This window comes from Varanus komodoensis, unplaced genomic scaffold (genome assembly GCF_004798865.1).
Source record: "Varanus komodoensis strain SLA01 unplaced genomic scaffold, ASM479886v1 scaffold3, whole genome shotgun sequence".
NCBI lineage: Eukaryota > Metazoa > Chordata > Lepidosauria > Squamata > Varanidae > Varanus > Varanus komodoensis.
This window is the reverse complement of record NW_025335761.1, coordinates 12,535,494-12,593,511: the sequence shown is the minus strand read 5'-3', so window position 1 is coordinate 12,593,511 and position 58,018 is coordinate 12,535,494. Positions and strand designations below refer to the sequence as shown.

Below are 58,018 nucleotides of genomic sequence, written 5' to 3'. Positions count from 1 at the left end.
ATCACCTCCCTAGCCCAGCTGGCATGGCTCTTTTTAGCCAAGAAGGCCAAGAATCCAGTACAGACATGGCCACATGAACCTGTCCAAGCACCTCGTCAACATCCTCAAGCTGTACTAAAACTTATCCAACACAACTAGATCAGACTGTTGCCCTTTTCCTGCCACGCCTTAATTCTTTTTTTGACTCTACATGTTTCCATGTAAAAGTTGGACAGCTTAGTTTCTTAGGAGTTAAACATTAATCCAGGGATAGATATTTGTATAAGAACTATGTTGACTAATTAGATTATCCCACATCTGACACAACAAGATTAAGCACATTAAATATCAGTATATAATGTGCCACCTATTTCAGTGTAACAAGTAGTAGCTTAAAAAGCTCTGGAACTCTTCTAATGTTTTGATCCTAGAGCACATAGAAAAGTTGATCTATCCAGCTGCAGAATTCTGAAGCAAATATTTCAAATGTCCACTTGAAGACAAATTAGCCTATACAAGCTGAGCATTGAAGAGCAATTTCAGGTCATGTATTTATTCTGATGCATTGGAAATGGTTCATCACATTACAATCACAATTCTTTATTAGATTTGTTCTATTACATAAACATTAACATTTTGCAAATGATTAGTTAAAAATACAGAAATTTTGAAATTGCAAAGAGTTATAAAAAAGATTCTACACACTGTTACCAATGGTTTATATTGTAAAGGCCAGTGAAAGAGACCAAGCTCAAGTGCAAAACAGACACAAGACCAACACCATAGGTATGGCACTTGCTACATAATCAACAATCACATTGGTTCAGGGACCCAGACTCTCAGGATGCTTGCAGGGCAAACAAATTGAAATCCTGAAAAAGAAAGAATCACATACTACTACCGTACCAAGGAATCTCAGATTTAATTCAGGCATCAAATAACCTGACATGTAGGTTGAGGAGTATTTTTTTAATTTTTTTTTTTCTCTAGCAACCCAATCCTATATGCAAATACAAAAGCCCACTGAAATCAGTGAGCTTAGCTATCATTAATTCTGTAGGATCAGGCTGTAAATATTAAAACTTTTTACAGTTATTAAAGTCAAAGGGCCAACTCTAGGCAGTAACTCCACATATTCAGAGTGGAGACAATTGATCACAAACTTATGTCTCAGGACAGATGAGCATCCCAACTCTTAACAGACATTAACATCCTTGAATCACATATCTAAACTGAGTTGTATTCCTTTCTTAAGATATCTGAGAGCAATATTAAGCATGTGAACACACATAACAAATCCCTACCTGGGTGTTTGGATCAACAAAAGTACACTTTTGAAGGGGTCATTTAGAGTGGAGGGTGATTTTATTACACAGATTTCAGTGCACTGTTTAGTTCCACTCACTGAGACGTCAGCAATCTTCATGTCAAGGTTTATGCTAGTATTCCAGCAAGATGCACACACATAGCCCAACTGTGGGGTCATACACCTAGAACCGGACAGGGCGAGGTGACCATCTCAGCAGGCATTGCTGGGCATAGGGGGGGCAGCAGAGACAGCCTCCCAGTATTCTACTGTGTGGCAGATCAGACCTGCATATGCCACCCAGCCAGTTCTGGCACTCCAAAATTAGCTTGCCATGTCAGTGTTGATGGTGGGTGTTATCTAATTGCCAAGGCTGAAGTAAGAGTTAGCTGCCATCACAGTCAGCTTTTACATATGTACTTGGGAGGAGGCACCATCTTGTCCTTTGTCTTAGGCAGCACAATATGTTGGGCACCCCTAATTTCAAATACAATGACTAGGAATAGTCTTCATTCCTGCAAACCAGGTGTCCGGAGACCTCCAGCTCATGCTGAAGAGCTCAGCCCAGCTCTACACACTACAAGACTGAAACAGGAGGCTCTGATTAGTCAAGAATAAGTTCAACTGGACTCAGTGGAACTTTTTAGCATCTATACACAAAATTAGGCTTCATGAATATACACTGTATTTACATGTGTTGTACACTTTCACATTCAGAGCACCTGCAAAAGGCAGGGAAAGGTGACTGGACATAGCTTTCTAGTGCATCTATGATGTACATATGAAGGATGATTATTTTTCTTGAGGGAGGAGCAAAAAAAATGGAAGAGTAATCATAAGGGACTTCTGTGGTCCAGCTACTCTGCCAATCCATATGAGCCTTTCTAAAATGTCAACAAAGTGCAACTGTGGGCTCATACAGGTAGCTCTTATGGCTCTGACTTGCAGAAAGAAAAGATCCCTCTAGAAACAAAAGAAATGCTACAACTGTCCACCATGTAGCCAGCTCTCTACTGTTGCAGACGTTAAAATATATTAAGAGCATTCAGTCCAGAGAAACTCCCATGAAGTTGCACAAAAAGATGTGCAAAGGTGGTCGCCTCTGAAATGCCTGAGAAGCCTCTGCTTGTGTGTGAATGGTGGGCCGTTGAAATTAAACATGGGAAAAGTGCTTAGAACAATAAAGCCACATGAGAAATTGATAGAGCAGGTCTTCATCTCAGCTATATTGAGGTGTTTCAGTTGTTGTTCATTTTTGGAAAACATTAAATCAAAGACTAAAGCATAATCTAGTCCATCCCTTTTGCCTTAAGCCTTCCTTCATCAAAGCACAGAAACCATATGACCATAGCTCTCTGCACTGCTTCGGTTTTGCGAAGAGAGGAGGACAGCTTCTTGTTAGTAAAAGGTACATGGTGGGATTACTTCAGCAACTTGGTGCCCTGGGACATCAGGGTCATTCATTGACATCCCAGATTTCTGAAAGAAGTGGTGGCAGCTTCTTGTCCTGTAGCCGCAGAGCAAACACCTGTTCAGAATGAACACTACTTAGAGTCCGAAGACTGACCAGTTTCATTAACATTCGTGGGAACATTAGATGATCCTGAAAGATGATACACAAAAGAACAAGGACATCAGATCCAAAAATCTGTTTCTCCATCTGTTTCCCATCTCTAATAATAGCTTACACTCAGGGTAATAAGACTGCAAAGTAGCTTGGACACCAACATAATTAATAATAGTAAATATATGCCTTATACCACGTTTATAACTTCGTTAGTCACAGTGACAGTAACATATAGATGGCTACATCCTGTGCCAAAGAACCCTAAGTTCTATGATCTCCGCTCAGAACAAATCATGCTAATTGTAGACGCATAAACAGTTTTGCATAGTTTGCACAATGAATTGAAAGCTTGTGGTACTGCTCAGACTGGGTTGTTAAAAGACAAAGCAAAACAAGGGATTAGAGGAAAGAAAAACAGGGATAAGGTACTAGGAACCATTATATCATAAAGTAGGAAGGCTAGGCAAGATACAGAGTCCTGTTGTTCTGAGCACTGAAACTTCTGTCCAATGTTTATGCTCAATTCCAAACCTTCAACAAGTGCAGTTAACACATTTTAAAATGCTTGCCCCCTGCCTCACAGCCCCAGCAACCAGGAGGGATTTCAGATAGACAGTTTGTGGAACTACCAATCAAATACTGAGTTCAGACAGCACAATGACTTGCTATCAAGGGTTGATGTATGGGTTGAATGTGAGTTGTTGAAATGTGCGTCATTGTGCTGTCTGAATCCAGCTGTCACCCATGAACAATCCACAGTTCAACAACAAACCATGAGTTGTCTTCATAAGTTGTTTGTGGTCAACAATTCATGGTCTGTTAGTGTGGCTGGGCTCACAATGTTTCAGCAACAATCCACATTTTAATCACTGAACCCATACTCAATCCTTGAGTGTGGGCTTTGCCTGTTGTCTAAACTCAGTCATTGTGTAGCAATTCAATCTCCTGATATAATTTTCTGTGGTGAGAAAAAAGGCAGAAGTGCTGGAAAAAACATGGGAGGGTTACACATGGAACAAGGTGGCCATAACCCACATTTCAGCAACTACTCATGCTCAACCTTTACTATGTGGGAGTTATGTTGTCCGAACCCAGTCATTAGCTCTATAAGCAGGAGCCCATTTCTGTTCATTTATATTTATCAGCTTCTCTTCCTCACAAAGAGCCCAGGATAGCTACAGGGAGCATTGAATAAATAGCAAGGAAGGATCCATAGCTCAGTAGCACTCCATGCTGAACATTACATATCCAATGATGAGGCTCTCCAGCTAACAAGATTTCAGATAGCAGGGCTGGAAAGATCACCTGAGAATTTGAAGAGCAGCTGTCAGTCAAAGCAGTGCTAGGTTAAATGGACCAATAGTCTGACTTGGGATAAGGCAGCTTCATACATGTATTACAGTAAAGGTAAGGTAAAGGTTTCCCCTTGACATTAAATCCAGTCATGCCTGACTCTAGGGGGCGGTGCTCATCTCTGTTTCCTAGCCGAGGGAGCCAGCCTTTGTCTGCAGACAGTCTCCATGGTCATGTGGCTGGCATGACTAAACACCAAAGTGCACAGAACGCTGTTACCTGCCCACCAAAGGGGTACCTTTTCATCTACTTGCATTTGCATGCTTTCGAACTGCAAGGTTGGCAGGAGCTGGGATGGAGCAACGGGAACTCACCCTGTGGTGCAGATTCGAACCAGCAACCTTTTGATCAACCAGCCCAGCAGCACCGCGGTTTAAACCACTGCACCACCTGCAGTCCCTGTATTACAGTACTTGTATAAAATATTTGGCAATGCCATTCACTGAACTTGAGCAACTTAAAAGCGTTACTCAAAAAATTCTTCCACACATATACATTCAGCAATATAATCATTCTAACGAGACACTTACGTTTGGTCTATGTATACAAATGTAAGAATGAAGGGCATCTACGTAGGTATGCTGCAGCCTTTCCACCAGGGACTGGTCTTGAACATTTGGTCGGTCTGCCAATAAGCAGGTTAAAACTTCATAAGTAACTGAATACAGACTGATCAGACTTAACCTTCTGATGTGGAACCCACAAACCTTAATGTCACACTGCTTCCCTCTTCTGCTCCACAACCTTCCATGTACTATACAGCTTAGAAGCAATGTGCAGGATCGCTAACACTGCTGGAACCAATAACTGCTGAGATCAATCCATCATCAGAAGGGATTAATTAAGAAAGAATGAGATGAACTCAACTAAAGCCAGTTTCAATGGAAGAATACTAAGAGAATTAATACAGTATAATGGCTAAGCCATGAACCAGAAGGTCCCTATTGACATCTTGGCTCTAAGAAAGGTAGCTTTAGAGATGCCAATCCTATTTGGTCTCAGCCCTCCCACCTGCAATATGAGAACAAATCATACTCTCTACTTTATAAACTTGTTGTAAGGATGATTGTTGCAGCAGTAATACATATTGTTTGGCCATGACAAAACAAAAAGTCAATACAAATTTAAATGCATGAACAGACAGAATCATTGAAATAAAATAAATAAAGGTCTCTGAACACATTAGAGCTCTAATTCTAATGTTATCATTGTGATGTCAATAAAAAAGTGCTAGACTTTATTTAGTAGTTGCTGACAAATTATTTTTCTCTTTAACAAAGGATCCAGACGACCAGGCAGAAGCAACTCCATTGTGACATCCCACTTTGCTCAGGTTTGGTTTTCATACAGTGACACCAATGTGGGGCCAAAATGTTTATACCCTGGAAACAAATTAATCTGCCACAATTCCTTATCTCCAGAACTGTGTCCCAGTGTCAGGAGTGCATCTATTCCAGCCAGTACCATTGCATAGGAATACACCCAAATCATATAGTCCTTGATATATTATTATTATTATTATTATTATTATTATTATTATTATTATTAAAACATTTTTATGCCGCCCATTCGCCGAAGCCTCGGGGCGGCTTACAACAATGGAATGACAGAGGTCATCTGTCACATCCTCTGCTTTCACTTAGGTTCTCTAAAGTGAATCTCAAGTTTTGAAATGGGATATTTTTATGAACAAATGTATGCTTTGCATAAAAACAATTATATTCAGCCAGATGGATTATTAAGTCTGGAATCCGCAGATGCAAATGTCTTTTTTACTGTTGCACACAACTTATCCAGAAAAAGACCACATTCAAAATGTCTAAAATCACACGCATGCACATTGCTGCTCTCAATATCCTTCCAGGTGTATTACCTGCAGAAAAAATGCTGATAGCTATTAAAAGTGCGTATTCAGCATCAGTGAGCTGCAGTTCATTCATTCCTTTTGAAAATCCAAATATAGGATTAATGAACTCAAACTGAAGGCCTGAAAGAAAAAGACAAAGAGCAGGAGGTGAAAAATAGATACTCCTTCTGTGTTTTACTTACACACATACCCACACCACAAAGACACTGAATAAGGCTATTTGGAATTTTGATGGGGAACAACACTGAATCCAAAAGAGTTTTATTGGGAGGAAAAGCTCTTTATTTCTGACAGTATGCCTACTTCATTTATATTAAGTGCCATGTAACATACTAGCCCCAATAGGAACTGTAGTTGTGAAAGATAGCCAGCACTCCTTCCTCAAACATTCAGGCACAGACACAAAGAAATATTTAGCTAACATGTATCAAAATTATTTAATAGCAAATTTTAGACAACTTTATTTTAAAAAATCTTTTACATACAAGGGACTTTAAAAAATCACTGCAATAATCCATTTAACAGAATACAATGTGTCATAATTGTTTATCAAATGTAAGGGATTCTAAGAGCAAGAAGGCTGAGTTTAGTTGTATAGGGTGTAATCCTACATCTGTTTACACAGAAAAAGCCAGGTAGGATTGTTTGTAACCTCTACAGAACATGATAGAATTTTCATGTGATCTTTAAAAGAGCTGCATGTACGTTAAAATGTCTGAAAATATGCAAGCATACAAAATTTAGAATCTTCAGCTTTTTCTATCCACATGACCTTCAGGAACATCCCATCACAATCCCTATTTATGTTCCCTGCCTATACTCCCCATATCTTGTTGCCCCTTCCAAAAAATTATCCAAGCTCATATATCAGGCTAAAGCCTAAGAACTGTACCATTTATGAAAAATATGAATGTTTGGCTTGCTCCATGTAATGTATTTTGAGTCTAAAACTTGACTTCTATTGGAACACAGAATGGGCTTTACTATTTAGACTAGAAAACATCTGACATATATGCCCTGTTCATTGGCCAACAGTGAAGAAAAAGCATCTGCTTGTTAATCTAATGGTACTTAGCTCACCAGCTTTTGCAAAGTCATCTCGATTATAACTCAAATCCTTTAAAAATGTGATGCTTTCTGTTTCGGGATTGTAGCGCCGAGATGTCTCCAGAAGCATCACCTTAAGCATAAAAAGGCGATATAGTTATTAAAGAAGTCTACGAGATTGGGGAAAAAAGGCTCTGCACCCACAACCCATACCATCAGTGAGGACAGAAACAATGGTTTGGATCTTAAGAAGCACTCACAGAAGGGGGTTGGTGAAAGAAGACTTCCACACATCCTCCTTGCCTGTAGTTCCCCAACCTCTCCAGTGGAGGACACTCCTGGGCTGTGACATAAGGGAATGGGGCAAGCACCTTCTGTTGGATCACAGAATTGCTTGCACCATTTTGAACAAGTCTGCCATCTGTACTAAGTCCTGTGAGCATCATGCAAAACCATGCAGGAGGGGCCCCTAGCTCTCATGAGATGCCTTTGGGATGACTTGCAGGGCTGCAAGGGAGAGGAGGGCCCTGGACAGTCTCCATCTGCAAGCCCCCTTTTCTGAGCACTTCTCAGGATCCAAGCCAATATGTTTCACTGCAGCCATCACTTGGATTTGTGTTGACTCATGGCCCCACTTCCTATAGTCCCTGCAATAAGAGTTGCTGGAATTTGAACTGAAACACCCAGAGCTACAGATCCTTTCCCAAGAGCCAGTTGGAGAGGTGGGGCAAGTCAAACTCTGTTTTGTATAATATCCTCTGCTATAGGAACCCTACCACACAACACACAATTTTAGCTTGGAAGAACGGACTTGATGTCCAGGTGTGGAGAAGCTTCTCTGCTTCTTACTCCTGGAAGATGCTCTACCCAGTCTCAGATTAATCAAAAGAAAAGGCTCTTGTCCACTGGTGGTTACATAAAGAAAGCAAGTATATGTGCATGTTATTAAAACTGCATTGATGCTGTTACTCCTTCTGACAAGGATGACAGATTATTGGACTTACCTCTATTGTAGATGTCTTTAGAAGTGCAATCTGGTCTTCCCGGGTGAGTTCCAGGAAACCTGGCAACTGCTTTGCAAAGTCCACAATCTCCTGTACAGAAATGATGGCAAGCTCTGTGAAATGAGCAAAGCGCTGCTGCCGTGCTTCACGATGAAAGGGATCTGACATCTGAGGCCACGGCTGCAGTTGGGTGGGAAAGCCATGCGAAGAGGAGGAAGAAAAAGTGCAACAAAGGTAGAAAGCAAAAGCAGGAAGTTACGTTAAGTGAATGAGAAATATTCCATATCCTCCACATTTTCTCATGGCTCTTATTCACTGTTCAGTCCTCTTCCGCATTCTACAGTTTGTTATCGCACAAGGTCAAGTCACACTTAGAAGGTCCTTCAGCATCTTGAATCCAAGGGAGTCATACCACTCCCCATATGGCAAAAGTCAGTTTCCACTTGTCTTCCTCTAGGACCTCTCACTGAGGTCAGTTGTTCTGCTGGGTCTTGAGGCTTTAGTGTTAATTGTCTTTTAGCAGTTTTAAATTATTTTAATTTTTATAAGTTAAACCTTTTACATTATGTTTTTGTCTTGTTGCATTTTGGATTTTATTTTTTGTGACCCACCCAGACGGCTTCAGCTATTGGGCCAGATAGAGATGCCATGGGTTAAGGTGTCAGACCTTGGACTCCAGCTAATGCAAGGTATATGCAAGCACCTTGCATGGTCTACCATGGCCTTTATTCCCTGGTGTAGCCCTTGCAGATGGAGGAGAATTAGATAGGCAACATTATCTTCATTAAATGTAGCTACCTCCCCGCAAAAGTTGACCAGCATGCCAATGGTACTGAATTAAGTGGAAGTTTTATTGAGTACCTAGTTTCTCTTTCTAGTTTGGAGCCCACCCAAATTGTCTTTTTACCGTCACTTTTAGTCTGTCTGTGAAGGAGCGCCGATTACACTGCTGCTGAGCAGCCACAAGCTTTTCTATCATCTCAAGCTGCTCTGGTGTCATTTTAGGAGGTGTGGTCAAAGGAGATGGTGAGTTCTGGTGCACAACTACCATCCGGGCCTGATCTTCTTCCTGCTTCTTAAGTTTCTTCTGCTGTATCTGCTCTTCGGAAAGAACACCTAAAAGCAGAGTAAGAATAGGAACAGGTGAGGAAAGGCCTGTTGTTACACAAACCATGTCATCACTGAGCTGGAGAATGTCTCAATGACTCCTTTTTTGTGCTGCAATGCAGGCCAGAAGCACCATGTCTCAGCATTTCTTAGCAGCTGCATTGTAACTCTACACGAACAGCTATCCACTGGGGCAACTATACATTTATCAGCTGATAAATCTGCATCTTCTTCACAGAGCTCCTGTACAAGCAAGTCATTCTTGTTTCATATGAAACCTAGTGTGCCCTACATCAAGGATTTTAGAAGAACAGCCTTATCTTAATTTCTAGGAAGGCTACTGAGAAATCACTGAGAAGGCTACTGTCTGGAGGACACATAATTAAGAATTTGGAGATAGGAAAACACAAAGGGCTGTTATTCCACTGTATTTACTTTTAGTTTCATTGGATACTCAAGATCTGAACACTACACAAGGAGTGTTTCCTTCCTGCTTTTCAGCTACATAACCTCCAGGTGGCAATCTTATATAACAGAATAGTACAAATAATCATGAAGAAATGAGGGGTGTGGGGGGAAGCTTTTGCAATTAAACGTTGCATTTTCCCAGTTGTGAAAAACTTGCTGGAAGTGCTGTTTAGACACAGAAGTGAAACTGAAGGGTCATGACAATATCTGAAGAATTGTATTGTGTAAACAACTATAAATAGGGAGTGAGGGGCACACAATAAATGCCTCATCAAGAAACACCCAAACACAATTAAGTATACAATAAGTTCTGAGCAACTAATATGAAGAATTAGCTGACAAAGTACTTTGGTAATATCTTCAAAGAGAGTACTCAGTTAAAGTGCAGTGCTCAAAATCAAACAAGTATAATTTTTGTCATTTAATATACAAAGACAAGTATATTTAACATGCTGTTTTATCAATGACTGAAATAAAAATATTATAGAAAGTGCTGAAACAGAAAATTTGATATACAGGTGCCTGAAATATATAAGTTTAATTAGTACATTCTGAATAAAAAGTTTTCTCACAGATATTATCCATACCAGGTTCACACATAATACAAGCAAAAGTACAGGTTGAGTATGTACTGTTGTTGCATCACGGGGTATTATTCAATTATGGGCAGTCATGACATGCAAATCATAGAAGAGCAGAGTTGGAAGGGGCCATGAAGGCCATCAAGGTCCTGCTGTTGCAGAACACCAAGTTATACCAACCCACTCAGATGGCTGTACAGTTTCTTCGTGAATGTCTCCAGTGTGGGAGAGCCCACCACCTCTCTAGGGAGCTGGTTCCACTGTTGTATTGCTCTGACAGTGAGGAAGCTTTTCCTGATGTTCAGTCTGAATCTGGGTTGCCACAACTTGAATTGACTATTCCATGTCCTACCCTTTGGTATCAGCAAGATCTTGACCTTCCTCTTTGTGGCAGCCTTTGAGGTATTTATAGAGGGATATCATGTACCCCTTAGACTTCTCTTCTTAAGGTTGAACATAATTCTTTCAATTTTTCCTCATAGGGCAGTGTTTTCAAACCCTGGATCATTTTCATTGCCCTCCTCTGGACCCTTTCTAATTTTTCTGCATCTTTCTTAAATCTAGGTGCCTAGAACTAGACACAGTATTCCAGTATTCCAGATCTCATACTATAGGTTAACCATGAATGTTTAACCATGAACACCCCAGAGTTTACAATGCAACAACAAACCATGGGTTCTCTTCCTGGATTGTTCACAATTATCAACCCATAATTAAACCATAGCGCAGGGTTTCTACATATTGACAATCCTGCATATTCAACTACAACCTATATTCAGCCCATTCTTGGGTTGTCATTAAGGGCAAACCAAACCATTCTTTGTATACATTGTGTTGGATCCAATATTAGTCCTATATAGAGTAGACCCGTTGAAATTAATGTGGTTTAAATTAGACTAACACTGGAAATAGCAAATTATCTCGCCTTACATTCTGCTTGTCTATTTTGCTCCCAGCTATATGGACTTCTATCACTTACAGTGCTCTCGCATGCCTGCCTCCAGGCACTTGCGGAACCGGCACTCCTGACACTTCCTGCGCATGTACATATCCATCTCACACCTGCCACCATTCTTGCAGGCATATTGGGCTCCTTTGATGACACTGCGTCGGAAAAAGCCTTTGCAGCCCTCACAACTCAGGACATTGTAGTGGAAGCCTGAGGCCTTGTCCCCACATACGCTGCACACCTCATTTCCAAGCATCTTGGGGGCAGGGCCCTTCTTCCGTTTCAGAGGAGGATTTTCTAGAAATATATAGAGGGGGAAGAGAAAAGAGAAGTTGTAGAAATAAACCTGGAAAACCAGGAAACATAGTTTCCCATAAAATACAAATGGCATGCAATTCAGCAAGGGGAAAACTGAAATGCTACATCCCAAGGCAATCAAAGCATGTAAGAATCTAGGCCAAAAATGGTTGCAGATTCTTCCTCCTCCAGTTATCTTTTTATGACACATAGGAAAGCTTTTCTTGTGCTTTCCTAAAACAAAGGAAATAAACCACTGATTCTTACAGCAAATTCAAATATTAGCAAGGTCTAACACCCTTCTGAGGATTGTAGCATGTACGCAGCATATGGAAAATTACATCTTAGAATATTCTTCCCATTCCATTAAAATCTCCCTGCACATACAAAGCTAGAAGAGAGATTTTGACTAGGAGAGGCACTCAGACAAGCAACTCCTCTCTTCTCCCCAAGTATATATCTAACAAAGCACAGATGGGACCACACACCCTGCAGACAATATATATTTGACTCTGAAATGCCCTGGAAATAAGGATTCCTGAAGAAATTTGCAGAGAGAGATTGTAGAAGATATATGGGGGATGGAATAGTGAAGCAAAGCATCTGGTCTCATAAAGTAGTCCTCTAAGACTGCAATCTTATACCCACTAATCTGGGAATAAGCCACAATGAACTCACTTCTGAGCAGTTATATAGATAGGGTTACATTATTAATCTTTTTGTAACTTAGTCACCAGAGGGCAGCATTGTTTATTTCTCTCTTGCTGGAGTAAGACTAGTTTTTATGAAACTCCGAGAGGAATATGGCTTGCCATACTGCCTGTTAGCTTTCTCTACCTGGCTTCTTCCTGATGTGTTGCACTGAAGCTCCTCTATCATCCCCTGCCAGCTGGGCATGATGGGAGCTGTAATCCAACACATCTGAAGGACACTGAAAGACAGTTGGGATTTCACTATTGGCTCCAGTCAAATTTTTTGAATAACAAAACTCAGAACAGCTGAATGGGGATTTGCATAAACACCATGAACAGACAATTCCTACTGTTAACCACTGTCAGACCTCAGAATGAGAGGACACACTTCTTGTCTTGCTTCACCTTCTTTGGGGTTGTCTACATGAGACATTTAGGGAGCACACCAGAATCTTCACTCAAGGTAACTTGCAGGCATTTTACATGAAGCTATCAGCCTCCAAGGCTTCTCTCATGTTTTTCAGGCATGTTTGCAGTTTTTCTAGAATGAGGAATGATTTCCTAATATCACAGTAAGTGACTCAGAATCCCATGTATTATCACAATTCTGATGTAACACAGCTATAACACAGCACCACCTTGTGGTTGTGTAATGGAATATACAGAGAGAGAGAAAGAAAAACCTCTGGGGAAAAAGTAAAGGTCCCAGTCTGAGTCCCATTAAAAAATGGAAGAAGCTTTGGTAAAGCAGCTGGTTCAATAGAAGCCTTTTCTCTCTCCATCTCTCCATTTCCCCATCACTTTCCCCAACACATAGGCACAAAAGCATACATGCACTCAGAAGAATGGTGAATTCACTGCTAAATATTTCTCCCCATAATTTATTCCTTGCAGCGAATTGTGCATACTTCTTAATGTGCAGCAGTATTTAAAAAATGATCCTGTGAGATCTGATGTAGCCCAGGCTGGAATTCCACTACCTGAGTCTGCCACACTTTTCAGTATTGTACACAGATCAGTTCTTAGTCTGTTTAAAACCCCTGCTTACTGCTTGAAACGAGGCCTTGAACTTTATTTATTTGTTTATTTATTTATTTATTTATTTATTTATTAATTAAAACATTTCTATGCTGTTAACTTACCTACATGCTCAGCAGGAATCTCTGAGCTATGAAAAAGTGCAAACCCTTTCTCCTCCATGTGAAAGACATGTGTCTTCTTTCCATGATTCTGCATCACAAGCTGTGTAGGACCCATGATGGCTGCCCAGCTGGAGCTCACCTCCTCATCGCTAAAGTAAGATTGTGACCAAACTCAGCACACACATATCCAGGATTTATAATTCTCCTTGCAAAGCAGAGAAGAAAGTCTTTGGAAGAAAGCAAAGGCATAAGGAAAATGCAACTACTGAAGCTATCAGGAAGTCTTTTTCATACTAATCCCACAACAACAACAGCCCACCTTCTCATGTGGCCCATTCCCTCAAAATTTTCATCTCTGCCCCTTTAAACAGGATGCATCCAGTCTTAAATCAGATCTCCCACTATCCAGTCAGGTAATTAAAGTTTTGACTTGATTTCTGTTTTACTTCAGTTTATTTTATTGAACAGGGTAATTTATATTCCAGCTTTTCACTAGAAATATATGAGTCAAGGCAGCTAAGGATAATTTCATAAAAATATAATTGAAAAATAGCCAGTTAAAACAGTGTAATGGGTAATTAAAACTTCAGTTTAAAATGAATACAAAGTCTGTCTAAGTAAGAATGCCTTAACCAGATAGTAGAAGGTAAGGAAAGCCAACAAACCTTCCACAGAAAATTTCATCTCCATGGAGGTATTTGGTGGGTACATAAGGCAGCTAACTGAAAAAAAGAATTTGCAGGACAAAGCAATTTGCAAGGTGTCTCAGCTCCCTAGAAGCTAACTCAGCCAAGCCCTGTTAAATGAAACCAGCATCCCTACTCTAACTCCTTCCCTGAAGCACACAGGTGTTTAGGGTCTAAGAGGTAGTGAACTAAACAGACTTGCTTTAGAGATATGGATGCTGAACGTTGCTGTGGAATAGTCTCCCCAATCTTCATTACAGTAAAGATGAGCCTTACAGTTCTTATAAAAGCTCTTGAAATCATGAAAGGCAGAAATGGTTTAATTTCTGCACCTAAATAGCTGAATGATACAACTTGGTCTCATGCCGCCATCAACATCATAGTTAAGCAACACTGCAAACTAACACCGAAGGGCAGGACATTCCAGGAAACGGAGGAGGAGGGCCAGACAGCTGGAGCCAAAGAGGAGGATACAAATGCATGCCTAGGGTAATTTCAAAAGTGGCATGTCATCAATCTAGGAAGCTGGCCAAGTCAATCAGCAAAAGTGAAACTTGCTACAGGTTGAGCATTTTAATCCACAGGGCAGTTTCTAACAGGACAGAAGTTTCAAGTCACCATTTAAGGTAGCCTGATACGATATTGTTGGGAAGGCTTTGAAACAAGCTTCAGAAGCTGGAGACAAGCAACAGCATTTTCACAGACCTGGAAATAGTCCCAAAGAGGAAGTGCTTGCCCTACTGCTGTGTGCTCCTAGCATGCAAAAGTTGTCCAGCTGGCTGCCCACTAGCTCCCAAACCATGCTCAAGCTGATGTTGTTGTCATAATAAGCCTTATGCAGCCTGTGGGCAGGGTATCTAGACAACTGCCTTCCCGTCTATTGTTGTTGTTGTTAGTGGCGAAGTTGTGTCCGACCTATTGCGACCCCATGGACAACATTCCTCCAGGCCATCCTGTCCTCCACCATCCCCTGGAGTCCACTTAAGCTCAAACCGACTGCCAGGGTGACTCCATCTAGCCACCTCATCCTCTGCTGTCCCCTTCTTCTTTTGCCATCTATTGTTCCCAGCATTAGGCTCTTCTCCAGGGAGTCCTTCCTTCTCATTAGGTGGCCAAAGGATTTGAGTTTCATCCTCAGTATCTGGCCTTCTAAAGAGCAGTCAGGGTTGATCTCCTCTAGGATACCCTTCTATACACCAAGCCAATCTTCGGGATCTTTCTGATCATTCCAAAATTAACAGGATGTCAAGACAAAAAAAACATGTCTTTCAGGGGGAAGCATCTTCCCCCTGGAAAACTTCCCCCCATGTGGACTGGGAGAGCAAAAATGTGGCATGTTTCAAACAGCTCCTGAAAACACACTTGTTCACTCAGGCATTCCCTGGCTTGTCATTAAATTAATTGTGCTGCTTCGTTGTACTGCTCCTTGTATTGCTCTGAATTATTACTGTGATTGGAATTGTTTTTAACATTGTATTGTAAATGTGGTTTTAAAATTTATAAATAAATTCTTCAGGGATTGTATTATATGTTGCTGTATTTAAGTGTCACAAACAAATACATAATGAATTTGACATTCAGGCCTGCATTTTGAAAATGCCCAGCAAAGCTTGCTTGTCTCACTTGGCATATTTCCCTGTCTGGTTCCCACCCCTACCTAGTTCATAGGTGTTTGATCAACCTTGCTTACCTGTGAATACATCAGAGGGAAATACCATTTGAAAAGTTAAATTTCAAGGTTCAATATTTTCTGGTCTAGATTCATTAGCATAGAGATGCTGTGCCTTATTAATATTGCCAGGGGATGTCCTCTGGCAGTCTCTGTAAAGACCCAGAATAAATTGATTAATCAACACCACTAGCAGTGGTGTGTCACCTTTTCCTTTAGTCCCAACAGTTTCCCCATCAAAGAACAGGACTCAGGGCTGGACCTATCATTAGGCAGGGTGAGGGAGCTGCCTCAGGCAGCTAATGCTGGAAGGGGCAACAAGGTATTGAAGGGCAGATCTTTTTGTACCAGGAAGTATGCCCTAACCTGGCCTCCTCCTCTTGGGTACAGTGGAAGACATCAAATCACAGATTCTCTGCCGATGCAACAGGGTGAGAGTGTGATGTTGTCTTTGCCTAGGCAGCAAAATATCCAGGAGGGTGATCGTCAGTCTTACCAGACATGGTGCTAATTCTCACACATGGACAACATGTGAAGAGGGACTTTGATTGGGCAAATATATAAGCATTTAGATTTGTTTGGTCAGCACAGATTTTGGCAGCAGGGTAGCTGTTCCTAATGGGGCCACCTTATCTCAAGAAAAAGTATATGTGGGTGAACATGCTGGAGCTTAGCATTTTTTTTCCTGGTTCCCCTCTGTTGTTACCCAAACCATGTCCGAGGAATTTAATTTCTCAACCCCCATCACCCCTGCCTTCCATTCATAGCAGCACCTATAAGAGGAGAGAGTGGAGGAAAGTCGCTTTCTCGATTCTCCCTTTTTTTTCAGTTTAGAAAACACTGTGGCTGTTTGTCCTCTCTAGAGAACAGAGGAGAAACCCTACTCCCTTCTAGTAAATGTGATGGCAGCAGATTACTCCTGTGTTTACTGCTGTCTGTAAGAAAACAGAAGGGTTCAAGAAGAAGCGTCACTTGGACTTTCTTCCCTCTGCACAGGCAGGAAAATTCTGAATAAAAATGGAAAATTGTGCTACTCTAGTGTAAGGATTCCAAACTGATGACCCAGCAGCACTATTTAAGATGCATGGCACAAGTGCGATTCAGCTGGTGCTTTAAAGTAAAGCCCTCTTCACTTGTATTTGGTTACATGCAACTGGGGATCGTGGAGACCTTGGAACACAGCTTTGAAAAAGGGCTTATCAGGTATGCCAGGTCTCCCCAACCTTTTTGGACCCATTGGCACAGTTGGAAATTTGAGCAACTGCTGGGGACATCACCACAAAATGCCCTATCAGCAGATTGTCACTTTGATGTCTGCCTACCTCTCTTGTCTGGTTCTTATTCAGCAAAAAGTTTGTGTCATGTTTACTGAGCATGGCAAGTGTCTTTAAGAAGGAATTGTCTAATATAGCTATTTGCCAGTGTTGCAATACAGATAATGCTTCTTTTAAATATGTGATTTAGCAATATCTAGGACATGCTACTTTGTGGGGGCAGGGAGGAGATTATTAATTAGATTCATTTTGTACTGGAAAAGTCTTTACTATTTCCTGATGTACAAACTCTTTTAAATTATTTACCTGCTTCATGGAAATTAACAAATGATCAGCATAAATGGATTATCTGTGCCCTTTTGACAGCTAAAAGTCTGAAATTACAACACTGGAAGAATAAACACCCATCTTTTCTATTGTAATCAGTCCACAGTGTTGAGGATCATACAACACTTTCAATATTTGAACAGGTGGAATTTAGACATCACGTTCAAATGGATGCTTATTTGGATATTTGGTCCACTTTTGTTTGATCCCAAGACACTATGAAGGTCAGGATACCGAAACTATAAATAAATAAATGGCAGAGAGCTGAATGAATTTCATATGTATTCATTCCTATGGATAGATACAAATGCATGAATGTATATAAATAAAAAAGAGATTATTGATAAAAGGTTTTCCCAGTGCTCAAAGGCACCACATTGGAGATTTCTGATTTACAATATAGACCTTTAAAGAAACTTCTCATGTAATTTGAATCACTAATGACCTGTTTTCCTAGCAATAAACCTATTTAAAAGCAATTGCACCAGATATAAATTCTGTTTACTGATCTACATGCTTCATTACTAATACACTGTAATTTTTGTGTTTATATAGGAAATTCGGATACTGTACCTCCAAATGTCTAGAGGATAGTAATAAAAGTCCTAGCTATTCAATATTATTTATTAAGTACTCATTTGGAATGGTGGCCATGATTCCTACTGTTTTTATATTTAATTCATAAATATTAAATAGGGAAATGGTTTATGGATGTAAGACTAGGAAAGTAGTCCACAGTGCTTTAAATGCCTGCCTTATCACAGATGGTTGGTAGCTCTTGATGTAAGGGCAAAGAAGGTTCAAAATTCTGAGTGTTTGGCAAAGCATTTTTTGAAAAAGAGAATTAGATACAAGTTGTTTTGAATTTTGACAGTTAAAATCCAGAAACCAACAGCTAGGGCAGAAAAGCTGAGAGGATGCTATGAAAGCAGATGGTGATGCTGTATGCAGAGATGGAGAAAAAGCAGCCCACCAGAGGGACTGGAAAATGTTGGAGAGGGATGAAAAGAAATAGAAAAATAGCTCCAACAAAGGATGCCAGAGCTGTGGGTGTGTGAGAATGCCATGGAAGGCTCACAAGACCCTGCACCATATGTCGAAAAGCATCCAGTGCGTTCTGAACTTCATGCAGGCAATTAAATTTGCCTATCCCACCCAAAGAAGTGAATTCAAAAAGTAATAGGAGCCTTCTGTTTTAATCCCCCCAGAGACTTAAAGGAAACAACAACAAAGAAACACTGTACACTGTAAAGCCCTACCTCTATGCCCAAAAAGAGGCGGAAAAGCAGCTGCAGCCTCCTAGAAGTATAGAGTGAAAATGGATATCTCACCACTACTGTATTTTTGCTACTATGGACTAAAATTGCTACAATTTTAAGGAGTTTCTTACTAAAAAATACTGAACGTTGCATTCTCATTTTACCTTCTGGATCCACAAAGTGTTTCAGAACGTTGATGCTCTGTTGAGGTTGATAGGATAATAGGGATATTCTGGAGGATTTCTGTAGATATGATCCTAAAAACAAACAAACAAACAAGTTCAACATAGCTGTGAAACAAGGAACTTTTTTTAAAAAATCAGACTTATGTAGTTTGATATAACTGTAATAAGATGTTTCCTCAGAGGCAAACTGTAACATTTTCTTTACTTGAAATGTACAGCTATCATACTTAGTCAAACGAGTAAGTAACTTGCTTTTAGGATGGCCAGCGCAGGTTTATCTACTTAAATGTAATTATTTTATTCCAACTTACCAGTGCCTTTCTAAATAACAAAGACAAGGGAAACACTCTTGCAGGATTTGGAAAGCTCACAAAATATGCAAACCACCCTTTTCCCTAATCATTGCCCATCTGCACAACCAGGGCAGGCAGAATCCTCCAAGTCTGGCACAGGGGCATAAAAGTTAGTTGGAAGCCACTGCACATCTGACAAGTCCTACCCCAGAGCATCAACCTCTTACAGAGCTTCAAGGCAGCAGGACACACAGCACCAAGCCTCCCACCCTGCTCCTGTCCTGGAGGTCCCTTAGCCTGCTCTAGCCCAGGTTCCTGCTCGCTTTGGTATCTCCAGAGCATCATGCCTCTTGTTCAGCATTTCCCAACCTCATCTTGTCCAGCTGAGTTGGACTAACATGGTCCATAAGGGAAGTTGCAGTCCAGCACATCTGGAGGACATGACATTGGGGAACGTTGCCTTAATGTTACTGCAGAAACAACCTCCTGGCTGAAAATATGAACAAAAAAACAAGGGGCAAAGAACAGAGGGACCAGCCACAGAGTTGCAGCGCTCCAATGCAAAGCTCCTTGCGTTATTGAAATTCAAAGATGTTACCTTGAGAGGACCTGTAACAGGGAGGCTGGTGTACACCGTCTCGTCAGCTGCTCTTACTGCAGGTCCCAGAGGCAAATGGATGGAATATGAGGCAAGACTTCCTCTCAAAAGTGCAAGGAAAATTAACAGCCTAGCTCATGGGGAAGTGAATGTAGGTAAAAGGCTGAGGAAAGCATATATTCTTTGAATTGTGGTCACAGTCATGTCTCAGATCAGGCGCCAAGTACTTCCAAGATATGTTGGCACCAGTCTGTCCCCACTTCCCTTCCTAAAAACAGCTGGAACTCAGAGAGAGCAAGGTCCCAAGCTCTGTTCTTTCTGCTGTTTCAGATACCAGGCATGACTTATTAGCAAAACAAATCAAATAATCCAAGCTGCTTCATCTTTGGCTGGTATTCATTCTGCTCCAGCTACAAAATGTGTCGCCTCCACAAAGTAAAAGTTTAACGCTTTCCCCCTACGCAAGGGCTCCAGCTTTGTTTTCATACGCACACAGCTTGATGTCTAAGGGCCAAACAGTCCATTGCATGGAGACATGAGAAACACCCCTGCCACTGTGGGGGTCTTTTAATGGAAACTTATCCCTAAGAAGCTGCTGTCTGCAGCAGAGCTGGGATGCGGCTGGGAGAAGAGAAGAGCTGTTTAACTCTTTTCCTTTGGAAATCTTCCAGCTGCTTTCCTCCCCACAGATGAAAAAATATGGGTCCCTCACAGGGAGCAAAGCAAGTTAAGATGAGCAATTCTGAGCAGAGAAATGACGAAAGGGGCTAGATCAAGCATTCCCCTCCCATTTGCTCTCCATGACTGCCTCATATTGATATTTTTCATTTAACATAGGAATGTCAGTGAGAAGTTACATTCAATTAATGTCTGTGTGATTTGGCTTCTACTTTTTCCTTTTCCCAGACGAGAGCTCACCATGGGCTTGTCTCTGTCAGCCAACACTGCTCTTCCCGCACTATATTCCTCTGGTCTGAACATTGCTTGTGTTGTTGCAAGCAATTTCAACATGTCTCTGTTGAATCTAACAGCTCCTCTACATGAGGTATTTATTGTACACTCAAGATTCCACATTCACTGTAGTTTTCAGGTAATTTATAGATTGCCGTCATCCTCCAAGAATCCTATGCTTCTCAAACTTTTTTCAGAGCAAGGAAAGTCCAGAAATTGTGCTAGGAGAAGCTGTCATATTTTTGTAATTCTGCTATACCACAGTGCCTCCTTGTGGCTGTGCAATGGAATTTAGAGAAAGGTAGAAAAAGGGGGAGAAATAAGAAAAAATACACATGTAAAGGAACAGATCTTAATCCCACAAAGAATCTGGAAGGGGGTGATTAAAAATCTCATGTAAAGAAGCCGTACATTCAGAATGTTCCTCAGATCAAAAATAATTGATTTTTTATATAATGCAATGAATTTTGAATGTATTTTAACAGAATAACTATGGGTCTCCAACTCAGCTAAGAGTGATTTTAAAATGTGGGATATTGGGGGGGAGGAGGGCAGTTGAGTGCTTTAGAGTTCCTTGGAAGCCTATTCAGACATTCATCCATGAGCAGATAAAAAAGGAAGACCAGCATCCCTGAAAACTGATTTGCACACTGCAATCATTCTTCCATTCTGATGTACACATCAAAGTAATTCCAAGTATGCTCTACAGCAGCAGTCCCCAACCCTGTGCCCTCCAGATGTTCTTGACTAAAATGCCCCACATTCCTGACCACCAGACCATGAGATGATGCTGTTGCGAGTTGAAGCCCAAAACACTGGAAGGAATCCGCTTAGAGAAAGCATGCAAATTAGGGTGCAAACCCCAGTAGAGCAGCAAGGGGGCCCAAAACTTTGCACCATGGAAAGTCTGCGTACTAGATTAGATGCCTCTGCAAAACGCAAAGACAGCGCAGCACACATGCCAAGGTGGAGTACATTCCCTGAAAGCAGACAGTCTGAAAACCAGAAAGCTAGTGCAGTCTTCCCCAGCCTCATGCTTGCCAGCTGCTTTGGATGACAAATTCCAGCATTCCTGACCATTGTCCATGTTGGCTGGGGCTGATGGGAACTGAAATCCAAAATATCACAAAATCACCAGGTTGAGGAGATTTAACCAGCAGTTCACATAAGACAGGTACAGATTCAAGTACCCTGTAGGTTTCCATTTTGAGATGCCTTTGTTTTAAGGTACCCAGCAAACAATGTGGGGTGTGCACAGATAGAAATTCCAAATTCCTATGACCATTACCTCATGTAAATAGCAGGTTCAAAAACTATTTCTAGGACCCTGGCAGTAATTCCTGGAAACTTTCCAGCCACTTTAGTTATCTCAGTTGGTGGTTACTATGGAGGAATAATCCACAGCTGCAAAAGGCTTGTAACACTTCCTACTTACTCATCCTACAAGTCAGTTACAGCATCAAAATGATCCAGTATATTGCCATAGCACTGCCTTGCACAAACTGCTGTCTTCCAGATGTTTTGGACTACAACTCCTATCAGCACCAGCCAGTCCAGGCATTGGCCAGGAATGCTGGGAACTGCAGTGCAAAACGTCAGAAAGGCACCATAGTAGAAAAACAGGCTGTAACCAAACCCTTGCTGTGTGGGAAGTAGCTGACTGCACATAAGCATTTTCAATTTTGTTCTTGCAAAAACAACTGTAAACAATTACTGTCACAGTAGTTGCAGCAATTCAATCCCCTATTCCTGGTCTTCATCAAGGGTAGAGTCTATAGGTCAGTCCTTAGATTATCCATCTTATTAGTTCTTACAATACACAAGAAGGCATAATAATTCACTTATACAAGGTCATGGCTGAGTGGGGAATGGAACCCAAATCACGTAAGTCCCAGGTCAGCACTCTAACCACTTCGCCACACTGGCACTCCTGACACACTATTCACGCGGAGTGAATATAAATACTCTCTGCTCTTTTCATCTCCTATGAATACCAAGGCAACTTGGTGCTGAGGAGCACTATGGTGAAGAAGAAGAAAGGGAGGGAAAAGAGGAAAGCAAGCACAGCAGCAAATGGGCAGCAATGCCAACCTGGTACATGCAGAGGAATGGGCAAGGGAAAATAAAGCCAGCTGTTTCAGAAGCATATGCATATGCTGCACTTAAAAGAAATACACAGATTCCAGAATGAGAAGAAGCATGCAAAAATCATATGGTGTGTAGCAATACAAAGTTCTGCCTGCAGTGTTAAAAGCACAACTGCCTATTCCTCATATAGGTCTTCTTGGTGTTGCTGAAGAAATTCTCTTGGTGGAAAGGCTGGGGCAGGGCCAGCACTACAATTAAGCAAAATGAACCAACGCTGCCTCATGCAGCAGACAAGGGAGGCAGAAGTGGCAGCCCTCCAGCCTTTGCTCTTGGAGGACAAAGCCAGCCATACATGCCACACAGCTTGTCCTGCCTGCCTCAGGTGTGCTGGAGGCACTTTCCTGCTTACTGTGTTGAAGTGAGATTAAACAGCCAGTCCAGTGAGATTCTACATGGGGAAAGGTGAGAGTCATCTCCTCCATTGCCTCAGGCAGCAAAATGTCTTGGGCCAGCCCTGAACTAAATCTGTGCAATCACACAGGCAGCCTTCCTCATTTTCTTTGCATAGCAACTGCCAATATGGCTTCTTCTTCCCTCTGAACAATTCATCTCACTTTTACATGGCCCAGCAACTTTTTCATGAACTTCCTAAAAGGCTTTCCCACTTCCTCTGAGGATTTTCTGCTGGGAACCTCAGTGTCCTCACTGTGTTCCTCTTAAACTCCCCAGTACACTTTTTTGCATATTGCAAATTGCACATGTATGTCTAGGGGGAGAGAATAAATGGCTGCACAGAATGTGTGCATAAGTGGAGATGAATAGATGAACAAGCATGTATGTATACATTCATGAAAAAGTGTCTGGCTTGGATGCTTGTCTCACCCACTGCTGATGCGGTCTCCAACACATTGCCACTAATGGCATATGGCCTGCAAGGGACAAAATGTTTCCTACCTCTTCTCCAGGACAATACCCTTTCCCAACCCATGTATGCCAGGCAATGAAACAATGAACCTGGAACGCTTTACATGAAAATAATGTACTCTGCCACTGAGCTATGACACTCCAATGCTTTTTAAAAACTCCATGGAGAAGTGCACAGGCATGAATGAGATTTGAAGGAAGAAATATAGTAGATGCCATTTTATCCAATTGGTTAAACACATGGCTGTCTGATTAAGTTCTGCTGAAAACCATCACCAGTCATCATCTTTTTATTTTATTTATTTATTCATTTATTTCATTTTATTTATAGTGCCCAATAGCCCAAGCTTCAATAAACAGCAAGGTGGCAGCTTCTTTTTTAACACGCTGCCAAACAGAAACTGTTTTAAAATGCTGTGATGTAGCAGAAACCACAATCATGTGACAAACTGCTAGCATAATACCAGCAAAACAGTAATAGGATCGAGAGTCAAATATGCTCTGCCACTCTCTACTTGTAGAAGAAACATGTATCTGGGGCTGTGTCCTGCAACAGAGAAACAGAAGCCCCATATTTGGTGACAAACAGGAGAATAGCAATAAACAAGTCCTGAGGACAAGCAATGGAAAGTCGTTCTCTTCCTTGTGAAGCAACTGAATAGCTGCTCAGGTAGGATGCAGCAAGAATATTTTAAAATGTTAATTTCATTCATTTATAGTATGTATCCAATGCAACATCCACACCTTCCTCAAAAATGAATTTTTAAAAGGAGAAACAAAAATAACATAAAAGATAAATACTATAAATTATTACATTGCAACTATTGAATCACATTGCCCCCTGAACTGTAAAAATTCCAGTACAAAATAAAAATACTACTTGTATTAACCTCCCTTCCTCAACCCTTCCTATATTGGTTCATTTTGTCATAGAGATTTTTAGAAGCAACACTGACAAAAAGAAAAAAAAAGGAATAAAAATAATGTTTAAAAGCAAGAGCAAATAATGCTTAAATCACAATCAGATCAGCTGCATCAGAAAATAATATTTCAATTAAATAAACTGAGGATGTTGCTTTTTTTTAAATAAAAGCTGACCAATGAAGCCCTCTTTCAGTTTTTAAATATTCTGTTAAAATCAAGAACCTAAGAAAATGCAACTACAGCTGAAACCCTGGAAGCTCAGAATCTTCTGTGATTGTTTCCCTTTCTCAAAATGATTCTACCCCACCCACTGTTCCCATATAGTTATTATACAAGTGACACTCCTGACCCCAAACTTTAAGAGACAAAGTCACAAAAGAGAGCGCCTCACATCCGTCCACCCACACACAAGTGGGACAACAAAGGCCATTTGCTCTTTGCTACTTGCTGGGGGAGTAAAGGAGGGGCTGTGTTTCTGAAACTGAATGGCAACAACCCTACACTCTTGCAGGGTCTGACTCCACTGCAGCACTGACCTTCAGACGGAGAGCAGGAAATGCAGTTGTGGCTTTGATTTTGTCAGAGGATTCAATCAGGAAAAGTTCCATGTGTAATCTGGACTAGGAACAGTCCCTATCTCTTCCCATATGAGGTAAATTGATGCAGACAGTTAATGGACCAGGAAAGATTCAACCTTGGAAAACCTCTGGTAATGTTGTCATGTGAAAAAGCTTGAGACAAACCCCAGTTCCAATCACCTTAGCTGGAATCACATATTACCTGGGATAAGTTAGCATTAACTTTAGCCATCCATCAGCACCTTGTATGAGAGATAGAATGAAATGATTCCCCAGAATTTTGCTCAGGGCTAGTAAATTATTTCTTTTAGCCACTGCTTAGAGATAAGCTTAAAACTACTTAGAGCAATTTCTACAATCAACAGTTAAATCATAAATGGCTAGTTAGCCTCTATCACTGACTGATGAGGAAACATAAGGTGTGCAGTTCCCAATGTTGAGGGTCCTTTAGGATGTTTCACCCAATACTGTCCTGCAAAGGCTTCAAATGACAGTTCCATTTGTTAGGGAGTCAGAATATAAATCAACAGCTTTTCAGAAGCAAATGATCAAACTGTTTGCATGCATTTATTTACCACCTTTGTATAACCACCCTTTCACACAGGTTACCTGGCACGCCATTATCATAAAAGCCAAATCCTTTGGTGGTTACCACCATATTTAGTTTGGTTGAGGCACTTGGACTTGGTGGGGGCATTCAGCTCACTTGGTTCCAATCTGTTTAGTGGTTTAAACCAGCAAATTGGGCACAGAAATGGACAGGAAATTAGTGCTGTTGACACTCGTAAGGCGATCATAGCACCCAGTCCTGCCCCTGTTCTGGACCAGCTCCAGTTTTGCTATGTTTTTAAAGGCATTGCAATAATCTATAAAGGAGGTTTTCAGTGCGTGGCAATCGTGGCCAAGCCATCTTCTCCAATGTATCTAAAGGAAACTGGCCAGTAGTCTGGTAACTAGAGCCTTCTTCTGCACACTCTTGCCCTTGGAAACTTATAAATCACCTCATCAACTTTCTGTGTTCAATTGCTGATCCTCATTGTATCTTGCCTACTGGAAAGATAATTGCTGAAGAGAATGCAAAAACATACTTTGGGCCAATCACAGATTCTCAGCCTAACCTACCTTACAGGGATGTTGTAAGGATAAAAGGGAGATGAGGAACGATTATCAGATTTGCAGATGACACAAAACTGGATGAAACAGTTACACCCTGGAAGACAGAAAAACAGATCTAGGGCGATCTACATAAACTTGAGTACTGGGTTGAAAACAACAGAATTAAATTCAATAGGGACAAATGCCAAGCCTTTCGCCTAGGAAAGAGAAACCAAACACATTGTTACAGGATGGTGAATACTTGCCTCAAAAGTGCTGCAAAAGAGAAAGACCTTGGAGTTATTGTGGACAACAAGCTAAATATGAGCCAACGATGGGATCCAGCCACAAAATGAGCAAACGCTATTTTGGGATGCATTAATAGAAGTATCACTTCCAAATCACAAAAAGTACTAGTTCCTCTATGGCATGGGACCTCCAACTACGGCCCACAGGCCGGATCCGGCCCACCATGCCCATTTATCCGACCCACCTCAGAGGTTTTGGACTTACTGCAGCAGGGCAGGGCCAGCGGTGGTGGGCACATGGAGATCGTTTTGGACTCGCTTGGAGAAACCGATCTCCAAGCGAGCAAGCGGCTGCCTCGCGCTCCTGCCGCTACCTCGCACCGCACGGCCACCCCCACCTCACCACGTCCACGCGCCCTGCCTCAGCGCACACGCATCCTGCACCCCACCCCCCGGTCTCCGCACCGCACCAGCACCACCTTTCTGGCCCGCGCCCACCACCAGCACCTTTCAACTGGCCCCCTGGTGAAAAAGTTTGAGGACCCCTGCTCCATAGTCTACACTAGTCAGATCTCATCTACAATACAGCGTCTATTTTTGGGCACCAAAATTTAAGATGCAGAAAAATTGGAAAGGGTTCAGAGGAGGGCAATAAAAATGATCCAGGGTTCGGAAACAAAGCCCTGTGAGGAGCGACTGAGAGAATAGGGCGTGTTCAGCCTTGAGAAGAGAAGACTGAGGGGGGGATGTGATAGCACTCTACAAGTATCTGAAAGTCTGTCACAAAGAAGAACAAGATCTCTTCTCATTCAGCCCAGAGTGAAGGACATGGAATAACAGGCTCAAGTTACAGGAAGCTAGATATAAGGAAAGATTTCCTAACTGTCAGCAATATGACAGTGGAGCCAGTTGCCTAGTGTTCTCCCACACTAGAAACATTCAAACAGAAACTGGACAGTCATCTGAATGTAACTTTAAAACATGTTGCAATTTAAGACTGCAGGCAGACTGGGCAAGTTCATCTGCACTTTGAGTATACCTTATGCAATAGCAGTCAAAATGTGGATTGTGGCTAAAGGGAAGTCCATGATCCAAACCTTTCCTGGAGAAATCAGATCCCTGCCCAGGTTGTTCATGCCCATTACATTAAAAGTACATTAATGAAAAGGAACTGCCCCATGAAACTACTGATTGACTATTAAAGAGAGGCAGGGAAATGTTTTGGCTGCTGAAGTTCAGAAGGCATCTGAGATAAGAATTAGTTTAAAAAAAAACTTTTAAAAAGATCAAACAAAAATAGAAGGAACGAAGTTCACTCTAGATATAGGGAAAGAAGAATGATCACCAGAAAGTGCGAGCAGATGCATATATACCAGAGAACATATATAACCCAATTCTCCCCTGGCATGAGACCAAGAGTGACAATGTCTGTGCAGACTTTGCCCTGCCAAGCTGTATTCTCGTCTCACAACATCTGACATCACCACAAACGGGATGCTAGAAAAGGGTCCTGCCCACTGGGCATAGTGTACATGGTTGCAAACTGGCCAGTTATATGGCTGCAATCAGAGCATATCCACCAGGTGAGTAACAAGAGCCCTGGATTTCTCTAGGATGGCTCCAAGTACTCAGAATATCCTTCTGGTCCTCCCTTTCCGAAGCCTTGTGTTTCTTAAAACTTCATCACACTTCAGCCAGCAACCTCCCAAGGCAGCCTAGAATGATGTTTCCCTCCCATGGTTTTCTACATGTGGTCACTAGTCTTTGCTCGCATATGGCTCTGTTCATTCTAATAAATATGAAACTAAATGCAGATAATAACATAACTGCATTGCTCTGATAAGAGGTAACACTTGCAATTTCTATGCAAATGTTCTATTATTTTTGTTTGCTATTTATGCACTGTGCACCTTACCTCTGGAGCTAGTCTTGGGCTATGATACTGCACATCAAGGAACTGAAAATCATACGCAGCTAAAGATGATGTAACAGTCATAAGGGATGAATGGTGTTCTCTCCTTCCAAATAAACTGAATTAATGAGTAACAAGTAAATGCCAAAAGCATCCAAATAAGGCAGACTCCTCTGTAAAATAGTGCCATGGTCTTTCCCAAGAAAACGGAACCAATTTTCTACAATGCATGGTTTGTCTAGGGAAGTCAGTATCTCACAAAAGACTCTAGCTATGGCAGCAATTTCCATATAATTAAACCACCCAGAGATTCCTCTGTAGGGCAGCATAAATGTAAAATAATTAGAATAATAATAATTCACTAACAAGCACTCCAAAACAACAACCTTAAACAGAATCATAGCTTAAAAAAAACCCCACCATTTTTTCAACACACACAAAAGGGTCCTGTGGCATCTTAAAGAACAACACGCGTGCAGCATACTCTCCTGCCAGTTGTGTTCAATGGAGGGCTTACCAGGGGTAAGTGTTTATAGGACTGCACCTTGTGGTACAATCAGCCACCATGAGCTAGGGCAGGGATGGGCAGCTGTGTCTGTCTAGATGGGATCTCTGACATTCCCAGCAGCCATCACCATAGGCAAGACTGGCTAGAGCCAATGGGCTTATAAGCCAAAGCACCTGGAGGGTCACAACTTACCCACCTTTGGCATGGGCCAACTTCATCAGCTGGCAGACAAACACATGCGCACACACAGGTAGAGAGTGGGGAAAGGCCATGGGTGGAGAGGCGCAGTCTCTATCATTTCTCTGTAATGCTTCAATATATGCAAGAAGAGCCCAGGGGCTATTTCCAAACTAGCAGGACAACACCTGCTGTATTTGCTAAGCTGTGTCTGACTCCGTGAAAAGGCATGACACCAGAACTGTTAGTTTCCAAGGGGCCACAGTACTTCTGTTTTTGTTCTAACAGATTAACATGGAAATGCATCCCCTCCTCCTCCTCCAAGGCTTTTTAAGGGCTCAGTTTACTTTACCCTCCCCCCATTCCTGATAGAAGGCTGAGAAAGAGGGACTTCCTAAACAACTTCAGCAGGGAAAGATTAAGAGAGTGCAAGATAAGAGCATGGGAAAGCAAGAGGAAGCAAGAGGTTTCCTGTTTTTAATCTTAGGGGATTGGCTAGGTAGCTGCTCCAGAAGAAATGCTAAGGAATATGCTCCTGAAGGTTTTGCTGTAGGACACCTAATAGCTGTTGCTTTGCTTGGAATAACCATTCCTCTTCAGCTGTATGAAGTAATATAACTTAAGAGTGGTTCAACTGCAGTGGACTCCATTTATATGGATGAACAAATGCAGACTTTCCCTGATTTTGTTTGGACAGGGCCTTTCCAATCTTCCCAGGTATGAACAGCTATAGTATGTTAGCCTGCATAAATACTATAAATTGTTCTTCTACTTTCTAGAAGTCTGCTCCTTCCTATTCTGCCCACAAACAAGCCTCTCTCACACACACATATCCGACCTTAGGAAAAACGTGCACATCTTTATGAGAAATGTAGAGAGCTTGAATTTTCTCTCCATAGTAGAGACTGGAAAAGAGTTGTTGTTATATTACATTTTATTCTGCTTTTCTTCCTCTTTTAAGGAACTCAAAGTGGCTTACACAGTTCTTCTCTCTATTTTATCTTCCAAACAACCCTGTGAGCTAAGAAAGGCCGTGGGTCCATGACTGGTCCAAAGTTACCCAGTGAGTTTCATAGTTGAAAGAGGACTAGAACCTGGATCCTCCAACATGCTGACCACTCCACCATGCTAGTGCTGTGTTTGCATGAACCTGACACCACACTCATGGATTCAAGACTATGCCCTTTCCTTATAAGCTCCATGTAAATGGAAGGTAAATAGTAGCTTTTGCCTTTTACTATCATGGAACTACAGTGGCTGTTAAATGTTGTAGCCTGGGAGCCAGGGGAGGAGGACAAGGCATCTGAGCCTATGGGGCTGATGGTTGGAGACCTGGACCAGGCCTGAGGTTGGTGGGCAGGAGCTTACTGAGTCTGGAATTGGCAGGCGGGAGCCCAGGAAACCAGGCCCTGCAAATCCAGTGCCAGCAAACTCACAAGCACTTTTTTCCCAGGTCTGAAGTGCTTCCTGCATGACCACACCTACCCACAGGTACAGGGGAGTACTTGGGCAAGAGAAAGAGGTGCTTCTCTGAAGGCCAGGGGGTTAACTCTTTCAGAATTCCCATCTGTCAAGAATGGGTTGTCACATTTTAATTGGATGTCAAGTTGTTGCTCCCTCTCAGCACCAGTACCTTGGCCAGCAGCTCCCATTATCAGCCATGCCCTACTGTTTGGCCAGGGCTACTGGAAGGTATAGGACTGCCGAAAGTTACTCAACTGGTTTAAACACAGGAGTTTACATAGAAGGATGCACTGCCAATGAAATGCCAGCAGGTACAGCTTTAAGAGTCAGCAACAGGTTCTCCTCCATAAGACCAAACTCACCCATATTGCTTGGACTAGGAGACAAATGACATATGTTTTTGCATTGCTTGTGATTAATACAACTGTATGAAGATGAGACTAAACCCACAAACGTAGAGGCAACAGGAAAGAGGCCAAGAAAAAATGCAGGAAAGTTGAGAAGTGAAAGGATGCGTACTATGGGGTTGTGAGGTAGCAATAAAATACTTGACCTATGTTCAAATTAGAACATTAGTGTTTTAAAATTGCATTATGTAGTTGCTGAAACATCCACAAGACAAAGATTCCTCACGTACAGATGTACCAGAGCAGTTAAGAGCATGCAAGAACACCAAATGTTTAGGCTGAGAGGGGAAGGGTCAGATGGTAACACTAAATCATATGAGAGTCAGTGTTGTCTACTGGTTAGAGTGTTGAACTGAGATCCAAAAGATCCAGGTTCTAGTCCTTGCTGGGACAAGAAGGTTCACTGGGTGACGTTGGGTCAGTCACTGACTCTTAGCCTTGCCTACCTCACAGGGTTGATTGAGAGGAGGAAAATTATGTTAGTTGCCTTACATTACCTTGAAGGAAAAAAGGCAGGAAATAAATACGCCAAATAAAAATAAATAAAGATGGACACAGGCTGGGATAGAACTGGAAAGAGGAAAAGGCAGCAAGGAGAACAGAATCTGCCTGTTTCCAGCCATGTATAATCCTATAATTAGTTAACTCTGTATTCTTTTATTTATTTATTTATTTATTTATTAAAACATTTGTATGCCGCCCCATTCGCCGAAGATATCTATTGGATCTAGTCCAGCATTCTGTTTCCATCCATGGCCATCCTGATGCTTTGGGCAAGAACACTAACAATCAACCATCATTTGTCCCCACCATAGCGATTTTATTGAATTATCGCAATTGTTAAGGACAGGAAAGAAGCAAAACCAAAGAATGACAGAAATAGGGCCAGAATCCTGAAAGCAAATTTTCATCAACTATCACATAGAGACAAAATGATTATTACAATGACCAGTACAAAGAAATAGAAAAGAACAACAAAAGAAGAGAAACAAGCAAGACTTATTTATTTAAAACTTTTATACCCCTTCCATCACTTATACGGCTTACAAAAGGAACAATAAAATAGCAAACCAACACTGCATCAAGCAATCAAGATAAAAACCCCAGTTAAAACAAACTAAACATTAAAATAGTGGGAAAATAAAAATGTTTTCACCTGATGCCAAAAAGAATAAAATGTTGGCACCAGGCGAACCTCTCTGGGGAGTGTATTACCTAGATGGAAGATACAAGAAATCAAAGGGAAATTCAAGCCTAGATTAGAAATGCTGAAAGACCAACAGGAGAACATACTGTCTGACCAGGATAAAAATAATGTGGAAACAATATAAGGAAAAACTATACAGAAGAGATTTTAAAATATCAGGCTCCTCTGATGAGGAATCCTATGAGAAACAGCTTGCAATATTAGAAAGTGAAGTGAAAGCTGCTCTAAAAATTCCTGGAAAGAATATAACACCCAAAATAGAACAGATACCAAAAGAACTATTCCAAGTTGCAGAGAATGAATAAGTCCAAATCCTAACAAAAATATGCCAATAAATATGAAAAATAAAACAATGACCCACAAACTGGAAACAATCAATACATATTCCAAACCCTAAGAAAGGAACTACTTAAGGAGTGCAGCAGCCATAAGACCATTACAACAATCCATGGTTTTTCAGGTTTTGGAACATTTTGTCAGGCTTATAATGCAAACTTAACACACACCCCAACAAATCCATCAGGGGTTTGCATGATAGGACAACCCACAGTGAATGGGTCACGCAGACCTAGTCACTGTCATTGTAAGTTTCACTGGGTGAGCCTGAATTCTAGGCATATGGGAGAGGGAGGAAAAAAATCCTTAAACTACTCTTTACTACTTATAACTCTATAAGTATCTATCATTTTCACCCCAGTCATCTCCCCCTATTAAATGCAAGACCTCTAAACCCTTTAGGCCTTTCCATTTACCGTATTTTTTGCTCTATAAGATGCACCTGACCATAAAACGCACCTAGTTTTTAGAGGAGGGATCCATGGAAAGCTTCCCGATAATCACAGGCACATTCCCCATCACTTCCCCATGGGCTTCATTAAAAGACGGGTTGCCATTCGAAAACACACACCGACCTGTGATTAACAGCTCTCACCTGCGCCAGAGGAGGGGGGCGGAGCAGGGCACGCCGAGCGTGTGCCGGCCAGGTGTGGTGCAGCCAAGCCAGCAGCATGCTGGTGGTGATCTTCTGGGCAGAGCGGCGGCGGCGGCAGGTCTTCCTGGGCGGTGGGGGTGAGCACTCCATCTCTCCATTCGGCCGGAGGGTTAAAGCCCACAGCTCCTCCTCCTCCGTACCTCTCCCCCTGAGTGGCACAGCTCTCACCTGCTCCGGGGGGGGGAGCACGGCGTGCCGAGCGCGTGCCAGCCAGGTGGGGCCACGTGCTGCAGGCAGGCCGGCAGCGTCCCGGGCATCAGGCACACACACATTCGCTCTATAAGATGCACAGACATTTCCCCTTACTTTTGAGGGGGGGAAATGCGTCTTATGAAGCAAAAAATACGGTAGAAAAGTTAATCCTACCATTTGATCAGTTTGGTTGTCCTTGTATTACTGGTTTTGCAGCTCCAACCTTTTAGAGATGGGCAACCAGAGTAGCACAGATAGATGAATTATGCTCACATGACTCCAGTTCTCCGGCAGCTTCATTGGCTTCCCATTGAAGTCCGGGCCCAATTCAAGGTGTTGGTGATGACCTATAAAGCCCTAAACGGCTTGGGTCCTGGTTACCTGAAGGAGCACTTTCGTCCATATATGCCCAGCCGCCCCTTGAGATCAGCGGGAGAGGCCCTCCTCCGGGAGCCCTCAGTGAAGGAAATTAGGAGGGTGGCTACTCGGAGGAGGGCTTTCTCAGCGGTGGTGCCTAAGTTATGGAATGCGCTCCCCAGAGAGGTCCGCTTGGCACCGTCGTTATTTGTTTTTCGGCGCCAGGCGAAGACCTTTTTATTTAAGCAGCATTTTAAATGTTAATATTATTGAATTTTATTCGGCCAGGGTGGCTTATTTTATTTTACTGTATATATTTTAATCGTTATTGTTTTAATGTATTTTGTATTTTATTTGATGTTGTAAGCCGCCCCGAGGCCTCGGCAAGGGGCGGCATAGAAATGTTTTAATAAATAAATAAATAAAATGAATTATAAACAGCCCATCCTCACCATTCCCTGCCCCCACACCCACACCAACAGGATATTTAGCCATCATGGCTAATATAGTTGATGATAGATGCATCCTCCATTAATTTGTCTAATATAAATACAAAGCCATATAAATCTCCCAAAGGCAAAATGCAGATTGCCATCAGCATCTGAACTAAAGATGCAGCATGTTGTTGTAGTAAGGGACTAGGACTTACTAGGGGGAGATCTCGGTTAAAGGCTGCATTTATCCATGAAAAACACTAGATGACACTGGTTTAGTCACTACTTCTCAAACTAGTCTACCTCACAGGGTTGTTTTGAAGATAAAATGGAAAGGAATATCACTGTGTAAGCCACTTTAGGTTCCTTGGAGGTGGAATATAAATGTAGCAAGCAAACAGCACACATCTGCACATTAATTACCCTTTTAACCTGTACTACCACCCTACATGTCAGATTAAGCCTTGTCTCTGGGCTTAAATATTAATTTCTCCTACAGCATTTCTGAGTGAGTGACGTGCACTACAATCTCTTTCTTCATCACACCAGTGAGATAGGAAGATACCAAGGCCACCCATTGAGTGCATGATTGTGGAAAGGTATGAACACAAATATCCTGGGCTAAAGGAGGAAAAGGTGCAATAAAAAGGCTCAATCAGCCTTGCAGAACTGGTTCCAGGTTCTAGTGGGCCCTAAGCAGAAGGTCACGAGCCTTTAAAAAAATTCTCTCCCAGTAGAGGATTTTCACATGTCACCTATAACCATTCAGAAGCAAGAAGCTGTCCATAAAAACATACCCTTGTAGATTTCAGTAGCTCCCTTGTAACAACAGTGTCAAGGTGTAAAACTGGAGAGCCAGTGTGGTGTAGTGGTTAAGAGCATGGGACTGGGACTCAGACGATTTGGGTTCTAGTCCCCGCTCAGCCATGGAGCCAACTGGGTGACTCTGGGCCAGTCACAGACTCTCAGCCCAACCTACCTCACAGGGTTGTTCTTGTGGGGATAAGATGGAGGAGGAGATGTAAGCTGCCTTGAGCCCTCTGTAGGAAAAAGGCAGGATAGAAATCGAAAAATAAATAAGATAAATAAATAGAGATCCCTACTGTAAACACATCATACTTCACAAGGCAAGTGACATCTGCCTACAGATGCACAGAAAAGATGCTCCTGTGTTTTCTCCAGTACCTGATTTTTACCCTTGCCCGTCTCTCATTCCAGCCAGAATACACGCATATGTTCTCATAAGCAATACTGTGTTAAATAGGATTTATTCCAGAGTAACTGTCCTTGAGTTTGATGCTTCAGGTGCAACTAATCCAACATCACTAAAATGATTTTGTGGTTTTATTCTCACAACAACCAATGCCACCGTTCCACACATATTTTGCAACTTGTAGAAATCACCCTCCTGCACACAAATCTTTCCTTCATCCCTTGAATATGCGTGGCCAGAATGTGCGTGCTCACTTTACCCCTTCAAGGCGCCTCCGTTCCTTCGATGAATCCGCGCCAAAGGTCGCCAGCTCCTGACTTCAGCTGACAGGATAGGACCAGTCAGGAACACGAAAAGGCATGAATGATGCCTTGTCCTTATCTACATGCATAAATACACGTGTATGTTGCTTTAGCGCCAGCAGGTGGTTTGACGCGGGTACTTCTACGTCGCTAGGGGGAATTCATGGCAGCGGCACGCGGAGAAGGGACGGCAGGCACTGCTCGGTGGCCGAAGGCTTTTAAGCTCGGGGGCTCTCGGGGGGCTGCCCAGGGAGCGCGGGGAAAGAAAGAAGTTACCTGTCAGCAAGAGAAACGCCAGCAGCCCCGGAAGGGGAGGTGACTCGCTCAAACGGGCAGCCGAGCCCCCCCTTCCAGAGCGCTCCCTGCCTCCAGGAAGGCCCCAGCCTCCGGACAGGGCTCGGTCCGCACGCTCAGCCCTGCACGATTCACGCCCGGTGCGGAGCGTTCTCCGCAGAAGTTGCAGCGGTGATGTAACGTGAGCAGCGGCAGCGGCAGCCTCGGAGTCACATGCCTGAACTTTCCCCAACTCCGCCCACAAGTGATCCTCCCGCCCCCGCCCCTTTTCCACATCCTGGCAGCGTGGCGTGCATGACAACCCAAAACACAAGAGAGCTGTCCTCGCTCAGGCTTGCCCACTGGTGAATGGAGGACGCCTTCTCTGCGGCTGCTGGTTGTTGTGGTCGCCGCCGCCGTTATTTGCACTAGCATCCACTTCATTATGCTGTGCGTGGTTTCTCCCTTCCACTTTAGTAGCACGTTACATTTGATGCCCCCCTCCTTCTTTCCCTCTCGCAAGAAACATTAAAGGCATTCCCCTTCTCTATTTTCTCCTCACAAAAACCCTGTGAGGTAGGCTAGGCTGAGAGTCCCCGAGTGGCGCAAAGTCACTCGGTGAGCTTCACAACCAAGGGGAGACTAGAACTCCCTGCCCACACCACCCCACACCGGCTGTTTTGTAAAGTGAAATCCTGTACAGCAAAAAGGTTTGCTGCTGTACCTGCAAGGGATGTGCACTAATAGAAAGAATCACATTTTGAAATTGTTTGGATACTGTCTTTGGCTCCAATACAGCAGTGGCTCCAATACGGCCAGTGGCTGATCCAGCAGCTTAGGTAAGCAGGCATGTTTACAGAGCAAGCCATCTCTGTGCTTTACTTCAGTGGTTCAGAGGCCAGTTCCAAAAATACATCTCTGTACTAGCATTATAAAACTGGTTACAGATGCCAGGACCCATGATGCAACAAGCATCTTGATTAAATCAGTAATGCCAGGGTGAGTTCAGCTGCATTTAAATTCCACCTCTATTATAGTCTCACTATGGCCTTTAACAAGTTATTATTGTTAGCTTCAATTCCCCACTTTTAAAAAAGGGAAAGGGGCTTATTTCTGTATACATAGAACTGTTCTGCTCGAGGGATCAACCTAACTATTGTTGCAAGGGCAAAACGAAGTTATGATTTGTCTTACGATCTCCCCTAGATATGAACTCTAAAGTATTTCGTACCATTTTTCACTTTTCTATTTCAAGATAGCTTTACAATTAATTAAAAGCATAGCAAGAGAATAGAATATTTTTAAAGTAATTAAAAACAGCACAATTTTAAATACTTGGGGGAATAAAATTTAGATGACTATAAAAAAGGCACTTCTTTCAACCTTAGCTCTCATGTGCAATATGTAGATATTTATTATATTTATCACCTGCCTTTTTTTCCTTTCAAGGAACTCAAGGCAGCTTACATAATTCTCCTCCTCTAAACTTTATCCTGATCACAACAACCCTGGAATAGGGAGATGATCAGGGCAATTGACACAATCGCTCCTAAGCGCCCTCTCCTGCCTAGCAGAGCCCGCTTGGCACCACGATATAAGCCTGAGTTGCGGGCAATGAAGCAGGTTGGGAGACAGCTAGGAAATCTCGGGACAAACCTGACCGAATACACTTATGCGCTCATTATCGAGCCAATGCTGTGGCGGTGAGGGCGGCAAAGAGGCAGTTCTTCTCCGCTTCCATTGCTTTCTCATAGTGCCGTCCAGCGGAGTTTTTCCAAATAGTGCAAGGTCTAACACACACCGCCCAGGAAAATGACGTGGTCGCACCTTTGGCAGCCCACTGTGACAACTTTGCCCAGCACTTTAAGGAAAAAATCACTCAGATTCACCACGATCTGGACCCCACAGTTGATACTGTTCCAACACGGGAAGTGTCCAGAGCTCCGTCTGGTCCATCTTTAATGGATGAGTTTCAGTTATTGCGGCCTGATGATGTGGACAAGGTGCTTGGGATGGTACGTCCTACCGCCTGTCTTCTTGACCCTTGAGCTTCCTGGCTACTTAAGGAGGTCAGTGATGGGATTGGTCCCTGGGTCCAGGAGGTTAATAATGGCTCACTGAGGGAGGGCCGGATCCCAGCCCCCTTGGAAGCAGTGATCCGGCCTGTCCTGAAGAAGGCATCCCTGGACCCAGAGGGGGCCAATATTCCATTTTTGGACAAGGTGTTAGAGCAGGTGGTGGCAGGACAACGCCAGGCACTCTTGGATGAAACTGATTATCTGGACCCATTTCAGTCTGGCTTCAGACCCGGTTATGGTACTGAATCTGCTTTGGTCACCCTGTATGATGACCTGTGCAGGGAGAGGGACAGGGGGAGTGCATCCCTGTTGGTTCTCCTGAACCTCTCAGCAGCTTTCGATACCATCGACCATGGTATCTTTCTGGATAGGCTGGCTGACTTGGGAGTAGGAGGCACTGCATGGCAGTGGTTCCACTCCTATCTGGCTGGCCAATTCCAGATGGTGGTGCTGGGGGACTATAGCTCTGTGCCATGGGAGCTTTGCCATGGAGTTCTGCAGGGCTCTGTTTTGCCCCCATGCTATTTAACATCTACATGAAACTGCTGGGAGAGGTCATCAGGAGGTTTGGGCTGCAGAGCCATCAGTATGCTGATGACACCCAGTTCTACCTCTCATTTACATCTGTTCCAGGTGAGGCGGTGGCTTTACTGAACCGGTGCCTGGCCGAGGTAATGGGCTGGATGAGGGCCAATAAACTGAGCCTCAATCCAGATAAGATGGAAGTCCTGTTGGTGGGCAGTGCAGGTCTCCAGGTAGGTGATTTTGACCCAGTTCTGGACGGGGTAGCACTCTCTCTAAAGGACAGGGTCTGCAGCTTGGGAGTACTCCTTGACCCAGAGCTGTCACTGGAGTTCCAGGTGGTGGCGGTGGCAAGGAGTGCTTTCCTACAACTTCGACTGATCCATCAGCTGTGTCCTTACCTGGATAAGCACTCTCTAGCAACAGTGATACATGCTCTGGTAACTTCCCGCTTGGATTACAACATGCTCTACGTGAGGCTGCCCTTGAAAATGGTCCGGATACTGCAACTGGTACAAAATAGAGCTGCCAGGCTGCTGATGGGGGCCGGCCGTTACTCTCACATAATGCTGATCCTCTACCAGCTCCACTGGCTTCCAGTTGAAGTCTGGGCCCAATTCAAGGTACTGGTATTGACCTACAAAGCCCTAAATGGCTTGGGACCAGGATACCTGAAGGAACGTCTCCTTCTTTATATGCCTTCATGCCCCTTAAGATCTATGGGAGAAGCCCTGCTCCGGGAACCCTCTCTAAGAGAGGTAAAAAGATGATCAACTCAGAGTAGGGCCTTCTCTGCTGTGGCGCCCAGACTCTGGAATGTACTTCCCAGAGAGGTACTCCTGGCGCCAAGTTTATACTCTTTTCGGTGCCAGGCCAAAACCTTTTTATTTAAACAGTATTTTAAAATTTAACAGCTTTTAAGTTTAGTCGCTCTGTTTGTTTTGTGAGTTATTGTCTTGTTTTGTTCCATTATTTATTGAAATTGTTTTAATTGTTTTTAAATATTGTAAGCCGTCCTGAGATCTTGTATAACAGGACGGCATACAAAAGCTTTTAATAAATAATAAACCCTGTGAGGTAGGCTGGTTGAAAGTCTGTAACTGCCTCAAGGTAGTCCATTTATCTCCATGGCCAAGTCCCAGTCCTGTAGTCTTCACCACTATTCCACACAGACTCTCTTAATGGTTCTGTTAGAAAAATTGCTAGTAATTATTGAAAAATACTGAGAAGTATCTTAAACATTACACAAGCACCATAAAATGTGGAATAGTATTATTACAGAGCAGTTCACTTTATTTCGTGTAGAAACTTATGTATGCTTAGAGCAGGGGTCCTCAAACGTTTTCACCAGGGGGCCAGTTGAAAGGTGCCAGTGCTGGGTGTGGGCCGGAAAGGTGGTGCTGGCAGTGCACACGGGCCAGCAAGGGGGCGGGGGCAGGGGCAGTGTGTGTGGGCGTGTGCGCGGAGGAGGTGGGGGAGGGGCACACGGCAAGGTGGGGCGGGCAGGCGGGGGGGCGAGGGGAGGCGGGCGCACGAGGCAGCAGCTTGCTCGCTTGGAGGTCGTTTTCTCCGAGTGAGCAAACCGCTGCCTCCCTGCGTGCAGGGCGAGGTGGGCGGTGGCAGGTGTGCGCATGGGCACAGGTCCAAATGGGCATGGCGGGCTGATAAATGGGCAAGGCAGGCCAGATCCAGCCCGCGGGCCATAGTTTGAGGACCCATGGCTTAGAGTCCTGCAATTCCCAACTCCCAGTATGGCTGGCTGGGGAGTGCAGAGAGTTTTGAACTTTTTCTGTATTACCATATATAAATTTGTACTTTTATGGTAGCAACTGAAGGGGTAAATGTATTTATTGAATACCAAGTGCAGTATAAACTTTCCTTGCTCCCCACCTACACAAATAGCAGTATTTGAATGTATTTGTTTATATTTTTAAAGGCAGCGTATATCCTGATATTTTCTTCTTGCTCTCAAAAGGCAGTTGGTGGTTTTTCCATTCATTCTTACATTCTGTTTAGTAGAGATGAGTTTGAACCTATACGTTGTAGGAGGGTTCATAAGTTTTGTGGTCCTTCTAGTTTGAATGTTCTTATTGCTACTAAATCAAAAGGCATTGTATTGCTATTCCATCTTTTTGTTCTTAACAGACTGTATTTATTCATTATTAATTTCAAGCTTTTATAGACTGTCACATTAGCCATATGGCTTTTTGGATGGTTTACAGCAATTTAATTTTCTACATTATGAGGGGAAAAGATTGAAGCAGCCGGGAAAGTAGTGTTACAACTGAAAGATGGTGACAGCTGAACCTCACATAAAATCTGAAACATGCTTCATCTTTCTTTGATTATTCCTAGGAAAGTTCATTGTATTTTCGGCTTCCCTGGTACTCAGTTTGAAATTTCAGTCTTCTTTGTTCAGCCACTTCTGTCAAGTAATACTCATGAGCCACCAAGGTCATGATCTTATACATCTTAGGCAGAAATATAGTCCTAAAACTGCCAGTACATCTCAACTAATGATGCTGGCTAGGGAAAGGCTGGGAGCTGAAGAACAGTTTTTGCTGTCTAAACATGCAAAGGATTGTGCTCTATGTTAACAAGAAGTATAGGTACTTGTGGAAAAATGCATTGTATTTGTATCCTGTCTTTTCTTTGAGGAGCTCTGAGTGGCATACAATATTCTCTTCCCACATTATAGCCTCACAACAACCCTGCAGGGTAATTTGGGCTGAGAGACGGTCACCCAGTGATCCTCATGGCTCAGTGGAGATTTGAGCTCAGTTCTCCCCACTCCCACCAAAATTGGTCAGAATATCATGCTGGCTGGGCATGAACTAGCCACATAATCTAAAATACTGGGTTAGGGAGGATATCTCTAAAGCCCTCCTTAAATGACATCCCTGAGGAGCCCACTAGAATACAGAATCACACACAGCAAGATGTCAGAAGGTTCTCCTGACTAAGCTTCTGGCACAGTCACAGCTTCAGCTAGGATCACAAAGAGCACTTGTGATTTATTTAATTTGGCTTTTTTAAATTAATGCTTCTAATGTTACCTTTCTCTTGGTTTCACTCATATCAAAACAATGAGAAAAAGGAATATGAGCAGATCTGTGGTTAATTTAAAGCTTTATTTCCAAATGTTACTATTCAACACTATTAGCTGGATATGCTGCTTAAACAAAGGAAGAAAACCTGAGGGGATGGCAGAAACAGCAGGTCCCTGGCACCACCATTTCCAGTCTCAGAAAAGTAGCATTAGCCACATTTGGGAACATTTTTTTACCCCAATCAAGAAAAATGCTGCATATGAAAGCTGATATGTTCTGGTTCAAATTTTCCTGCAGAAGGTTTCAATCAACATAATATTAGCTTTCACCTCTTAGTAAGTACAGGTAATTTCAGGTTTAATCCTTCCTGAGGCTATGCAAAGCAAGAAAATCTACTTAACAGTGCTTGGCCTATTGAGCTTTTCTCTGCATAACCACCGCTTGGCCTACTAATGTTAAAAAATCATAGCAAAGCTCTTCCTCAGTGGATTTTAATTCTGTGTCCTGCAGGTTTTGGCTAAGAAACAGAGCTTTTGAAAGAGACCAGGATGATCTGTATTAATCCTTATATTGTTCTTTTGTTATTGGGCCTATTTTGGGGAATAAAATTATACAATTATTCATATAGTGATTCTGGGGAACTTTTATGCCCCAGGCATGCATGCATGCATGCATGCATGCATGCATATATATATATATATATATATATATATATATATATATATATTTAAAATGCACAGATAAAAGGCAGGATTCTGAAATGTTGGGATGTTTTAGGCTAGGCACTTTTATGACAATGTCCTCAGATGGTTAGACTAGTTACAGGTAAATTACAGTATAATACAATAAATTACAGTCTCAAAGGCTACAAGCCAAGTGCCCTGTTTCCCACAGTGACTAACCATGTCTAATGGAGAACCTACAAGCAGATAATGGATTCAGAAGCCTTCCCACCCTCAAAGCTGCTCCCAACAGCTGATATTCAGAGGCATAGAGTTTTCCTGCACCAGGCTCTCATTGGCTATCAGTTTTCTGCATCTGATTTCATTTTCATTGCAGGACTGAGATCCAGGCAATAGACAGAGAGATTTTCCTTTTCTACTTTTCCATTATTTAACTTCTAGGTGTTATTATGGAATAGCAGAATACCACAAATACAAGAAGGTGAATGTGCTTTCTCTTTAACAATTAAATGCCATATTTTCCCTGTTCAAAAATCTCACCAGAAGCACGGGTTAGACACAGGTCATGATGTAAAGTAACTGTAAACAACTGTGAGTAGGGAATGGCAAATGCACAGTAAATACCTAGTCTGAGATGACCATTCTGTCTCTCATCCTGGATGTGGTATGTTGCCATCAAGACCAGAAGCCACTGATAGCCTTCTTCTCTGGAAATGTCCACAGCTGCACACAGTATCCTCTGTTGTATTTACAGCTGCACACAGCATTCCAATTGCAGCTGCCCCACAGACTTGTGTAAAGCCATTATAGTATTTGCAGCTTCATTTTTAAACCCTTTTCCTAAACAAGAGATTTGGCTTTGATACAAGCTGCTGCATAGTGGGTTGATTTTTTCATCAACTGAACTATCCACCACAGGGCGAAACATGATCCATTGCACTGCCAGCTCAGACCTCATAAGAGAATTTGGGATTTTTGCCCCAGTATGCATCACTTAACAGTTACATACACTGAATCACATTTGTCCTTTTATTGCCCATTTATCCAGAAGGGAGAGAACCTATCAGAGTTCTTCACAACTGACAGTGGTTGCTGCAGAGAATATAGAAAAAACAGCCAAAGGCACAGGGGTGACATACAAATGATTCCTTGAGGTGATAAAAATAGCACATTCTTTCTATGGCAGTGCTCCCCACCCTACATTGATAAGGGCAAGGAATTAAAAAAACCAAGATCTATCAAAATGTTTCTGTTCCTCTAGAGATATCACAAGTGTATTGATATTGTTAAGATATCATCCTCCCTGATGGACTGTGGGAATGCTGTGGACATAGAATATCTTGACTTCAGCCAAGCTTTTGACAATGTGCCCCATGATGTCCTTAGTCAACTAGCTACAAGTGGACTAGAAGGAACAACAGTCAGGTGGATCCACAGTTGGCTACAGAATTGGACTTAGAGTGCTCATCAAGGGCACCTTCTCAAACTGGGGAGAAGTAACAAGTGGGGCACTGCATGGTTCTGTCCTGGGCCCAGTTTTCTTCAACATTTAGATTAATGATTTGGATGAGGAAGTGCAGGGAATGGTTATCAAATTTGCTGATGACACAAAAGTGCACAGGATTGCTAATACCCTGGAAGACAGAAAGAATATTCAAGGTCATCTTTATAGGTTGGAGCACTGTTGGAAACAACAGAATGAAATCCAATAGGGATAAATGCCATATTCGGCACCTAGGAAAAACAATGCAAATGCATTGATACAAGATGGGGAATACTTGGCTCAACAATACTGCAAGTGAGAAGGATCCTGGAATTGTTGTAGATCACAAGCTGAATATGATTCAGTGATGTGATATGGTTACAAAAAGGGCAAATTTTAGGCTGAATTAATAGAAGTATCACTTCCAAATTTGGGAAGTACCAATTCCCTTTACTTAGCACTGGTCAGGTCACATTTGGGGTACTGTGTCCAGTACTGGGCACCACAGTTTAAGAAAAATGCAGACAAGCTGGAAAGGGTTCAGGGAGGGCAACAAGGATGATCCAGGGACTGGAAATAAAGCCCTATGAGGAGAGACTGAAAGAACTGGACATGTTTAGCCTCAAGAAGAGAAGATGGGGAAGATATGATAGTACTCTACAAGTACTTGAAAGGTTGTCACAAAGAGGAAGGACAGGATCTCTTCTCGATCATCCCAGAGTGCAAGAGTATTATTTATTTATTTATTACATGCATTTATAACCTGGCCTATCGCTTCGAGTGCTCAAGTTACAGGCTCAAGTTACAGGAAGCCAGATTCCGGCTAGCTATCAGAAAAAAATTATGACTGTTAGAGCAGTAGGACGATGTTACCAATCTCCTAGGGAAGTTGTTGGCTCTTCCACACTAGAGACATTCATATGCAACTGGCCATATGAGCGGGATGCTTTAACTTGGAGTCGTGCACTGAGCAGTGGCTTGGACCCGATCTATGATTCTATGATTCCTGATCTGAAATATAGATAACTTTTATTTAAGTAGTTGCAGGGCAACGGACGATATGCAGCCACCTACCGGGCAATGATCTCAATCAGATCTCCAAGTTCGACGCACTTTTAGTCAGTCTTTAAAATTTCGGGACTGCCCCATATTTTCGCAAAGGCTACTTCCCGGTAAACAGCATTAACTGCGTTACACAGCTCATGATTCCCGCTCGAGCCACACCGAGCTAAGAAACGGCAAAATAAACATTAGTAGCTTCAGATGGTGAGACTGAGCATGCTCCGATCGTTTGAGCATGCTCAGTGATTGCAGGGCACTTTTGTCGAAAAAGCAACATCGATAGATAGAGGGAAAGCCATGGAGCGTAAGAAGAACCGCTGGAGCTGGGCAAACCTCCTTTTTACCCTGCTGCTGACTCTGACCTTCGAGCTCGCCCTGCCACTCGCCCAGAACAGAACCCTCCGCTTTGTTACCTTGGTGAGGAGGCAGCAACAGAGTGTGGGGAGGTGGAAATTGGCGGGGGGGGGGGTGAAGAGACGTTTGCCGGGAGGGGCAGTTCTTCGGTCTGAGATGTCACGTGGCTTCCAGCCCCAAATGCAAAAAAGACGGAAGAAAAATGTCTAGCCATCCTCAGCTATCATGAGGTGCATTTTAGGCAAGGGGGTACGTTGCGTCTCATCTGGCAGAAAACAGCTGCTGCTTTTGTGCTGCTAGAACGCCATTTAACTCTGCAGGTTGCAGGGATCTCATGATTTAAAAGCAGGTGCGATCCTCTTAGTTTGTCCACAAAATATTGACCATTAAAGCGTTCATTTAGTAAGAACAACCCTGAGTGTTGGCATAACAAGACTAAACCTTGTCTTTATCAAAGCATAAGGTTTTGTGGTCCAAAGGTCCGTTGCAATATTTAAGCTTTTATGGAGACTATTCCTTCCAGATAGTAGGAAAGGTGTTGAATCCTTTAGTGCATATGACAAATGCTGTCAAATCCTGACAGCATTCTCTCCTTGCCCCAGGACAAAGGTACCATTTCCTGTTATATCTGGTCCATTCCATTTAGGAAGCAGCAAAATGCACAACAATGGTCCATACAGAACTTGTTGGCCCCTTTGTGATAGCAAACTGCTCTTTCAGTTATATCGCCATGGAGATCGCTCCCCAGTGAAGGCATACCCTCAAGATCCCCATCAGGAAAGTGCCTGGCCCCAGGGATTTGGACAACTTTCTCAGGTGGGTATCCCAAGGAGAAAGTACTTGTGGGAGCTTGAGACTCAGACTGCTTACTTGAAATAAAGAGATTCAGAACTACTACCTTTAAAAAGTGTCAAAACATGTTATTTTTGAAAATGGCATACAGCACATGAAGATTTTGTTTTGCTTTTGGGGGATAATTTTGGGCTACTTTTCTGTTTGCTTTCTCAGGAAATGGCAGCATATTTTAGCAGCAGAGAAAGTGGTTGGGTTGTTTAAATTATAACTGTGTGCTGCTTTAAATTGACTACCAAAGAAAAATATACACTGAATTTAAAATGGAGAGCAAAATGGGGGGATGAGGAATGGTGTGGTGTCAAAGCTTTTTAAAATTTTCTGCAGTTAAAGTTGCAACTGTTCTTATTTTCAACAATGTGCTGTTTTGTGAGAGACAAATATAGCTTGTCTTATTAATTTACTGCTGTTCATATATGTAGAAAGGGATGCAGCAACAGTGGGAACTAGGCCAAGTCCTTCGAAGGCGTTACAATGGATTCTTGAATGCCTCATACAATAGACAAGAGGTTAGTGCATCATCCTAAATCATTAGCACTAGCAGCATGGTATAATCTTTTTCTCTCTATCCTATATACAAATGTACATTTTCTCATTTTTTTAGTAAGTGTATGCCTTCATGCTGAGGAAGATGTTGTAACAGTATGAAAGGGTTTTGTTTCAAATATCACATCCAGTTAATACTGTCTGCCAAATCTTTATTTGAGTTAAAATGTCAGAGGAAAAACAAATAGTTACAGATTGGGCAAGAGGATGATGTACAAGCAAGTCAAGGGAAGAAAACAGTGGTGCCTAGGCTCCAGTGAACATTGTTTGGTAACATGAGGCTAATGCAAGCAAGCAAAACAAACCATATTTAAGACAATAAAATCACAGTTCTTGCAACTAGAATATAAACCAGATAATTTTCTGCTTTCAAGTCAGTGACTTGAAAAATGGCGGACATGTTTGAACATCTCTCTCTAATCCTCCCTGAAGAACAATCACACTTTCTCAAGTGTAGTTTCCCACTGTCCCTTTTTTCAGTGATGAAAGCAGATAATGAAAATTATGCTGAATGAAAAAATAACATAGAACCCTGACGGTCTCAGTTGCTGTGTTTCTATTCAACTGTGAAACAGATTTATCATGAGAATGTTAACTTGCTATATGATCAGAAACCAGTCCAGCTAGATTGTTAGCCTTCTACTTAATGTTTTTCCTTAACTCATTCAGTGCCACTCTGTAGACAGATTTAAATTTGCATGCACTTAAATAAAAGGACAATGTGAAAATGGGAAGTGGCTCAATTTTACTTGTACTGGAAACACACCTATGTTACACCAGAAGTGTGTGTGTGTACATATGACATAAATGTACTCATCCTATTCAGGTTACTTGTATGTACTTTTTTACATTTCAGCTACAAATTAAATTACCATTTTTGTTAAAGTTATTAGGTATTATTAGTTCATGTTTCCATAGTATGGCATTATATTACAGCCCAGGCTGGCAGTACCACTTGTTGATTTTCTTCTTCTCTTAGTATATCTTAAAATGGTCTGTCCCCTCATAACATTTGAAAGGAATGTGTCTGTCTGAAAATACAGTTCTAGGATCTGATCAGCTGAGATTTCCAGACATCTGCTTACCACATGTTTCACTAAATCTGTTGACAATACATGGTCAGCTCATGGTGGAAGCAGAAGGAGAGATCTGTCTTTTGCTCCTATGGTCAAACTAATTTCACTGAAAAAAGTAGGAACTTTTGTTTCTCATTTAGATTAACAACAATTTAATGCAGGCATGGTGAACTGCCAGTCTGCAGTCTAGATGTAACCCACATGAGGTTTCCTATCTAGCCCATCAGCCTCTGGTGAGGCAAGAGAAAGCTCTTACATTGGAACAGCTGCCAATGAAAGATAAGAACTTTTCCCTACTGGTACAAAGAGCACTCCCTTTCTCATCATGCAGTATGGAAAAGAAACAGACAGCCCCTGAAGGAAGGAAGTTATTTGTATGTGTGTGAAAGAGAAAGAGAATGCGGGTGAATATGTGAGGTGTGAATATGTGGGTGTGAATAGAGTGAGGGCAAACATACTGGGGAAGATATGTCAGCAGAGAGGATGGTGTCTGATCTGTTTTCCCAGAACCAGTGTGGCCCCTCAAGATGAGAAAGGATCACTACCACTAATTTAGTTCATAATCTGAATGTACATTCTGGTTAATGTAAACAATGGTTTGTCTAAACAATCCAGCTTCAGAATACATGGTTGTTCAAATAAACCCTGGTTAAAATAAACCTGTTTGTTGGGTTTCAGCAATAAAACAAGCTGCAGTTAATCTGTACAGAAGCAAAGGTTTCCAGACTTCTCACAGCTATGCCAGATCATAAAGAGCATGTAAACTGAAAGTTTTTTTGCAGCTTGTTCTCATTATGCAAAACTGGACTGGTGTCACATCAAAACCAGGCCAATGTGTTAAGCAGCTCTGAAATAGAGACATGAATGTTAGAATAAAGCTCATCTCAAACCCAGCCTGATTATGATTCATTCCACACAGACTGGAGTAGTGGCTTAGCCCAGGCTGAATTCAGAGTGGGAGTCTTGCTTCTTTTATCGTTGCTATTCCTACTGTAACACCCTAGAGTCAAAACATGTTGCATATAACTTATATGTAACACTAAAGAAAAGAGAAGTTCTTAATTGCCAAGTCTTTGTTTTTTCACTACACTAAAGTTGTTGCTGGCTAATTGAAGGAGATTGATTCAAGCAACAGCAACTGAAGAAGGGAGACCGGGGACAATTGCAGATGCTTTGCAAGCTTTTTTGACAGCTGCCAAGAGAAAACAAAGTAAAATAAAACAGTCTACTTGGAGTCTCTTTGGTCAGTGTGCAGAATTGGTGCCTGCTACATTTTGATAGCAGGTACTCCCATCTTGAGGACATTGCCCAGGCATGGATTATTTTCGATCCATGGAAGTGCGTGCCTCCGCATTTGTATAAGTCCAACTAGAAAATTTTGAAAAAATCAAAATAATGACACACATTTTGAGCACAGCTATTAAAAAAGGGGGTGTCCAACTAGTGAGAGCCCCTCCGATGTGCGGTTTGGGCTCTTTGGAGAGACTATCACTGGCTGCTAGTTAAGAGATTACTCTTCGCAATTCCCATTCCTACCCCAAGAAAAAATGGTAAAGGGGAGAAAAGCCATTGTGAGCCAAAAAGACAGATTTGGTGTAGTGGTTAAGAGCATGGGACTGGGACTCAGACGATCTGGGTTCTAGTCCCCGCTCGGCCATGGAGCCAACTGGGTGACTTTGGGCCAGTCACAGACTCTCAGCCCAACCTACCTCACAGGGTTGCTGTTGTGGGGATAAGATGGATGATGTAAGCTGCCTTGAGCCCTTTGTAGGAAAAAGGCAGGATATAAATAAAAATAAATAAAAAATAAATAAATAAATTTCTCACTCTGCTTCCATCATGAGCTGACCATGTATTTTCAACAGATTTCCAGTGCCATTTTAAAGCTTTATCTAAATACTTGTTGTTGTTTTACCTCACCCACTTCCTTAAATTTAAAATCCAAGTTCTCATTTTTCTGTTTTCTCCTACACTGTCATATTAAACTCCTTCATTTCATACTTGTTAGCATCAGATGACTGTGGATGAGTCACTGTGTGTGTCTTGTCCAGAGTGTGGGTAAATCAACTCAGGAGAGCAGAATTTTCTTTTTCTTGCTCCTGCACAGCTCTGAGATTAGGAACGCAAATGAAAAATACTGTCTCACCTGGTTCTCTGGCAGATCTTCATACGCAGCACAGATTTTGATCGAACCCTGATGAGTGCTGAAGCCAATCTGGCAGGACTTTACCCCCCAGAAGGGCAGCAGGTGTTCAACCCCAATGTTTCTTGGCAACCCATCCCTGTCCACACAGTACCTGACTCTGTGGAGCAGGTAAGTCACTTTCACAAATAAATACTAATAGGTTGGACCTGTTTGCATCAAATAAATTTTCTCCTCATTCTTAGTTTTAGCAACCTATGCTTTACCATTCTTCGTCACCCTAACTCTTAAATTTCCTTGCTTTACACAAACTGCATTTTTGGGGGCCCATTTCACCTGTCTGGAGGATATATCCTTCATCAGAAATAATTGTTCAGGCCAAGAATCTCATAAATAAGCAGATGCCTTACAGTCAGGATTGATCATAAGGAGGGATCCACTCTCAAATGATTTGTTTAGTTAGCTGAACTATTTTGTCTCTATCTAGCTCCTGAAGTTTCCATTATCTCCCTGTCCCCGGTATGAGCAGCTGCAAAATGAGACTCGACAGACAGAAGAATATCGAAATAGAACCATCCAAAATATGGTATACTGAGTTTTATGAATCATTCTATGTCTATGTATAATCCTTGGGTCATAGAAAGAAGAGCTGGATATATTCTTTGCTTCTGCAGGAATTCCTAGAGATGGTGGCAAATATGACAGGAGTCCAGGATGTTTCCCTTGAGTCTGTTTGGAGTATATATGACACACTTTTCTGTGAGGTGAGTTGTCTGCCATTGTATTCATCAGTCATGTATTCACCAAACTATTTACCACAGCAGTATCTGAAGCTGCCTGTATTCTTGCTGTAAAGCAGGGGTAGCAAATTATAGAGGTCCCAGCAGCATTTTGGTAGCAGACTACACTGTAAAGCCACAGTGGCTATATTTAACTTGGTTTTGTGCTAAATGCTACCTTTTTGGTACTCTGTAGGTACTATGGGCTTAATTTTTTCTGAATATAAAAAAACAAAAAGTTTTTTTTGTGGGGCAAATGAGTTGTGGTGGAGCTGCAACAGGAATCAGGAAGGGCACCATGGAGCTCTTTGGTTTGTCCACCACTAATCTGGAACAGAGCTACAGAGTATTGTATGCTGGTGAGAAGGGTTAAAGCTTGTCATGAGCTAATGTGCTTTTTGGTATTGTTCTAAAGTTCCACTATTTTATACAGTGTATACAACTTTAACCTAAGGAATGGAATCAGTGATTTGGCTACTGCATTCATCTAAGTGGTGCTCTAGTCATGTGACACTCCCACCAGTATAAGCAAGGAGAAGGCAACTTTCCTCCTCCATGGCAGCCCTCTGAAAGTCTGCTGAAGAATGTGGGATGAAAGTATAGATGGAAACCTGCAAGAATCACCTTTCCCCTTCCATCAGAAGTAATCTCCCTAGTGGAGATCAAAAGCCCTTCTACAAACAGAAAGAGCTCATATATTCATGGAATGGATACTTAGGATCAATGCCTGTAGCTCTATAGTTATCAAATTCTAAATATTCTAGAGCTCTGGAATCCAGCATGAGGCTGTGCAGATAGGAATTCTGGACTGAATTCTCAGTATTGTGATGACTAGGTTCCCTAACTACTGTTTTACTTTTTCCCAGATAAGTGACAGGTTTCCATTTCTATGAGGTAAACATAGGGATGCTATTCCAGTAAGAACAAATATTGCCCTTCACATCCTGCCACCTTAATAACCGGGATTCCACATGTAGTAAATTTGTGCCAGTGAGCAGATTGCACAAAGATGCATTAAACCCATCCATCAAAAGAGGTCTCTGCAATATAAAAACATTTCCTCCAGACACAATACAGTTATCATAATGACAGACATTTTTCTTTTTTCATATTAAGTAATCTAGAAGGTGGTTGCTGGCCAATATAGTCTGTTTTCCGCACTTTTCTTCTCTGTTGCATTTATTTGTTGACATCTTCCTATCGCTTTTAAAGGTTGCAGTTTACTGCATTTCTGTGGATGCCACTCCCAGCAGGATGGTTAGAACTCTAGTTTTCTACATGTTCAGTACAACAGAAACATCATTATACTGAAGCATAATGCTAATCAGATCTGTAATACCCTTCAAAGAATTTGTGATATTGCATCTTGCTTTTAGGTGTTTTATATGGAAGTATGTAATTCTGGCTTGCTCATAATTCTGCTTAGATTGTCCACAGTTTGGGTTCCAGAAATTGTCAGCAAAAATTCCTAGGTAATAGCAGAGTTCCAGGACATACTTTGCAGAGTAAATTAATACCATGCAGTAGTTCCACAAATAATTGATCCTTAAATTCCTTCTTTTGTCAGATGTGACCCAAAAAGGAAATCATGCTAAATAAACTAGTTTTTCTGTTGCTGAGACATCAGACCTATGCTTTCGGCTCAAATCAGCCAGTAGTTTCAAACTGCATTTTTTCCAACCAAGATTTAAGAAATTAGCAAGACAATCCTAGGATGCATTCTGTTCATGTTTACACAGAATACTTTACACTTCTTAGCATTCCCCAGACAGGATGCTGCAAGAACAGTTATACACCTTTAATAATTTTACAGACTGCTAGAGTCTAACTGATTGATATCCTGGAAAGTGGGCTTTTCTAAATTACCTTTTGATAGTTTAAAAGAAAAAAAAATGATTGGAAAAAAGCAGAGTAGACTTGAGATGTCTTTCTGCTGTTATAATTTCAAGAATGACAAAACAAAGATACTTTGCATGCCAAATTGGGAAAGAAGTATGAACAAAGTTAGACTTTTCATCATCAGTGTCACTTCAGGCAGATATTTTCTTTCCTGAAAATCCATTTTATACAAACAGAACATAGAAACAGAGCAAGTCAGAAGGGGTTTCCCAGGCCATCTAGTCTGACCCCTGACTCCAGCCAGCTCTGCTCCTGACATGCCCACAAAGTATTCCTCCACATTATTCCTTTTGGATAATTGAATTAATTTGCATCTTGCAATGGGAAACTTGGAGAGTGTGCTATACGAAGGATGTTAGATGCTCTCACTATTTACTAGTGCAGTTCTTCCATTCCTTTCCATGACCCAACCTCAAGAATTTGAAATTATACTTTCTTAACAGCAGCTTCCCCATTCTGATCTCTTTTGAATGTTGTGGATTAGTCTCCATCACCCCTGATCATTAGCCATGCTGACCGAAGTTGATGGAATTTTGACCTAAAACATCTCAGGGGCACTAGATTGGAGGTGTTTGCTAACAACATAGCTTTATAAATGCAGATGTAGTCCTGCTTTAGAAATTAAAGCTTGTAGGTAAATATTTATCCTGGACAACAGAGCAAGCTCATGACAGTTTCTGAACTAAATGTGGTATGGTTCCACAGAGTGGTATGTATTTTAATGATTTTTGTCTCAGCTATGTATCTCAATGACCTTGTGTTGTCTTTCCAGAAAACACACGAAATGCATCTTCCAGCTTGGGTAACTCCTAACGTGATGAAACAGCTGAAGCAGCTAAAAGATTTCAGCTTTTCTTTTCTTTTTGGGATTCACAGACGGGTGGAGAAAGCTCGTCTGCAGGGTGGTAAGTGAAGGAGTAAGAAAAGCAGTTTGAAGTATAGCAGGGGAATATTTGCTTGTTGATCAAGAAATTGAATATAATTGTCTGTTCTCTTTCTCCAGGGGTCCTTCTTTCTCAAATAAGGAAAAATCTCATGCTAGCAACAAATGTGTCTGCACCCAACCACTTTAAAATGTTTATGTACTCAGCAGTAAGTTTGCTTGCGGAATCTGTATGCACTGTCTCTTTCCTAATCTTACCTGCCTTTCCTGTCCTGACTTCGCACATTCCCCAGAAGAAAATTAAATGCATGTAAACAGCCCCCCACATGGTCACCAATCAATCCTGTACAGAAAACATGTCAGAATTTTTATACCTTGGCAGTTAACTAGTATGGCCTTTCTGTGCTCTTTGTGAGTAGATAGGATTTCTGCATCTACAGATTGGGAGCAAATTATCCACAAGTTCTGCCACTTATAGACTGTCTTTCTATAGCACAGCACCAAATGCTTCTTTCAGTTCATTTCTTTTCACTGCAGAAATGGTGTGCCACCTGCTCTACCATGGTTCTGGAGCCTTTTCTTATTTTACAAGTACCTCAGGAGCCTCTGCCTGTCTCTTGCAGGCTGAAATGTGGCTTCAAGTATTCTACCATACCTATAAAGGGAAGGTCTTTTTCAAGTCTTTTTTCTCTCTTCCAGCATGACACCACTCTTGTGGCACTGCAGATGGCTCTGGATGTTTTCAATGGGAAACAAGCACCATATGCCTCTTGTCATATATTTGAGCTGTACCAGGAGGATGATGGGTGAGGAATTAGTTGTTGCTATCAATCAAGGGAGTATCTTCATAAGAAGTCAAAGGCAAATTGCCATGCCTTTAATGTTTGTCCACATATTCACGGGAGATGAAATGAGGTAAAAATAAAGGTTGCAATCTTCAGAAGAAACAGTACTTGGTTTTCCTTGTTCTGTGCTAAAGGAATTACTATTACTGTTGTTACTACATTACAGTGATACCCTGCCTTTTTTTCTTCTTCTGAGGAACTCACGGTGGCTAACATAGCGCCATTCTTATCCTCACAACAACCCTGTGAGGTAAGCTAGGCTGAGAGTTGAATGACTGGTCCAAAGTCATCGAGGGAGCTTCATGGTCAAGTGGGGACTAGAACCTGAATCTCCCAAGTCCCCAGTCCAACAGTCTGGTCACCACATCAGCTATCATATCAACATTAATTACATCAGCATTAGTAAAGCCTTACTTTCTACAGTTCCAATTTCTTCTGATGTGTATATGAGATAATTACAGGCAGGAGCTTCAAGAGTACATTGATACAGTTGTGAACAAGGGGATACTTAACAGAAGTGGGGATAGCTATTCCTGTTAACAGGCTTGAAATGACAACTTATAGTCTGATACAACTTATTATACCTGTAATTGTACCTTTAGAGGGATAGGGAAGTAACTTCCAATGTAAACACCTGACAAATCATCAGTAGCACAATTCCACTTATCCTTTGTTTTGTTCCTAGTAACTATTCAGTGGAGATGTTCTTTCGGAATGAGAGTGGGAAGGAGCCATACCAATTGGAACTGCCTGGCTGTGAACAGCGTTGCCCTCTGCCGAAATTCCTGCAACTTACAGAACCAGTTATTGCACAGAATTGGAAACAGGAATGTCAGATAGCAAATCCTGCAAAAGACACAGGTGAGCTGAGATTGTTCTGGTAGATGAACTGTAGGTAGATATGTGTGTCTTGAAATTTCATTATCAGTGTTCTAATTCCATTTGCTGTTTGCAGAAGTTATTGTGGTTTTGGCTGTCTGTGGATCCATTCTCTTCCTACTCATTGTTCTGATCCTGACAATACTCTTCCGCGTCAAGTCTCGGCCTCTTGGCTACCGGCACGTTACCAGTGAAGTAGAGGAACAGCCTTGACAATTGCTCCAGCCCCTCCTGAGGCAGCAAGAGGAAGCAATGCTGACTACAGAGACAAGAGGGGCTTCTTTCAGTGACTAAGTGTCTTAATGGTTTATCTCGATTGCTAAACCAAAAAGCCCAGATTTGATAACAGAGCTTTTGTGATGTCTCCACCACTAGTTCAGAAAGGATATGCTTTCCAATTGAAGTCTGCTGCACCTCAAGTCTGAGTAGTTGCCACTGGTACTTCTCTTCCTAACTACAAGAGACCTAATTCTGAATCAACAAAAACTGGCATATCCAATTCCACTGGGGAAAACGTATTCCTCTCAGGCTGGAATCCTAACACACCTACTAAGGATTAAGCCCAATTTAACACAATGGGACTTAGGGTTGTAAATATGCAGATGGTTATGCTGTTAAGTATTTTGCATTCAATTAAATGGGCATAGGATTGTGCTGTGAAGAACTCTGCTCTTGGCAAAGATCCTTATAGAGCAAGAAGATGGATACTGGACCAAAAGTTCACACTGTCTACCCATCTATTACAAGGGAAAAATTAGTTGCTATGTATTATTCCACTTTCCATTTCTTACTGGCTACAAAAACTCCATAATATTGGAATATAGTACATTTTCCTCCATTTTCAACACCTCATCTGAATATAGTCTTAGAAAGCAGTGCAGCCTTATTTTTAGTAGACAAGAGGGCCCTTACAGCTTTTTACTGTGGAATTTTGATGTGTGTCTCAGCTGTGATCTAGGTAGTGATTTTTCAGAGCCATTCATTACTTACTCTGTGATGCATCATGTACAATATTCTGGACCAGCAGAGATTCATAAAGAAAATGCTACTTTAAAGAAAGTCAACTTTTAAACTTGTATGGTTGCAAAAGAAAAAGTGTATGGGCACTGTCCAGGAACTGTTGTCATTCTAAACAAAAGAACAGAAGTTATGAGTTAAATTATTCTAGAGGATCATACAGCTGTAGCCTCAACATGACAATCCAAACTTCCCAGTATGTGTACCTTATATTTAGTTCAGAAGACATTCTATACAGCTAAGAACTAAATTCCACATACATATTTTTCTTATGCATGTATGCGGAGGAAAAGTGTTGTGTGTGCTTTCACATGTTGTATTTGGTATACATACATCTATTCTAACCAGGGAAGAAGTTCAAAGGTATGCAAAGGATATCCGTATTTCTTGGATAAAAAACAGTTCTGGCCCTCACCACAGAGAAAATAGTGCCTTGTCCAGTCTTCAGTCCCATAACAGTCCTGGGTGTGTCTTTCACCCCTAAACAACAGCTTATCCAACCTCTCCACAAACTTAAAGACAAATTCAGGCTTACAGAACTATGGCATAATTGTCCTGAGATCCAGCATATTCTCCTATCAACAAACAGGCTCTCTCTACTAAAAAGCTGTTCTAATATCTCCCTTCACCTAAAGGAAGTCCTCAAAGTAGGAACTCCTGGTAAAAAATTTTTCTGTAGCTCTCCTCCATCTCTGCCTCCACCCTCATGGCCCCCCAGGCACAGGCAAGTTTGATTTTTGCCCTCACTCAGTGTTCAGCCCACAAATTAGTTTTCAGCACTAGGACAGAATCCAGAGAACACAATCTCCCCATCTTTAAAAGAAATCCACTCTGTATTTCCCACTTTACTTCTTTCACTTGCATTAGGCATATTCTTAAAAATAAATAAAAGAGACTTCTTAAAAAGGATAAGAGATGCTCAGTAAGACATTTAGTTTGCTCCATTTTCACTTGAAACAAGAAAGAGGGAAGCAAGCTATCTGTGGACTGGGAGAGGAGGAATTGGCTTGTTAATGGAAAAGCATTAAGGAAAAAGAAATATCAAAATGGCACTGAAACATACTGCCCTCTCCCTCCCCTCACTCTATGGATCTGGGAGCATCAGGGAGCTGGGGGCTTCATTTGGCACCATCATGTGTGAGCTGCACACACACACTGGCTTCAATACAAGCTCAGTATAATTTGGACAGGCATCTTGTCCCTCACTACATTATCCCCGCCCACTGTAGCATTTGTTGATACTGTTGTACTTTCTGCACTACAGCATCTGATGAGAGATTCAAAAGTGCTCTGAGTCCTCACCAGATAATTTACATTTCACCAAGTACAATACACAATATGGTTCTACCAAAAGATTGGCAAACTCAGCTTGAAGCTGTCCACATTTTTTCCTTTACTGATCACCATGATGTGGCTCCTGCAGGACAGGATGCAAGCACAGAGCCAGTGAAAACCCAGAAGAGTAACTATGGCAAATAGATCAACTGCAACATGTTAATTTCCTGCAGGGTTGGTAGCAAAATGAAGGACAGTTGTCTGCTTTGGTACACACTGGCAAAATAGATTTCTACTGTTTTTGAATCTTTGAATGATGTTTCTGTAATTCACTTGGATCACTTTCTTAGGTGTTTTTCATTAAAAATTAAGGTGGGACTGGACTTCTGCCCCTTTTTTTCTCTGTACAGGTTTCATAGCTGGATGTGAGTGTGCATGCCTAACTAATAGTAATAACAGTCACAGAAATAAAGTATTGGAACTCCTTCCATTCCTCACCGGAGGCTTTGCTGCTCTTTCTGTTTCTGAGGACAGAGGTCTGTCTGATGCAGTTAATTGCTTGATGTTTGAAGGTATAGCTGCATTGAGATGTACCAACATGGAATTATCTTGGATTGGTTTATAAGTTTGTGCAGGAGGATTCTTGTAAATCCCTAACTTAGTATAACCACTCTAGGTGAATTAATTGGTGAAAGGG

At 42.0% G+C, this 58,018-nt stretch overlaps 2 protein-coding genes across 12 annotated transcripts; one reads left to right on the top strand and one right to left on the bottom strand.

Annotated features, from left to right (window-relative positions):
- Window positions 1-505: 505 nt before the first annotated feature.
- NR1H3 (nuclear receptor subfamily 1 group H member 3) lies at window positions 506-44,995 on the bottom strand. Of its 10 annotated transcripts, none has more exons than XM_044435752.1 (10): window positions 44,786-44,995; window positions 18,739-18,831; window positions 13,360-13,586; window positions 11,259-11,525; window positions 9,031-9,239; window positions 8,124-8,213; window positions 7,153-7,252; window positions 6,079-6,192; window positions 4,736-4,830; window positions 506-2,888 (listed from the first exon to the last, which is right to left on the bottom strand). In XM_044435752.1, exons 3-10 carry the CDS (start codon window positions 13,472-13,474, stop codon window positions 2,742-2,744), a joined length of 1,137 nt encoding a protein of 378 aa, XP_044291687.1. In that variant the 5' UTR covers window positions 13,475-13,586; window positions 18,739-18,831; window positions 44,786-44,995; the 3' UTR covers window positions 506-2,741. The 10 variants fall into 10 exon arrangements, with proteins under 10 accessions (XP_044291687.1, XP_044291686.1, XP_044291683.1 ...); XM_044435751.1 differs by having other exon boundaries at window positions 8,124-8,303; window positions 13,360-13,508; XM_044435748.1 differs by having other exon boundaries at window positions 8,124-8,303; window positions 44,786-44,994.
- Window positions 44,990-57,818, top strand: ACP2 (acid phosphatase 2, lysosomal). 2 transcript variants are annotated; one of them, XM_044435746.1, is made up of 11 exons: window positions 44,990-45,190; window positions 45,848-45,943; window positions 46,402-46,488; window positions 49,763-49,915; window positions 50,232-50,330; window positions 50,419-50,508; window positions 53,195-53,327; window positions 53,426-53,514; window positions 54,005-54,111; window positions 54,836-55,011; window positions 55,106-57,818. In XM_044435746.1, exons 1-11 carry the CDS (start codon window positions 45,071-45,073, stop codon window positions 55,240-55,242), a joined length of 1,287 nt encoding a protein of 428 aa, XP_044291681.1. In that variant the 5' UTR covers window positions 44,990-45,070; the 3' UTR covers window positions 55,243-57,818. The 2 variants fall into 2 exon arrangements, with proteins under 2 accessions (XP_044291681.1, XP_044291682.1); XM_044435747.1 differs by having other exon boundaries at window positions 45,071-45,190; window positions 45,774-45,943.
- Window positions 57,819-58,018: the final 200 nt, after the last annotated feature.

What these genes read in the sequence shown, in the direction of transcription:
- ACP2 (XM_044435746.1), top strand. Translation starts at nt 45,071, where the DNA reads ATGGAGCGTAAGAAGAACCGCTGGAGCTGGGCAAACCTCCTTTTTACC. An exon ending in TACCTGACTCTGTGGAGCAG is followed by an intron (nt 49,916 to 50,231) that starts GTAAGTCACTTT and finishes GTCTCTATCTAG; the next exon opens with CTCCTGAAGTTTCCATTATC. An exon ending in AAATGTTTATGTACTCAGCA is followed by an intron (nt 53,515 to 54,004) that starts GTAAGTTTGCTT and finishes TCTCTCTTCCAG; the next exon opens with CATGACACCACTCTTGTGGC.
- NR1H3 (XM_044435751.1), bottom strand. Translation starts at nt 13,474, where the DNA reads ATGGGTCCTACACAGCTTGTGATGCAGAATCATGGAAAGAAGACACAT. An exon ending in GGCAGGCATGCGAGAGCACT is followed by an intron (nt 9,240 to 11,258) that starts GTAAGTGATAGA and finishes CTCTGCTTTTAG; the next exon opens with GTGTTCTTTCCGAAGAGCAG. An exon ending in TTTGTATACATAGACCAAAC is followed by an intron (nt 2,889 to 4,735) that starts GTAAGTGTCTCG and finishes ATCATCTTTCAG; the next exon opens with GATCATCTAATGTTCCCACG.